The sequence below is a fragment of the Budorcas taxicolor genome, chromosome 20, assembly GCF_023091745.1.
Source record: "Budorcas taxicolor isolate Tak-1 chromosome 20, Takin1.1, whole genome shotgun sequence".
In the NCBI taxonomy this organism is placed as follows: Eukaryota; Metazoa; Chordata; class Mammalia; order Artiodactyla; family Bovidae; genus Budorcas; species Budorcas taxicolor.
Window position 1 is genome coordinate 10795626 of NC_068929.1, and position 72089 is coordinate 10867714.

The window sequence follows — 72089 nt, forward strand, 5'->3', positions numbered from 1 at the left end:
AAACTCTCAACCTGCAGAAAGTCCACCAAGCACGTTGATGTAGGGGAGTGATACCATTACGTTTCTGTTTTGGGGTGGGAGCTCTGGGGCAGCATGAAAATGACCACGTGGTGGGGATGGGGGAGTGCCAGAAGGCAGGGAGGCTGCTGTGGCAAAGCCACCAGTAAGAAGCCAGTTCAGTTCAGTTGCTCAGTCATGTCCGACCCTCTGCGACCCCATGGACCGCAGCACGCCAGGCCTCCCTGTTCATCACCAACTCGTGGAGTTTACTCAAACTCATGTCCATCAAGTTGGTGATGCCATCCAGCCATCTCATCCTTGTTGTCCCCTTCTCCTCCCACCTTCAATCTTTCCCAGCATCAGGGCATTTTCCAATGTGTCAGTTCTTTGCATCAGGTAGCCAAAGAGGATCCCAAAGAGGATGTGGGGTCGGGGTGATGAGGAGCAGGTTAGCGGGGCATTAGATGGGCAGAGCCCCAGGACTGGGTGGCTAGGAATTCAGGGAATCAGTGTGATGCTAATGGAAAGGACGGGGTGGGTAGATGGTGATGTGGAAGCAACATTGGCTTTCAGGAGGAAGCTTCCAGGGAAATGGGAACACGTATGGCTCAACTTTCCACTTAGGATAGCACTTCTCAGCTGGAATGGGTTCAAGCGCTCCGAGGTGGGAAGGACCCAGGGCTGTGTTCAGAAGAACTGTGTCCTGGGACTAAGCTTTACACATTTGAAAACAGCTATGTAGCCCTCCCTTAGCTTTCTCAGCAGTAGAACAAAACCATTGCAACTCCTTTAATCGTCTCTTGAGGCTTTAAATAACTTGGGTTGAGCTGTACTCTCCCATTTTCCCACATCCCAATTAAAATGCAGAGCCCCAGGCTACAGACAACACAGGAATCTTTCTCAAGTTATATATGTACATGAGTTTGAGCAAACTCAGGAGATAATTATATATTTCATGTGTGCTGTGCACACTTCATTACAGATAACTGTGATTCCCACATTTAGCACTTTAGTTAATACCTACTTTGGCGGAAAAAAATTTTTTTTTTTAACTTAATTTAAAAAATCTTTCCACTAAATATTAACTCTCGGCAATGTGTTTGCCAGCCCTGTGTATGGTTATCTGTTCCTTCTCAGGAGTTTCTAGAGGAAGCCTTGACTTTTATTGTAGAATTGCTGTTTGGGTATAGTTCTGGATTCTGATTACATTAAGGAAGCAGATTCCTCTGGAAAACATAAAATGAGGGAACAAACACATCCTGTCAAGAGTGCACTGGCGGTCTGGCGAGGTCTTCTAGGAGGGCTGAAGACTGCTTTTGCATTTGAAGATGGGCTTTGCTAATGTTGTCTTTCCTGGTGGCTCAGACGGTAAAGCATCTGTCTGCGATGCAGGAGACCCGGGTTCGATCCCTGGCTTGGGAAGATCCCCTGGAGAAGGAAATGGCAGCCCACTCTAGTATTTTTCTTGGAAAATCCCATGGACAGCAGAGCCTGGTAGGCTACTGTCCACGGGGTTGCAAAGAGTCGGACATGACTGAGCGACTTCACTTTCACTTTGCTAATGTCTTGGAGAAGCTCTTGGTCAACAGAGGGGGAAAAGACCCCCCAAAACAGCTATAACAACAAAAAAACAGCACGAGAAAGAGGCTGTTTATCTCAAGACTTTGCAGTAGGAAGCCTTCACTGAATAGTACCTGGCTTCATCATTTTAGGCCTTCTGAATATCTGATCTAATGAATGAGAAGATGTAGGAATTTTAGCAAGTTCTTCAATTGTCTTCAAAGGTATTCATGGAGATGTTCGTTGCCCCATAGAATCCTTAATAACTGGTCTTGCAGGTTATAAGCTGGGCGGTCTCTCCTTCAGCTAGCCTCCCTACTTCAAATCAGCGCACTCCCACTGCCTCGGAGCCCCCGAGGGCCAGGATGCTGCCTGTGACCTGCCACACTGCTACTCCTCCCAAGGACCTTACTGTTCTTACTGTTCGGCAAAGGCAGGCTATTCTGCCACGTGGATCTGGCACGCTGCCGGCTCCCTGGCACGTTTCCCTCTGCTCTGTATGACCCTTCAATCTCTGCACTCTCTCCCTTCCTCTCCTTCCTCCAAGCAGCTTTTCTTAAGTCTGAGCTCCTCATCTAAGCCACAGTCCTCAAACCAGTTTTTAAAATTCCCCCAAGGATGAAAAAATAACTGGTATCACTCCAGATGTGTAGGAGAAATATTGCTGCTTTAGATACAGCGGATCTCTTAGGACATTAACGCTTAAATCTGCCGTGGAACTCTGGCTGAGAGTTCTGGTTGTGGGCTCGTGGAATGTTTTTCCATCTTAAGGGTGGAGAAACTGGTTCCATCATCTTTCTGTCACTACTGATATTGCTCCCAAATATTCTAATCATGTTAGGACTCCTCTCTGACCTACCAAAAGCTTAGGTTTGGGGAAACTTAAGCCAGAAAAAGACGATCAGTGAGTTCTTCCATGCAAATGCTGTCCTGAGGCAACATGTTCAGTAAGCATATTGGGGAATCATATGAATCAGAAAAAATCAAAAGGAGTTATCTCAAGACTTTGCAGTAGGAAGCCTTCACTGAATAGTAGCTGGCTTCATCATTTTAGGCCTTCTGAATATCTGATCCAATGAATGAGAAGATGATACTAAAGGAGAAGAGAGGTTGTCACTCTGTCACCTGTAGATGAGCACTAACCTCAAATATTTCAAGGTCTGGCAAGTGGAAAGGAGTAGATTTGCCTTGTACTTCACAGGATGCAGGTATTAAATAGTGCTAGCTATGGAAACAGGTAACTCCCAAATCCTGGTGACCAAGCAGAATGAAAAGTTACTTCTTGCCTCTAAACCCACCTCAGTGGGGATATGAGTGAGGGTATGTCTCTTCTGCATGAAGTCATTCAGGGCCCTAGGCCTTGCCCTCCTGCTTTTCCATTCCACTGGCAGAAGAGAGAGCAAGGACCACATGTGAGAAGCTCTTATGGGCCAGGCCCTGGAAAAGACAGAGGGTTACCTGGTTCATATTCCACAGGCCAGAATTTAGTTCACCAGCTATAGGTACCTGCATGGAGGCTGGAAATGTTGGAAAGGAGGAAGAAGAGAACTTGAGTGTGGGTGGTAACTGAAGTTTGGATGTTCGGAGCTATAGGTTTTGGCTTGAAATAAGATACTAATTGCTTGGGGGGCATTAGCATGGTTCACAGTGGGTAACCTCATGAAATAAGATTATCACTGGAATGTTAGTTGTAGAAGAAATTCCACCCTCCTTTCTCCCACTCTTTTTGTGGGGCAAAGTTCCTAGTTCACCTTACTGAGAAAAGAGAGGATCACAGAGCACAGCTTCCTCTGCGGAATACCTTTTTCATTTTTGATTTTCCTTTCCTAAGAGAGCAAGCTGGACTTTAGATGTTGACTTTGTTACCAAACCAGGTTTGTTTTGCCTGGTGTGCATCAAAAACGCTAAGATTTGCAGCAAAAAGAGCGCTTATTCCCATCACAACTGAGTGAGGAGAGGGGAGAACAAACCTGAAATGCACCTCTCCTCCAACGCCAGGAGCTGGAGGTATTTATGGAATGCTCAATAAAGCAGCAAGATGGTCAGAGGCACAAGGAGGATGGGGAGTGGTGATTGGACGAAGGTGGGGCCATGGGGAAAGTGATGGGAAAAGTGCGACAATCATCCTTCTGTGCAGGTGTAACTAGGCCACGGGCCTATGCAGGTTCAAAAGGTCATGGAGAGGACATTCGCACATGCCCAGTTGGAGGGTGGGTGGTCTTTTCCTGTCTTAACAGGCTTCAGCTTGAACTAGACACAGCCAACTCTAAGTTCCTAGAAAACAATCCCAGCAAACATCATGTCTAGTCCCCATTTGTCTTGGAGGACATGCAAATCTTAAAAGGCCTTGATTAGTGAAGGCAGTTGATATGGATTTACCCCACAGTTGCAAGTCACCCTAGTGGGCAGCAGACGAGGACTGAGGATCCCTTCTCCAGGGTGGAGGGTGCTCTGGGTGTGAAAAGTGTGAGCCTTCCCTTTACTGGAGCACAAGCTCGTGAGGCAAGAAGTTATCATGAAGTTTTATATCAACAGAGTAAAAGTAAAGATGAGCAGAATTACTCTTAAGTTTAACAGTCTGGAATCCTTAGTATTTTGACACTAGAAGGGACCTTAGATCCCACGGGCATCACTGACGCAGTGGACATGAGTTTGAGCAAATTCAGGGAGATAGTGAAGGACAGGGAAGCCTGGCACGCTGCAATTCATGAGCATGAGAGTCAGACACAACTTTTAGACCTTGAACAACAACAAAGAGCCCGCGAAGTCTAATCTTACTGGGCTGCGCGTGGAGAGGAACAGAGGGGTCAAGCCCTCTGTCCTCAGGGTTGCACAGCCAGTACTGGCAAAGCGCAGTTAGCATCGGGGTCTGCCAACTCCTAGATCTGGGCTCCAGGCTGCCCTTCCCACCAATACAGTATCAGGACTTCCCTGTTCTAATGATGTCATCCAAACTGTCCTGTTTGCGTCCACTGACACCATGACTTCTTTGGAACATACATAGGAAGGAGATATGGGATCTGATACTGCCCTGCTCTTGGTGGCCTTGGGCATGTGGATGAGCTTAGGTTTCTCATACATAAACTGAATGATGTGGATTACATCAGTGGTTTTCAAATCACATTTCATGTTTGGAGGCCCAGTATATCTTGGAGCTTTCTTAGGAACCATTTTGGAGAATAGGAATGAAGCTTAGCTATTTTATGTATCCATTTCTTTTTCACTTTTGTTTTGTGACTTAGTTTGAAAAAGGGGAATGGATTTCCCTGGTGGCTCAGACGATAAAGCGTCTGCTGACAATGTGGGAGACCCATGTTCGATCTCTGAGTCAGGAAGATCCTCTGGAGAAGGAAAAGGCAACCCACTCCAGTACTCTCGCCTGGAAAATCCCATAGACAGAAGAGCCTGGTAGGCTGTAAGGAGTCACAAAGAGTCGGACACAACTGAGTGACTTCACTTAGTTTGAAAACCCCTGCAGGAGATGGTCTCTTGAGAGTCTTCCTGTCTTTAAAACTTGATGTCTCTTTGAAGTGTGCTTTATGCACTTCATCATTAAGGCACTTCATATAGGATCTGTCTATGAAATAGACACAAAGCTGTGCAAGTTAAAATAAACGACAGTATGCCCCTGCTTGTCACGACTGCAGATTCATATGCCTTCGGGGTTAAGCAGGTAATATGGAAGGAGGAAGGAATATGTTATGGGTTGGATTAGGTCCTGTGGCCCCCTACCCCAATTTCTATGTTGAATTGCTAAACCCCAGTGCCTCAAAATGTGGCTGTTTCTGGAAACAGTCTTCAAAGAAGAAATCGAGTTAATATGAGGGCATTAGCGTGGGATCTAATCCTGTAAGACTTGTGTCCTTATAAGAAGAGGGAGTTTGGACACAGACATATATAGAGGGAAGGCCATGTGAAGACGAGGGAGAAGACAGCCACCTCTAAGCCAAAGACTCCAGCCCTGCCAACACCTTAATCTTGGGCTTCTAGCCTCTGGGGCTGTGAAAGAAAATAATTGGTGTCATTTAAGCCCCCCAGCCCGTGGCACGTCGTTACGGCAGCCCTAGCAAGCTAATACAAAATGTGTGTGCATGTATGAGGATAAGTTTGTGTAAGTGTACAACAATCGGCAGTGCTAGGGACTGTGGCAAGGTTGAGCAAGCCCGGCCTGGCTGAAAGGGAAAGAGGCTCATCAGCTCCAGCTGATTGTTGCCATGTGGGGCTATTAGCTCGGGGTTGCCAGACATTCTGAATGTGAAACACCAGCTTTATGACAACGCAAGGCCAAACAAAACATGTCTGGGGGCTAAATTTGACCTGTGGATCAGCAGTTTTGACCATCGACCTCATGTTTAAGGTAACAATTTAGCAATGACCTCATAAGGCAGGGTCTGGTTAGAGAGTAAACATTCGGAGACAGAACACTGACTTAGGAGCCAGGACACCTGGCTGCCTCTCCTGGCCAGACTGTTCTGCTTTTAGACCTTGAGCCAGACCTCAGTTCCCATTCCTATCAGGTGAGGGGACTGAACTAGTCCCTGCCGGCAAAGGTGACTGGAGATTTCAAGTCTGAGTGCCATACTCTGTAAACATCAGGAATGATGCCAGGATAATTACTCTCCACCTGGCTGTTTCTCTCTAAGAATAAGTGCCTGATCTAGTCACACAGAAAGAGACAGTGGAATTAAGGATTTAAATGCACAGAAGTGGATAAAGTATCCCCATGCCTTAGAAAGAGCTGCTCCAACTGGAAAAAGGAAAGTGGAAAAAAAAGAGCAGGAAAAATTGCTCCAAATGAATGTCATTCAAAATATTGGCCAAAGAGGGTAAAAATCTCATTCTTTCATTATCAGAATTATCACGGTGCTCCTTGGCTCTGCATTAGAGCTATCACTATGGGGTTTTCTTGGCTTGTCTCTTTTTTGGTCAGCATTTCAAGGACAAAGTTACAGTAGACATAGACTAGTAATAAAAATGATTAAGTCTGTACTATGTGCCAGGGACTTCACATACACAAGCATTTCTGCTTGAAACACAAAATTATACTTCTCAGACAATGTTGCCGTCTGCAAAATTCTGCATAAAAAAATAATAGGACTTGTGGAAAATATAGCGCCAAGATAGACCATTCAAATTCTGTGCAACTTTGATGAGCCCAAACAGCCATTACTACCTGGGGAGTTCACTTGGACCACCTTGGCAGCAGCTGGGAGGCTGGAAGCTGCCACAGGGGTATGAAAATCCCCAAAAACAATGGGGATGAGAAGCTGGTAATTTTTTCTTAGACCAGCACTGGCAGGAGCAGAGGTCGGGCAGAAGAAATGAACTCCGGGTGAGCGGAGCTACTGTCAAGGAGAACGCAGGAGGCAGGACAACCTCACAGAAATTGAGCGCTCAGAGGCTGGGATGTGCTAACGGAGGAGGCCTCCAGGGAGCAGGTGCGAGTTTTATATTTCCCAGAAAACAGCAAAAAGGTCCTGCTGCCGATGTAGCAGCCAAGCTCCTGAGCTTTTCCCTTTTGAATGAAGATCATGACTCCACTTCTGCCGTCCCAGGTCCTCTTGCTTAGGGAGACTCACCTACGATATGGTGGAAAGGAATACGCAGTTTTCACGGTTCAGTGTGACACACGCGTGCCTGCTAAGTCACTTCAGTGTCCCACTCTTTGCAACCCTATGGACTGTAGCCCGCCAGGCTTCTCTGTCCATGAGATTTTCCAGGCAAGAATGCTGGAGTGGGTTGCAATTCCCTTCTCCAGGGGATCTTCCTGACCCAGGGATTGAACCCACATTTTTATGTCTCCTGCATTGGCAGGCGGGTTCTTTACCACTAGCGCCGTCTGGAAACCCTGCAACGTGACGCATGAGTGTGCAATTATGTGCATTATAACGTGCAGTTTTCACATTCTTCTGATATCCTTCCTCTATGACCAGTCCTTGATGGGCTGATTCGTGCTACAGAAGTGCAGATGGTAGGGACTTCCCTGGCAGTCCAGTGGCCCCACTGCTCATAGGACTCTGGGCTTCCACTGCAGGGGACCCTGGCCGAGGAACTAAGATCCTGCATACTGCACTGTGCGGCCAAGCAAAGAAAAAAGAAATGTACATAGCGAAACAGGCGCATAATCTTATTTCATTCTCACAACCCAAGGTGTTGGAGCAGTGGTTCTCACATTAGCATGCCTGGAGAGCTGGTTAAAACAGATCTCTGAATTTCACCCTTAGAGTTTCTGATTCAGCATTTCTGGGGTGGAGCCCAAGAATTTGCATTCTAAGACGATCCCAGATGATACTGATGCTGGCCAGGACCACGTACGAGAACTACTGTACAGAAGGCAATGGATAATTGGCCGGATTTTGTGACTTGCCCAAGATTGCTGCAGGAATGGACCCTAGGTGGGCCTAAATCTTAAGCTTAATGAGGCTAGTATGCCAGAGAAATTGACCTTTGATGATCTATAAACACTTAGGAATGCGCTGGGCTTGGTTTCGGTAATTACTTATACCTAGTTAGCAGGCAGGCATGCAGCTCAGTCTGTCAGTGGGGATGGGCTTGTGGTCAGCGGAAATACATTGTGGGGACTTGGGGAGTCTCTGCCTCCACCTGCGGGTACGCTGTGTGGTCTCCTGTTCTGTAAGACACCTTTGTAAATGCTGGTATCTCAGCTATTGATGTACGTGTGTTGCCATGTGTAAACCCCAGCCAGTGGGAACCTACTGTCTAGAGCAGGGAGCTCAGCTTGGTGTTCTGTGACGACCTAGACAGGCGGGATGAGAGAGGGGTGGAAGGCAGATCCTACGGAAGGGATATATGTATGTGAAGAGATGACTCATTTTGTTGTACAGCAGAAACTAACACAACATTGTAAAGCAACTATGCCCCAATTTAAAAAAAAAAAAGAAAAGGCTTCCCAGGTCTCAGTGGTAAAGAATCCACCTGCCAATGCAGGAGACACACGTTTGATCCCTGGATCGGGAAGATCCCCTGGAGAAGGAAATGGCAACCCACTTTGGTATTCTTGCCTGGGAAATCCCATGGACAGAGGAGCTTGCTGGTTATAGTCCATGGGGTCACAAAAGACTTGGATGTGACTTAGGGACTAAAAAAAGAAAGAAAGAAAGAAAGAATTTATATTTAGTGTATGTCTATTATAATCTCACCATCCTGCACATGACCTTCCTGCAAAGGCAGCTGGTGGGCACACAGCCCCCGGGTTTGGACCCAGACACTCTGACTCCAGTACCCAGGTCCTTTGCCCTCAGGAAGCACTGCCTCCTAAAGAGTTTCTCAAAGGAACCAAGTGGGGAGTCTACCTGTGACTTGCTGATGTTCCTGTTTAGTGTGGCTGATTTCAGGGAGGTGTGAGACAGAGGTTCAAGTGATGGCTGGATAGAGAGCCCCAGGATGACTATCAAACCCCTCAAGCATTGACTTTACTTGCTTTGTTTAAGGTATAAAATTTATGGGACAAAGATGATGAGGTCTACATAGATATGAGAATGTTGTCCCTTTTCACTATGAAAAACTCCTAACAGCATAAAGCTATAGATGATTATTACTTTAGGGTTCTGAGATTATAGACTGAATTAAGAATAGGAAAAATGTATTGATTTTTACTAAATGCCTTGAACTATTTCAGGAGGTGTTCCCCTACCCTGAGAGCATGATATGACAGAAGGGCTTTGGAGTCGGGCAAAGGGTGATTTGAATCTAAGCTGTCACTTACTGATTGTGTGACTTTGGGGAAGTTATTTGTCTAGACAGAACCACTGCTTCCTCTTCCATAAAGTGGTTTAATAATATTTACTTCTGTAGGTTATCATGAGAATGAAACGGCTGCCAGCATTGCAGATATGCTTCTGATAGCCACAGCATCCAGAGGCACAGAGAGCTAGTCTGTGTACATTCATCCTTGAACTAGATCCAAAAGAACAAGAAATCAGGCAGCCGTACCCTCTTGGGAAGACGGAGTGGAAGCCTGCTAGAGACTGGCTTGGCTGAAACTGGTTCAAAGCATCACAAGGCTGGCAGTTTTCCCTAACCTCTTACTAACATACATACAAAGGCTTAAAAAAAAAAAAAAAGACAAAACTTACAATAACACTGAAAAATAACTAACCACAAAATTCCAGAATTATGAAGGAACTGATAATAAATATGAGGCAGACGGGGAGGACCAAGAATAGCCAGTGTGGCTTACAGCTGTGTCACCCCCTTGCTGTGCCTCCACGCTTTGGAGAGCCAGTGCCTATGTCAGAGACTCTGTAGAGCTGGAAGGGAGCAGAGCGCATGGATTTCTGCCTCCTCCTCTCCTTCCTCCCGATACCACCCGTCCCTCTCTCCCCTTGTCCGCACGTCCATCCTGTTACGTTTTGGTCAATGTTCCAAATCTGAGCAGTGACTGGGAAGTTGTGGGGGTGCTGGAGATGGCCTAAGACCTGTGACTATGGAAGATGCCCCTGAAAGCCACCTCTGAAGATTACTCACAGCCTTGAATAATCCTCTCCTCCTGAGGGCAGGGGCCCGTGGCTGGCTGCTAGCCAATAGAGAACAGTGAAGGTGATGGATGGCGTCACCCCCGTGGTTATGTTACAGAAGGAGAGTCTCCCACTGGTCTGGAAGGTGGAAGCTGCCATTTGTGAGAAGGCTCAAGAGAGGACCACGTGCAAGGACCCTAGCGACAGCCAGCAAGAAGGTGGGGCCCTCAGCCCTACAGCTGCAAGGAACTGAATTCTGCTGAGAGCCCGCGAGCCTGGAAGAGGACCCGAGATCCAGAAAGGAGTGCCTGCCGCTGACACCCTAATGGCAGCCTTGTGAGACCCTGAGAGGAGACTCAGGTGAGCCAGGCCCCGACTCCAGACCCCCAGAAGCTGAGATGCCAAGTGTGTGTTGCTTTACGTTGCCTGTGGTTTTCTGTTGGGCAGCAAAAGAAAAATAACTGAGTGAGTTTCGGTCTCTATGACGTAAGCATTGTGTGGGGAGTAGATGAGAGCCGGGGAGCAGGGCATGCCAGGAACCAGGGTGACTAAGTGGGTTCTCTGAAACCAGAATTCAGAGAGTGGGGTCAGAGGGAAGTGGCACACCAAGAAGACAGAACTCAAGTCTGTGGGAAGAGGAAATTTGCCTGGGGGCTGAGATATGCAAACTTGTCCTACAACTATAAATCTGATAAGGAGATTCCACCATGGTGCGTGTGATGCAACGTGTGGGGACAGACAGAAAATCAACTTTCCACAAGCTTACCAGGAAATATCTAGGATCAATGTACAGAAAGATACAAAATCTTAAAAGGAGATTGAAAAGACGTCTTCCCAATGAAAGTATTAAATGTTTGCTATAGATTCATTTATAAATTTAATGTAATTCCAGTAGAAATACTAATGGAGTGTTATTAGGAATTTGATGAAATCTAAATTATTTAGAAGAATGATCACTTCAGAATAGCTAATATGTTTTTGGAAAAAGTACAGTGATGTACTTTTCTGTCTTGTCAGAAAATAAAATACGGCTTAAAGCTATAATAATTGTAATTGTATTGTATTAGTTCAGGAATAGGCAGGAAAATGATAGGAGAAAAGAAGTCTGGAACAGACCTAAGGGATGTGTGTAACCTTGTGCACTTGTTTTGTTTTGGTATATGATGGAAATTTCATTTCTAATCTTTGGGGAAAGGCTGGATAGCTTATAAATGGTGTTGGGAAAATGACCAACCAATGGAGGCAAATTGTTTATTTCACTGCCTCATGCATGCCTCACACAAAAATAAATTCTGATTAGTTTTACACTTATTTGTAAAACAGGAACATTTATAGATTAAACAAAATAGGAGCGAATAATTTTGATGTCTTTGGGGGTAGAAAAGGCATTTCTAAACATGATGCCAAAGCCAAAAATCCTAAAAGAAAGGATTGCTGTAGTTGATCGCATAAACAATGAGAACTACTGTATGGTTTCAAATCTCACACATAAAAAAGCTTGAAAGGCAAACAAATCGAGAACAAATAGGCAACGTAAATGCCAGGTGTTGTTAAGCTTTGAACTTTTACTAATCTATTGGAAAAAGATAAACAACCAATTGAAAAGAAAAACTGAGGCAAGACTAAAATGAGGCAACCACAAAATACACTACTCTCTGTGCTTGCTTTGCTCTGCGTACTTTTTTTTTCCTTTCAGAAATCACGATTTTTTTTTTCAGACTTTCAGCATCAGTAATGTTGGGGGTATGACACTGCTGGCCAGCGTCATGATATTTTGGGGGCGATGTATGGTTTTAATCATCTTGAAGGGTCGTATTCTCCACATTGCCCAGGAATATCCAATAAATGATTGAGCCTTCCTTTTATTAAAATAATCTCACTAAATAAAAACTTCATTTTGATCCGTAAAGCCCATTTTATTAAAATAATTATTTTTCAAAATGCTTATGGCTTTATCTTTCTATGATGATGATTGGGAAAGTAATTCATGCTTTTTGTAAAAACATTTGCTGTCCAGAAAGATGTAAAGAAGACAGTAAAAATACCCTTATCTTGCCTTCCAAAGATAACCCTATTTTCTCTGTGTGGGTGTATGCACACAGCAATCCACATACATTCACACGAGTATGTGTTTAAATTTTCACAAAAATGAGACTATGCTTTTCTCTAGTTCGACAATGTATCATGGATATCTTTCTATGTTAATAAATGTAGATATGTTTCATTTTAAGCAGATGCATAATCTTCTTCAAAATAACAGTGCTATAATTAATTTAACCAGTCTACAGCTGATAAGGTGTTTCCAGGTGGCGAATCCAGGTAAAGAATCCACCTGTCACTGTAGGAGGTACAAGAGACTCCCTGGGTCAGGAAGATCCCCTGGAGAAAGAAATGGCAACCTGCCCCAGTATTCTTACATGGAAAATTCCATGGACAGAAGAGCCTGGCGGACTGTAGTCCATGGGGTTTCTGTCCATGAGGTTGCAGAGTCAGACACAACGGAGCATGTTCACACACACACACATAAACACACACACACACACACAGAGCTGATAAAATTTAGGATTTTTTAAAAGCCAGAATGAAGAGCTCCATAATTGATTCTTTACACATATTCTTGGCCTTGCATCTGGTTAATTCCTAAGAACAAGTTCCTAGAATGGAGATAATCAGTCAGTTGTCCCAAGGGAAGAAAGAGGATGACCTGAGGCAATACCAAGATGTGGTATTTGGGAGGAGATAGTGACAGCAGCCGCAGTGAGTTTATCACATCACTAGCACTTGAATTTGTGCCCAGCCCAGCCCTGTGGACACACGTGTGTGTTCCAGCGAGAGGGAAACTACATGCAGGATTGCTTCCAGAACCTTCTAACAGTTGCAGGTGGGAGGGCAAGGACCGGGGGGGAGGGGGGAGAGGAGAGAACTGCTTTCCTCTGGTCTGCTCCAGGGCACTATGTGGCTCTTTGGAATCTGAGCAGGGGCAGTCCCAAACGAATGGGACTGGTCTGTGTGCATGTATGAGAACCCCGTGGGGCCTCGAGAGACACAGAGCAGGGTGTTTCAGGGGCTGTGGGCATGGGGTGGAGGGGGGCTGGTGCCAGTGAGGTTTGAGTCATTACCCTTTCCAGATACTGTCTGCATTCAGTGGAGGTGAGACTTGGAGAGACTCAGGCTATTCTATAATTACATGTGGTTAGAAGCCAGCTCTGTGTGCCCGGTGCCTCAAACATCCTGAATATACACCCTTTTCTATTTTTAAGCACATACAGAAGCTTGCCCTGTCTGTCACGTGTGTGTTTTTTTTAAACTTTTAATTTTGTGTTGAGGTCTAGCCGATTAACAATGTTGTGATAGTTTCAGGTGAACAGTGAAGGGACTCAGCCATACATATAAATGTATTCAGTCTCCCCCAAACTCCCCTCCCAAGCCTGTCTGTCATTTTACAGTCTAAGAACGGTACCTTGAGGCTTATTCTTTTCTCCCTGCTGTGTACTTGGAGCCCAGGGAAGGCCTCCCAGGTTCTTTGGACAGTCTTTCGCCAATTCAACCAACGTGGTTTAAACTCTTTCACCTCTTTGTTTAAAAGTGGCTATGAGATCGGTTCTCTTAAATGAAGCCTTTGAATGATGGATTACTATATAGAGATTATATCTTTTATTTTTATTTGCACTTCTCAGTGAAGTGCCTTCTCACTGCAGTTCAAATAAGTGAGCTATTGAATAGTGGGGAGCCTCATAGACACCAGTGTCAGGGAGCACGGCAGGCCCTCTTTACTGTAACCTGATGCTCATCCCCCATCCTGCTCACTCTTCTTCGCCAATGGAAAGAGTCCAGTTTATTCGGGAGCTAGGCAGAGGCCCATGGTTCAGCTCCTTTTCCAGTTCCCAAATATAAATCATGATTAATCAGAACCAGTCAGTGCACACTCATTTTGCTTGGCCCCTGGCTGGTTGAAGGGTGGCATGAGATCTTGTTTGGCTAGTGAGACATAAGGGGCAGCCATTGAAATAAACTTAGTTTCCAAAGAAAAGGCAATATCTCTCCATATATTTTTTTCCAACCCATTCTGCCTCCGTATTGTGGGAGGTGAAGCATGGAAGGGCAGTGACCACGAGAGAAGAAGGATGAGGATGCTAGGGTGATGGGTTAGCAAAATGGAGAGCCCCTATGTCCCTGGGGATATTGCGAGCCACTGAACTCCTTAGTCACGGCTATGTCCAGACTCACCGCAAAGTGAGAAAAGTGAATTCCTATTTTTAAAGGCCACTGTCGATTGGGCTTTCTGTCATGTCCCCAGAAGCATTCCTAACTGACACATGGAGTAAATAAAACATGACTTGATCATCCAGAAGCATGAACTCTGGAGCCAGACTGCCTGCATTGGAATCTAAGTTCCGCTATTTACTCGTTTTGTAACTTGGACTGGACTAGGAATCTCTGTGCCTCAGTTACTTTATCTGTAAGATGGCACTACTACATAGATTGTCCAGGGTAGTTGACTTCTTTATGGGGTCACAGCAGGACACAGGTGTCCAGAGCTGGAAAACCAGGTCTAGATTTTTAATTAATTCAGTTCAGTCGCTCAGTCATGTCTGATTCTTTGTGACCCCATGGATTGCAGCACTCCATGCCTCCCTGTCCATCACCAACTCCTGGAGCTTACTCAAACTCATGTCCATTGAGTCAGTGATGCCATCCAACCATCTCATCTTCTGTCATCCCCTTCTCCCACCTTCAATCTTTCCCAACATCAGGGTCTTTTCCAGTGAGTCAGTTCTTCGCATCAGGTGGCCAAAGTATTGGAGTTTCAGCTTCAGCATCAGTCTTTCCAATGAATATTCAGGACTGATTTCCTTTACAACTGATTGGTTGGATCTCCTTGCAGTCCAAGGGACTCTCAAGAGTTTTCTCCAACACCACAGTTCAAAAGCATCAATTTTTTGGTTCTCAGCTTTCTTTATGGTCCAACTCTCACATCCATACATGTATGGATGTAAGATTTTCAATAAAAGAATGTAAAATTTCTGCTAATAAATCATTTTAAATAAACTTGGATGAGGAAATAGTTTGTAAAATTTTTTCAACCCTTCTTGTATTTATAATGTTCAAATGTAAAATTGTCTTCAGGATGGTCTAGAATAAAGGTTTGGGAATTTCCACTCCCATGAAACAAATGAACAGAGTTATTCCACTTGTAAAGCTTAGGCTTAATCGGCTCTATGAAGTCTGCCTACTTCATAACTACAGTTCCAAAGAAGTTTCTATTGCTTTGTGTGGCTACCTTTTCTCTCAATATGTTATTCCTGCCTAAATTCATAATTTTTTCCAGGAGTTTTTGTAACTTTGATAGTGTTTGCATTTCTGCTCCTTTGTTTCTTCTAATTGTATCTTTAAAAAAAAAAAAAAGAGTCAGTAAACATCAATTTATGTAAAGGAAGTGTCACACAAAATACAAAGAAAGTAGAGACACCAGTCTTTGCTCCCCTGCTTTTCATAGTCTTGTCCATCAGGTATGAAGTCATCCAGTGTTCTGCTTTTAAAAGCAGGTTTATTAAGCAAGAGGCATTGGACATTCATATGATGGATGATCCAAAAACTTGAAGGTCTTCCTCCATTGTTTCTGATGAGCATGTGGTTCCTTGAAGAGAATAAGGTGAAGGCCTATTTACATTTGGGCCCCTGAGGATACTTGGAATTCTCTTTTGTGGGGCATCCAGGCTCCTGGCTCAGAGCAGTCATGTTTATCTGCTACATTACCCCATGGCAATGGGGTGTCAAGTTAAGTAAATCCAGTAGTCTCTCTGGGGTTGGTTGCCTCCCTCTTGAGGAAGGTTCAGTTCAGTTCAGTTCAGTTCAGTCGCTCAGTCGTGTCCAATTCTTTGCAACCCCATGAATCGCAGCACACCAGGCCTTCCTGTCCATCACCATCTCCCGGAGTTCACTCAGGCTCACGTCCATCGAGTCCATGATGCCATCCAGCCATCTCATCCTCTGTCGTCCCCTTCTCCTCCTGCCCCCAATCCCTCCCAGCATCAGAGTCTTTTCCAATGAGTCAACTCTTCGCATGAGGTGGCCAAAGTACTGGAGCTTCAGGAGTTTGGCACAGTTGAGAACATGGGAGTAACCTTAGGCCAAACCCTGCAGGCTGGTCCTCAGAGCTTGAGTGCCATTTGCCTCAGGCAGCAACAAGGACATGTTAAGCCCCACTGGTGGGACATGGTGGTGGATTAAGAACTCAGATTATGCTGAGGTTCTGACTGTGGGCTTCCATTTTAGGCTTTGACTAGAGGTAAAAAAAAATAAATAAATAAAAATTAACAGTATCATCTTTCTATTTAGATTCCTAACTCCTTTCAGCATCTGGTCCCATCACTTCATGGGAAATAGATGGGGAAACCGTGGAAACAGTGTCAGAATTTATTTTTCTGGGCTCTAAAATCACTGCAGATGGTGATTGCAGCCATGAAATTAAAAGACACTTACTCCTTGGAAGGAAAGTTATGACCAACCTAGATAGTATATTCAAAAGCAGAGATATTACTTTGCCAACAAAGGTCCATCTAGTCAAAGCTATGATTTTTCCAGTGGTCATGTATGGATGTGAGAGTTGGACTGTGAAGAAGGCTGAGCGCCAAAGAATTGATGCTTTTGAACTGTGGTGTTGGAGAAGACTCTTGAGAGCCCCTTGGACTGCAAGGAGATCCAACCAGTCCATTCTAAAGGAGATTGGTCCTGGGTGTTCTTTGGAAGAACTGATGCTGAAGCTGAAACTCCAATCCTCTGGCCACCTCATGTGAAGAGTTGACTCATTAGAAAAGACCCTGATACTGGGAGGGATTGGGGGCAGGAGGAGAAGGGGACGACACAGGATGAGATGGCTGGATGGCATCACCAACTTGATGGACATGTGTTTGAGTGAACTCCGGGAGTTGGTAATGGACAGGGAGGCCTGGCGTGCTGCGATTCATGGGGTCGCAAAGAGTCGGACACGACTGAGCGACTGAACTGAACTGAAGTGAACTGAACTCCTTTCTACCATCTTAATTCCATGATGACCCAGTGATGAGTAAGGAAACAGTCATGCTAGGAGCCAGCATGAGGTGTCCTGTCCTCTGGCAACAGAGGCCAGAATGTCTGCTGAATCAGGGAAGAAGAATTTAAATCTAGTAAAATCACCTCAGTTTGAAATCCAGCAACCCCAAACCAGATATTTATAAATAGAATTGTGGCATGTGGGAATCAGAAAACAACTTAGTGATCACTTTGGCCAGCTGTTTTCAAACTTTAGGACCCCTTTGCAGCTGCAGCTGCTGCTGCTGCTAAGTCACTTCAGTCATGTCTGACTCTGTGCGACCCCATAGATGGCAGCCCACCAAGCTCCCCTGTCCCTGGGATTCTCCAGGCAAGAACACTGGAGTGGGTTGCCATTTCCTTCTCCATGGCATGAAAGTGAAAAGTGAAAGTGAAGTCGCTCAGTCGTGTCGGACTCTTTGTGACCCCATGGACTGAAGCCCACCAGGCTCCTCTGCCCATGGGATTTTTCAGGCAAGAGTACTGGAGTGGGGGTGCCATTGCCTTCTCCATTAGGATCCCTTTGAGAGTTTGTCAAAATGCAGATGAATGCTCAAAGTTGCTGATTCCAAGCACCTGGGGTGAGGCCTGAGAATTTGCGTCGCTAACAAGTTCCCAGGTGAGGATGATGATTCTGGTTTGGATACCACACCTTGAGAACCACCAATTTAGACAACTGCTGTGCTTTTCAGTTAAGGAGGTTGGAGTGGAGAAGTTACTGGATTGTCCGAGGTGATTGGACTGACCAAGAAAATGGAAGAACTCAAACTGATTTTAGTTCTTTGGAGTTTAGGTTCACAGATCTTCTTTCCATTTCACCTTTAAAGCCACAAATTAAGTGTAGTATTCACAATAATAGTATTTGCTTGGAGACAACAGGGCATTAAAGACTCCATTAAAGCCTCTTTGCTTTCCCACTAGGTGACTGCTGACTCTGGGGACTCATGTAACCTCTTATTGTCTCAGTCTCTGTAAAATGGGATGCCATCTCACAGAGGGTTTGTGAGGATTAAAATGTAATATTGATATTATATAAAGTTCTTAGAACTGTGTCTTGGAAACTGTTGGAATTACTATTATTAAATATTATTTTCAATTAATTGAAAATATTTTCTATTACTAAACTTTCTATCTGGTCAAACTGGCTGGCATGAGAATAATAAAGGTGAATAAGAGAGAAAATTTTCAGGATGTGGCTCCTGGAGCAGATGATGTAGAATAATTAGAGTTTAGATCTTCTCAGTTATGTGCTCCATCCCTTTCTCATGTGAGGAACAGTGAAGTCACAGAAAGATGAAGCGACTTGTCAAGCTTTTATAGCTAATTAGCAACACTGCCTGTCCTAGAACTCAGTTTAATTCATAGCTTTCTCTGCCTATACAGTATTTGTGAAACTAGCATTATAGTGTCCACAGACAGATCTGTCTCCATTTCCCAATGTTGGGAATTTAGCTGAATTATTTGGTTGACAGTGGATGGCCACTGCAATGTAATTTTTTTATTTGCTCTGAATGCTTTTTTCCTGAACCCTTTTTTTTTTTGGTTATCATTGTGATTCTGCATAGGGTAAAAGAAGATAACTTCATTTGCATTATGTTCTAAAAATACTTGGAAGAGGATACCTATTCTTGTTTCTCCACACTCTCTCCTGGAGTCTTTCTTGTCTTGAGATGAGTCAATGCCATGGAAAGCAAATTATTATTCAGTTTAAAAACAGGCACTCATTTAAAGTATCTGAATTCCAATTTGGACAGCAAAAGGTTAATAGTGCATAGAAAAAAATTCCAGCAGCCCACAAATCTAAGCATAATTATGTATGAACATGAGGCTTTTATTGCTGTCAAAATTAATCACTTTTCAACTTCCAGCTGTTAAAACCCTTCTGGCAGCTCTCCAAGCAATTCCCCTACAGTTACTTTTCCTTCAATTAAATTCTGGTGCAGTTCACAGTCTCTTGTTACATAAGCAGCAAGTTAAAAATGGACTTCTTGGGGTTTTCTTCTACTTTTTTGTTGTTGTTGTTATTTGCTTGAAACTAGAAAATGACAGAATGTGAAGTTTGTTTCTCTCACTCTTTTCAGCCCAACTTTTACTTAAGCTTCAAGCCTTAAAAAAACAGTCAACATGGGATTAAAGTCTTCGTGTTGATTATAAAGCACTTTATGCGTATGTGGTGATTTGTAATAATTTTTATTAGCCATTGCTCTCAGTTGTCCTCTGAGGTAAATGAATGTGGTTATGTTTGCTCTGTATAATCCCACTTGCTTTTCTCCCCCAGACACTTTGCAGGAAAGGCGGTTTACAAATCTGCACTGAGTTTAGTCCCTGCGTTATGCTATTGCTTAATTATAGGAGAGAATTAAGAATTAAGTGCTTCCTCTTTGACTGAGTGAGCAGGTCTGTCATGGTGGAAATACTATTAGGAAGAGAAGCCCTCTGAGGGGCCTGAAGCTGCCCAGCTTCCTGGTAGCTCCTGTGGTGGGCTGGACCCCTGATTCCAGAAGCTACTGCAGAGAGGCTGGTTGAGCTGTGTAGGGCAGAGCAAACTATGGCCATTGAGTTGAGTATGAGTTAAGGGATTAAGAAAAGGGCCTAGTATACTATTTATTTTGATTTTGAGTGGAAATGAATCCAGTTATCTGCCTTCGTTTGGCCCAGAACGGAGTGCTTGCACATGGATAATGTGTTGGAAGTGTGCCTTCCACTTCTCATCCCTGTGATTCCCAAAGACTGGTCCTTATATCCTTTCCTGAGCTCTATAGGGATGAATGAGGGCTAAAGCTGTGCTCAACAGGGACTGGGAATCCTGACCCCTCTAACCTCCCCTGTATATCAGGGCACAGGCTTTCCCACATTCCAGTTAGTTTAGCCAGTTTCATTTCCCTAGTTTGTCTCTCTCAAGCCCTTCTGAGGGTGCCCTTTGAGTTCTGGGGTAGAGAGTGCCTTCCTTGGCAGACTTCTGTACCTTCCTGTACCTTCCTGCCGCTCCTCTTCACATTGTCACTGTCTGGCAGGCAGAATGCTATAATGCATAGATGTCTCTAGTTTGCAGTCTCTGTCATTTCTGCCATCAGCCTCTAATCTCATGCAAAACTAACGAATTTCCAGATGTCGGTCCTTCCTGAGCCTTTCTACTTAGTAGTAACAGCTGGTGTGAGATCTGAAACTGGGCAGGGGGTATGAAGGTGTCTTTGTGTCAGGAATGAAAGAGTATAGATGCATGTCAAAGAAAAAGTAAGACTGCTGCAAGCTCCTTGTAATGCCTGTCCCTTTCAGGGTGGACTTGCAGTTCTGTACTCCCCAACGTTTATGCGATTGGCAAGAGAGACAGTAGACATAGGAAGCATCTTCCTTCTACCCTCATCCACCCTCCAGAGTGGCTTGTCACTGAAAACTTGGGCTTTGAAGACCTGAGCCAGTCATGATTAAGGATATCGAGTAAGATTCCTTGTTCAGACTGGAGCCTTACTGGGCAGTGGATTGGAGAGTCACCCTGGTTAACCATGGTCTGCGGTCAAGCCATATTCTTGCTCACCAAGCACAAGGAAGTGGCTCAAGGTTTGAGCACCTTGGCAGGAATATGGAGAAGGGACAAATTCACCAGGAAGTCATCAGTGTCTCTCTTTACTGCAGTTTGCAATGCAGGGAAAAAATCCGTGCCAATCCTTCCCTCTCTCCTTTGTAAATTAGTGGGTTGCTTTGCTCTAGTGTCATTGAGTTGATTCACCAAGGGCAGAGTAATTTGGACAAAATCTTCCTAAGTCTGATTTGATGGCCTAGAGAGGACTGGGTTGATTAAGACCTGCTCAACTCTGATAACCAGGGGCCAAGACTCTTCCACTGGGAAGCTGCCAAAGCATCCAAGAGAAAGGATGGAGGTCGTAGCGAGAGGGCCAGGCCAGGAAGGACTGCTCATGAAGTCTTGCCCTTCTGTTCAATGTTAAATATACTTTCTTTTTGTAGGGCGTTTCTTAAAACTGCCACATGCATCAGTTTCGTTAACTGGCTTGTATAACATGTACGGATATTATCATCCAATGTAAATACCTCACAAGTATTTTATGTGCTGTTTCCTTAGTTTCATAGACTCTATGATTCTAACACTAAATGTCTCACTAAACTCTACCTGGTGGTAATTAAAAACAAATATATATGCAATCAACAAGTTGGGGAGAAGTTCTGTTTGGAGTTAGAGTCACTTTGCAGTTGGCAAAATATGGTTCCACTAATTTATATTGCTCTTATTCCATCTGCTTTCTGGTTTAAACTGTCCTGGATTACCTCAGACTCTGTGTATGCAGTATTTTCCATTTACAAAATTTTCCTGCATGATCCATTTTATTTTTCGGAGAGCCCTTGAAAAGTGATATTGGTTAGTGTCAAATGTACAGGTCCCAGTTTTATGTGATATGATTGCTGATCTTACAAATGGATAATGAAGCTTAAAAAGATAACCCAGGGGGTACTTTTAGAGCTACAATGCACGTGCCAAGGACTCAGTGCAAGTTATGCCAACAAATGGGTAGCTCGGGGCAGCTAGTCTTTGTGGAGACACAGCTTACGTATTTGTAAGCAAGCTTTTCTGAGGCCTCTAACTTCCTACCACCACTCTCTGGTTATGCTAAAATGTATGCTGCCTACATGCCTTCATGGAACTGCTTATTTTTTACAGAGCCATAGAGGCGTGAGTGTTTAGAAATTTTTTCTTCACTGCTCAATTATGCAAGGAGAGTAGAGATGAGTGAAAATGTTGAATATAACTGGGAAACAGTGCTGCATGGAACACGGCCTCACAGTATAGTTTAGGAATCTCTATGATTCTGGGCTGGAGGCTGAGGATGAGGGGGTGGTGCCTGCCCACCGGGATCTGGCATGTCTCCTGTCTAGGAGATTCATTTGCCAGCAGTTACTGGCACCCACTTTTGGTCACAGGATTGGGGAAGAAAGGTAGAGATGGAAATCTCAGCGTGAAAAGACTCATCAGTTCCAGTCATATTACCTGAGGGTTATTTATTTATTTTTGATGTGGACCATTTTTAAAGTCTTTATGGAATTTGTTGCAATACTGTTGCCATTTTATGTTTTGATTTTTGGCTGAGAGGCATGTGGGGTCTTAGCTACCTGACCAGGATAGCTGCAGGATTAGCTCCAGGATTAAATCTGCATCCTTGGCATTGGAAGGTGAAGTCTTTTTTTTTTTTTTTAATTTGATTTTATGTTTTTAACCTTTTTATTTTGTATTGGGGTATAGTCGATTAGCGAACAATGTTGTGATAGTTTCAGGTGAATAGGGAAGGGACTCAGCCATACGCATACATGTATCTATTCTCCCCCAAACTCTCCTCCCATCCAGGCAGCCACATAACACTGAACAGAGTTCCTTGTGCTCCACAGCAGGTCCTTGCTGGTTATCCATTTTAAAGATAGCAGTGTGTGCATGTCCATCCCAGACTCCCTAACTACCCCTTCCCCACACTGGACCGCAAAGTCTTAACCACTGTACTGCCAGGGAAGTCCTTTGCCTGAGTTTTCAAGTAATAAGGAGAATAGTTTTGAAGACAAAAAATGACGGACTCTTTTCTTGGCAATAGGCATTGTTTGGAAGAGAAATGATTTGAAACTGTTTTCTTTGGGAACATTACCAAAGGTTTTCTTTGTTCCTCTTTGAGCATGTGACCTTGTTATTTTGTTTAGTTTTTAGCCTAACTGCCTTCCATTAAATAATAGCAATACCTTACATTTGAATTCAACTTTGTTGTCTCCACATGACTTTCTTATCCGTTATCTCATTCCCTACTTGAATAACTTGAATGTTTCTATAAGCAAGACTTAATTGGAGCCAGAAGGGAAGTGCTGTTTATGTCACTGACTGTCACTTGAAAACTCAGGGCTGTACAGTGGTTAAGACTTTGCAGTCCAATGTGGGGAAGGGATAGTTAGGGAGTTTGGGATGGACATGTACACACTGCTATATTTAAAATGGATAACCAACAAGGACCTACTGTAGAGCACAGTAAATTAAGATAAAAGTCCAGGGTCATAAGACACATTGAATGCATCTTGTGCCTCCTGATATTGTATTCATCCTTCCTGAGAAGGCAGCATTTAATCCTGCTCACGACCTGTTGGCTTGGGCTTCCCTGGTGGCTCAGCTGGTGGTAAAGAATCTGCCTGCAATGTGGGAGACCCAGGTTTGATCCCTGGGTTGGGAAGATCCCCCAGAGAAGGGAATGGCTACCCATTCCAATATTCTTGTCTAGAGAATTCCATGGACAGAGGAGCCTGGTGGGGTGGACACCACTGAGTGACTAACACTTTCAAAACTTTTTTCATGATCTACTGACATCCTTCATGAAGATGGTTCTATCCATGGTCCAAGTGGGCTGTGCACTGAGTTTGCCTCAGTAGACACCTGTAGGTTGTTCTTCAGTTTGTAGCTGAAATAGCATTTGTCCCACCAGGTTATTCCTATCTTGCTTGTTAGATTTTCTGGATAATTCACAGCCTTTGCTAGAAAGAAACCTGCACAGTCCTCTTTCTGAAGTCTCACCAGTCTGCCGGTGGCATTCAGGTGCCTGGCTACTTTGAATTGCTTAAAGCTGTGCTTCCGGGCACCTGACAAGTGCACCTCTGGCTTCAAAGTGAGCATCTGCCTTGACTAACCCTCCATACCAACCCGCACGGTTATTAGTATTCTTTCTCCCCCCTCAGCCCAGCTCAGCAACCAGGGATTTGTGTTCAGAGATGGGCCATCACCCCTCAACTGGCAACTTGGCTGCATTTCAGGAAATTTGGTGTTGCTGTCTTGTTGGCTGACATTCTGCAAGCTCTAGAGATGAGGCTGGGTTAACTGGTCAAGGGTGACCATGGGACATCTCAGTTTGCTCACCTGTAAAGGTGGTTTCTGTGCTCTTGAATGTCTTAAGGGGCTTGAAGCTAGATGGCTGCGATAACCTCCCTAAGAGTGTGCTGGCTTTCTTGAAGGTGCAGAGCACTGAAGGTATTATTTGCCTACTTTTTTCTTCTCTCCTTCCCAATTGCCAGAGCTTGACAAGAATGCCCAAGACTGTATGCTTGCAATTTAAGTCAATTGCTCGTGAGTTGACATACAAGCATCTCTAGAAAGAGTTCATCCTCTTTGGTTTTAGAAATGTGAGCTTAGGCAGAGGATCCCCTTTGTCCCCTCTGTGTATTTCCCAAACTCCCAGCAGAATGTCTAATCTGGGATGGTTTATCTTTGGCTCCATTCAGTCCCCATTACAGAGGATTTTCTCCTTCCACCTCCCTGCATCCTTCCTCGGCCCAGTCCCTCCCAGCCTCACTGTTCTCTGCCATGTAGCCCCAGCCTGATCTGCCATTAAGAGCATCTCTGGGTCATTCTTGGACTCATGTCTTCTCAAAATTTACCTGACTCCTTCTCTTGGCAGCCTTGCCCTTTCTGTTTATGATCAGGCATACTTTTCCTCTAAAAATTGTCCCTTTGAAAAGTTGTTCTCTTTAAAATACTTGTCACCCTCGTCACTCTCACATCATCACCGTTTCCTCCTAACATGTGCTGAGCACCTACCTTCTGCTAAGTCTTGTGGACACACAACCTACAAAGAACCTCTGCCTTGGGAGGGTTTACAGTCTGATTGCAGGAAAGCATTGCTGTCTCGCTTCTAGAATGAAACACTTATGGTTCTCGTAGGGAGATTCTGGGAGTATGAGGCCTTAGTCCAATGGTACTTTTGATAGGCCGATGGGGAAGCAGTCAGAAGAGGCAGGAACATTAAAATCACATCTCCTACAATTTTACCTCTTCTTTTTTCACCCTTTTCTGCTTGATGACCCTGTAATAATCACAGACAATAAAACGGCAGAGGATCAGCTTGGGGGTGGGCTTGTCTGCTGCTGGGGAGGTTCTGTTGGCGCTTCTGTAGCTCATTCGAAATTACTTGCGTTGAGACCAGAGGACAGCAGAAGTGATGGAAGAGACACATAGGCTATCGGAGCAGGGATCCTGCCAAGCAGAGACAGGATACGACAAGACGCTCAAAAGCAGAAATCTTCCCATGTCTGTAACATTTCCAGCTGGAAAACAGATCAGAGCTACACATTCCAGCTATGCTCAGGAAGCACTGAAATATCCAAGTACTAATCATCTAGGCATGCTAACTGCAGCTCAAAATAATTCTGGGGTTGCCAGTGCCATATGCCTTGTAGGCCCCCAGTTAACTGTACTCACTTCTTTCTTTTTCTCCAAGGGCCAATTACTGGGGAAAACACACATTTCTACCCTCACCTCCATCCCCAACCATTCAGAGAAAGGTTGTTATACACAAGAGTGTCTGACCGTTACAATAAGCCATGAAGTCATTCAAATGTGGGTGTTGGAAGAATTTAACTCTTGAAATGTGGATTAAAGACTTACAGTCTACGAATGTAGAATTTTAGTTAGTGCCAAGAGTTAGAGAAAACCCTAGAGAGGGATGGCCACTCATTCCAGTTTAACTAGGATGCCCTTGGTCCCAGGGTAATTATTAATAACATCGCCTCTTTTCTCCCAAAAGTGCCAGTTTGGACAAATGTTATAGTTATTTTTGCCTTAAGGATTATACAGTTCAGTTTTCAGTTTGGTTCAAATTTAACGCAGCAATTACTTTTTCTCCTCCTTCCAAACAAGTGATCATGTGTTTGCTCTCCACATTATTGGTGATGAGGCACTCATTACATTGCAAAGAATCTGTCATTGTTATGGAATTCTTGGTTCTGCACCAAAATCTGCCTTCCCATAGCCTTTACCTCTTGATTCTAGTTCCTTCTTCCTGAAGGAACAATATAGGACAAGCTCTTCCACAAAATATTTTCCATGTTGGTTTATTTGTGGTATGTTTCTCAAGAGCATACTCATGTTTACTTAGGTTACCTTTCTCAACATTTAAAATTCCAAGGAGCCTGTTGTAATTTGGGGGCGTTACATCTTAAAGAAAAAGGCAAGAAATTCCCTAGGCTCTGTCACTAAACCCCTAAGCAGAAACCATGCACATTTATTTGGGGATAGTGCATAAAAGAGAAAGCAGGGGTTAGTAACAAAGTAACAATGCCACCATCCTGTGGCGGCAGTTTTTTTTTAATGTAAATTTTTATTACACAGTTAAATGACTGATAATGTCTCTAGAACTTTATAGGCAGGAAACAAGCATACCATGAAGAAATGAGGCTCCCTTTAAAGACTATTTCAAGTAATGGCAGAAGTAGAATTCACATGTCTTGCTTTTAAAATCATTTTATTTTTTATGATTGTAAAATAGTATATAAGATGGTTGTTGGAGATTTAGAACATCTCAAAACATAAAGAAGAAGGTTCTGCTTGTGCCCACTCTCAGAGATAATACTCCTGTTATTATTTTTGGTGTATATTCTTTCATCCCTTTTTCTATGTACTTGGTAAATACATAATTTAATGAAATGAGGATCATATTCATATAGTTTTCTCTACTGCTTTTGTATTAATATCATCTAATAATCATTCTCCCATTTCATAAATGAGCCATAAAACCTGGTGCATCTTGCACTTTTCTAGAGTCTTCTATTGTTGAATATTTAGATTATTTTTAACTGTTCCAGGAATGCCGTAGGACGCATCCACAAATCCTTGTCAACCTCACTGATTATTCCCTTAGAATTTGTTGTTCAGTCACTCAGTCATGTCCTACTCTTTGTGACCCCATGCACTGCGGCACGCCAGGCTTCTCTGTCCTTCACCATCTCCTGGAGCTTACTCAAACTCACGTCCTTTGAGTTCGTAATGCTATCCAACCATCTCATCCTCTGTCATCCCCTTCTCCTCCTGCCTTCAATCTTTCCCAGCATCAGGGTCTTTTCTAATGAGTCAGCTCTTCGCATCAGGTGGCCAAAGTATTGGAGCTTCAGCTTCAGCATCAGTCCTTCCAACGAATATTCAGGATTGATTTCCTTTAGGACTGACTGGTTCCCTTAGAGTAGACTCCTATAAGCGGAGATTCTGCTTAAGAATTGTTTTTCTGTTTGGGCTACCATAACAAAATACCACAGATGGGGTGACACCCACAACAGAAATTAATTCTCTGAGTTCTGAAGGCTGCAAGTCCCAGCTCAAGGTGCCGGCTGATTCCATGCTTGGTGAAAGCCTTCTTCCTGCCTTGTGCGTGGACAACTTCTCAAGCTGTCCCCATGTGGCAGAGAGTTCTGTGTACATATAAGGGTACCAGCCTTGTGGGATCAGGGCCTCACCCTTATGATCTCATTTAACCTTTGTCGCCTCCCCATCTCCAAATACCAGGAAAGACTGAGGGCAAAAGGAGAAGGCGGCAGCAGAGCATGAGATGGTTAGCTTCACTGACTCAAGAGACATAAATTTGAGCAAACTCCAGGAGATAGTGGAGGACAGAGGAGCCTGGCATGTTGTATTCCATGGAGTCATAAAGAGTTGGACATGACTTAGCAACTGAACAACAAACCATCTCCAGATACAGTCATGTTGGGCAATTAGGACTTCAACATATGGACTTTGAGAAGGACACAAATATTCAGTCCACAGCAAGAACACAAGTCTTTTTCATCCTCTTGATCTATAAATATCAGTTTAGAGCTCCATAGGCAAGGTATGTAGAGCTCCTTTTAGGCATACTCTCAACAGAGAGCTTCATCATTAAAGAAAGAAAAATCTGTAGCTAACCTGTTTTTAGAAAAGTTGTTCATTGTTGGCAGTTGAGTTTCTTTGATTCCTAATAAGGTATTTTTCATATGCTGCTGTGTTATTTCTAGTTCTTACTTCACGAATCAACTCTTCAAGCTTGCAGTTATTGATTCAAGTTTGCCTATCAATTTGTGTGGACTATTTAATGAGAAATAATAAATGACAGCCGATGCTACCTGGTGTTACTATGTGTCATTATTGAAGACAAGCACATTACACATTATATCTCCTTTATGGCCCTCAAAATGCTCTGCTTATTGTTTTAGAACCCCATTTTAGAGACAATAACTCCAAGACATGGAGAAATTAAGCAGATTTCCTATGTGAGATGTTTCCTGTGTGAGCCTTGTAAACTATCCCCAGGCTCATTGCTTTGGTCCTGTTAGGGGAAACACTGACTGAAGCCGCACGCCCAGACCAGGCACCACAGAAACCATTTGCATGAGCTGTTTTACGCCAGGAGATCCTGGTAAGGAACACATAACTAACAAGCCACCACCAACTGGAAGAATTTGGGGAAGGTCAAAAGGAGACAGGAGACACATCCGTAGGTCCCCCCAGAATCCTTCTCACTGGAATCCATCTTGGCTGAGCGATGTGTGCACATTACCAGCAAGGACCCTGAGTGAGAATGATTGGCCAGGGGCGACCCAGAAGCTAACCCCATCACCTAAACCCAAGGCTGTGAGCCACATGGCAGAGCAGTTCTCCTGGGTTCTCTCACCCTCCTGCTCTCTGCCCAGATGCCCCATGCCAATAAAGTCTCTTGCTTTGTCAGCCCGCGTGTCTCCTTGGATAATTCATTTCCAAGTGTTAGATAAGAGCCCACTCAGAACAAATGTTTTGACCTCCTTCTTGTTTTCCCCAAATTTCAGGAGAGCTTTTTCAAATTCTGCATGTCACGGGCTTGATCTCCCACCGCCTGGCTTGCTGTCTTCAGTGCTGACTTAGTTCTCTTATTGTACTGTCAGCCTCCCCGCCTCACCCAGCTCCCCACCCATCTGGCTCATTGTTTCTGGATTCCATTGTCCTGTCTTTTCATCTTATCATCCTACTTTCTGCTCCTTTTTCAGAGAAGTCACACATTCTTAGGTCCTATTGAAGATACAAAAACGTTTCAAAGTATTTTCTCACTTTTTTTTTTGATAGTAAATTATTTTCAAGATATGTTTATCTCCATGATCTTTAGGATATTGTTCCCTTTCTCTGGAGCTTTGGCACTTTTCCCATAGACCTCCTATTCAGCTTATTGTTTATTAATCTTCAGATTAGGGAGGTTCCCCCTGGATTTGGGGTTTGCCAACAGATGACAGATTTTGTGGTTCTGCTGCATAGAAATGGAATCCTCTCATCCCACTGCTTGATTCTTTGACACTCTGAAACTGAGGGTGTTTGTGGAAATGTACAACTCCCGCATGCCCTGCTGTTAGTTTCCTACAGCTTTTTTCTTACTAGTATATAGCTTCAGTGTGTGGACTACACCCTAGACGATACAAAGCCTCAGGGGAGACCCCTTCTACTTACTGCTTAGGTTTCAGTCCACCGATGTGACAGAAAATTTGAGTGGGACAAGATTAGTGAAAAAGGACAGGATGGGGAACAAATGATTTTTTTTAAAGAATACTTATTTTTCAGTTGAAGGATAACTGCTGCATAGAATTTTGTTGGTTTCTGCCAAACATCAACATAACTCAGCCATAGGTATACATATGTCCCCTCCCTTTTGGACCTTCCTCCCCATCCCACCCCTCCTCCAGGTTGATACAGAGCCCCTGTTTGAGTTCCCTGAGTCATACACACAGCAAATTCCCACTGGCTGTCTATTTCACGTATGATAATGTAAGTTTCCATGTTACTCTCTCCGTACGTTTCACCCGCTCCTTCTTCCCTGTTCCCCCGTGTCCACAAGTCTGTCCTCTACATCCGTGTCTCCATCGCTGCCCTGCAGAAAATTTCATCAGGACCATCTTTCTAGATTCCATATATCTGCGTGTCAGATCTTTCTCTTTCGGACTTACTTCACTCTGTATGATAGGCTCTAGGTTCACCCACCTCACTAGACTCAAATGCATTCCTTTTTATGGCCGAGCAATATGCTATTGTATATATATACTACAGCTTCTTTATCCATTCATCTGTCGATGGACATCTAGGTTGCTGCCGTGTTCTCGCTGTTGTAAATAGTGCTGCAGTGAACATGGGAGTACATGTGTTTTTTTCAATTTTGGTTTCTGCAGGGTATATTCCTAGTAGTGGGATTTCTGAGTCATGAGATGCTTTTATTTCTAGTTTTTCAAAGAATCTCCGTACTATCTTCTATAGTGGCTGTATCAATGTACATTCCCACCAACAGTGCAAGAGTGTTCCCTTTTCTCCACACCCTCTCCAGCATTTATTGTTTGTAGAGTTTTTGATAATGGCTATTCTGATTCGTGTGAGGTGATATCTCATTATAGCTTTGATTTGCACTTTTCTAATAATGAGCAATGTTGAGCATCCTTTCATGTGTTTGGTAACACATGTATGTCTCCTTTGGAGAAATGTTTAGGTTTCTTTCCCACTTTTTGATTGGGTTGCTTATTTTTCTGGTGTTGGCTTGTATGAGCTACTTGTATATTTTGGAAATTAATCCTTTGTCAGTTGTTTCATTTGTTATTATTTTCTCCCAATGGGAACAAATAATTGACCTGTTATTCTGGCACCTGAAGAGAAACACTTGCGTAATTGAGGGAGGGTTATGCGATTTCCCTGTGGGCACTGACCCTGGATCTTGGAGGAAGGGCAGACAGTGGAGAAGGGCCAGGGGCCAAATGATTTTCTTTGCCATATGTGGGCTTTTCTGCTCAGGAGAGCAAGGATCGTCTACCACTCACTGTTTCTCTGAATTCGCCTTCAGCCGTGCTGGAGTGGGTGGAAATTCTTTCCACATTTTGGCCATTCAGTTTTTGTGCTATTTTTGAGTTTCAGTCTTGAAAATGTGTTGTCATGTGTATGTCTAGCAGGAAATTAGTGGGGGCAGGGACTGCTTGCCAGGTATCACTTTTAACTGGAAGTTCTTTACATTGTAGTTTTTTGCTCAACATGTCCTGCCTGCATGTGTGTTGAGGGCACTCAGCGTCAGAGTCATCCCTGACACCTCACTGACCCATTTGTCAATTGCCTGGTCTTTTCATCTGTGTGGACATCCTTCCATCCCCACTGCTCCTCCCAAGGTGCAGATCTTCACTGTTTATCATCGGCTTCTGTGGCTGCGGATGCCTAGGCTCCTAGCCATCTGCCTCTTTTCTTTTCCATCTTCTTCTTGCTGTTAAATACACTTTACTTACAGACAGCTTGGGAGAGTTTCCTGGTTCCCCAAAGTTCTGCAGTGGCTTCTCTTTGTGATCCTGATAAATCCCTCATTAAGATTGATATTCTAGGTCCTCTGTGATCTGTGCCCAATTCTAAAGTCTATTTTTTTAAAGGTTTTTTTTTTTTTTATATGAACCATTTTAAACATTTTCATTGAATTTGTGCAATATTGATTCTGTTTTATGTTTTGGCTTTTTGGCTTCAAGGCATGTGGAATCTTAGCTCCCTGCCCAGAGACTGAACCTGCACCCCCTGCATTGGAAGGCGAAGTCTTAACCACTGGACCACCAGGAAGTTTCTCTCTCTCTTTTTTTTTTTTGTAAGATTTTTTGAAGTCCTAATGAAATCTTGTGGACAGAGGAGCCTGGCGGGCCACAGTACATGGGGTCGCAAGAATCAGACATGACTTAACGACTAAACCACCACCACCACCAAACTATTTACCGTACCACTTTTCTCTTACTAAATTACGTGGGCTACCATTTTCAAATGTGGTCTGTGTTGCTTGCCTCTTCGCCTTTACTCATGCCATTTCTTCTGAGATCCCTATTATTATTATTTTGCTGTAGTCTTATCCATCTTGTAGAACCTTATTGTTAATAAAACATGATCTTCTGTATGAGGCTGGAATGCAGTCTCTTCTTTATCTGAGCCTTGACGTTTAGATCATCTAACTGATATATTCTGCTGTGTGTTGGAGTTCACATGGGCACATGTGTGTGTACTACCTTCTGTCTCCCTTTCTAGACTGTATGTTATTCTATCTTGGTAAGCCATGGTTTCCTGATGAATAGAATGAGGATAATCTTGGTGCTGAACTGGCACATTTGTGGTCTTGTTAAATAGCAGAGTGCATCCAGAGAGCTAAACACAGAACTTGCTGAACAGTAAGTGTTCAGTAAACACTGGTGGAGTCAATTGAACAAATGACTCTTCTGATTTCCCACCTTAATTCCATATTGTTTCAAATGTAAGACCTTTTACTGTCCTAAGTGAAAGCGTTAGTTGTTCAGTGATGTCTGATTCTTTGCGACCCCATGGACTGTAGCTCACCAGGCTCCTCTGTTCATAGGATTCTCCAGGCAAGAATACTGGAGTTGGGTGCCATTCCTTTCTCCCAGGGGATCTTCCTGACCTAGGGATAGAACCCGGGTCTCCTGCATTGTAGGCAGATTCTTTACTTTCTGAGCCAGCAGGGAAACCCCCTTTACTATCCTAAACTCTGCGCAATTTGCAAGGTTTTCAGTCCCAGCTGCATGCTCCATTTTTCTTGCGCATTGCCAGAAGGTTAGGGGCAAGGAGGGAACGATCAAATGGAACGACCATGAGTGAAAACCACAGGCACTGAACAGCTGGATAATGTGAAGAGACAAGCTCCGCTGAGTCTCCAGAAATGCATCAATCATTGGACAGTGGCAGTTTTTTGGGAAAGTTCAGAGATGCTTGAAAAGAAGCCAGAGTGCAGAATAAACTGATCCTTAGAGTTGGGTTTTCAAAACCAGTCTCCATCATGCCCAATACCCTTTGGAGAGATGACAAATTTAAGTGTAAACAGACCTCTTTGTTTTATTATGATCCTCAGGAAATTGGAGAGGTGTTTTTTCTTTTTTTTTCTTTTTTAAGCAGCTTAATAATAGAAATTGCCTCAGGGATTGGGGCCTGCCATTGCTTTCCCCTTGCAATACTGTTCTCCCTAAGGGACCACGCAGCAGCCTCCCAGCATGAATATTGCAAAAGCCACTAATAATGGTCCTTCTCAGGTAACATTTTCTGGTATAAAATATCTTGGCTTAATATCGTCTAAATACATTGAAGCGTACTGTGGTCAACATGACAGCATTCTGACATACAATACTATTGTCTTTACTTCTGTCTTGGTTCCTGTGGTGTCAGAGGTCCAAAATGAGTCGAGATGATAAACCCCTGGCTAAGGCAGTGGAGACGCCATCACGGCACCTTGCAGGATTTAGAGCCTCCTGCCATTCTCAGGAGAGAAGCCATGCGTGATGTCAAGCATGTGTGCTAAGTTGCTTCAGTCGTATCCGATTCTGTGCAACCCTACGGACTATATAGCCTACCAGGGTCCTCTGTCCATGGGATTCTCCAGGCAAGAATACTGGAGTGGGTTGCCATGCTCTCCTCCAGAGGATCTTCCTGACCCAAGGATTGAACCTGTGTCTCTTATGTCTCCTGCACTGGCGAATATGTTTTACCACTAGCGCTACCTGGGAAGCCCATTGTAAACCATAAAGCAATGTAAAAAACCCTGGATGAAGAGGATTCAGTCCTAATAACTCAGGACGGCAAAGCCAATGGGACTCAGGCCCAGCATTCAACCACAGTGGGCCTTTACACTAACTGACAGAAATTGAGCCACAGGGTCCTTAAGTGTGAGAGCTTGGGTGCTCAGTAGTGTTGGACCCTTGGCAACCCCATGGACTGTAGCCCGTCAAGCTCCTCTGTCCATGGGATTCTCCAGACAAAGAATACTCCAGTGGGTAGCCATTTCCTGCTCCAGGGGATCTTCCCGACTCAGGGATCCAACTGGAGTCTCCTGCATTAGCAGGCGGATTCTGAACCACTGTGCCACCTGGGAAATCCCAGGGTCCTTAAGCGACCTTCCATATATGGACTTTCCAATTCCAAGATTTCTTTTGGTAGGAGAGGAGTTGTGTCATAATGGTTAGGTTTCTGGAAGCAGCAGGTTTGGTGTTGAAGCTTGATGAGCCCTTTGGTAACTAAGATCCCAGACTATTGCTTACTCACTCTGAGCCTCAGTTTCCTGACCTGTAAGATGGGGCTAGTGATCAGTTTGCATATGCAGCTGCTCAGCTGACTTCCAGGGACAAAGTCTCTTTTGACAACTTCAGCATCGTCATTTTTTCACCTTCGTATTTGTTGCCTCATGTTAGAAGACGACTGTGGTTTTTTCAGACATTGTCTTCATTTGTCATAGGAAGTGGGGAGTAGAAATGAGAGGTGATAGCAGGATTAAAAAAAGGAAAGTTTTGATGAACCTATTTGTAGGGCAGGAATAGAGATACTGATGTAGAGAACAGACGTGTGGGCATGGGGGAGGGGTGGCTGGGATGAATTGGGAGATTGGGAATGACACGGGTGTACTGCCATGTATAAAATAAATAGCTGGTGGTAACCTACTATAGAGCTCAGAGTGCTCAGCTCTGTGCTTTGTGATGACCTAGATGGGTGGGATGGGGGGCAGTGGGAGCGAGGGCCAAGTGGGACAGGGTATTAGTGTAATAGGGCTGATTCCCTTTGTTGTACAGCAGAAACTAACACAGCATTGTGAAGCAATTATACCCTCCCCCCGCCCTGCCCCTAACCCCCGCCAAGGTGAATAGGGCAAAGGCCCATGTTTCAGGACTGCTCCTCTTTTCTCCAAAAAGGAAAAACTTTCCCCCAAGCTGTCAGATGATTTCTTCTTGTACTTCATTGGCCAGAACAGGGCTACACGGCCCCTCATCTGTGAGGGAAGTTGGCAGAGTCTTTTCCAGCTTTTGTAGTAGTGGGTAAAGGAGAACAGGTTGAGATGCTTTTGGGTCGGCCAGCAGACAGGTGTGCCACACTGGCCCCCAATGATGCCAGGATGTCACCAGCGGTTGAGTGCTATGCACAGAGCCTGACCCAGAGCCTGGATTTGATCATTGTTAGTTATTATTCTGCAAGAACCTATTCTTCCCTTTGCACTGACTGAACACCAGTGGTTTTCAACCATGTGGTACATGAACCTGAACCATTGCTATTCAGTAGTAGAAAGTTACTGGACTTCTTTTCTTTCAAGAAATGCATTGCTTCCTGTGCGTGCTCCCTCCGCTCACACTAGCTTCAGTTTGTTCGGGAGCTGTCACGTCGCACATCTTTGGAGGGGAACCCGAGTAGCAGGTAGGCTGAGATTGTGGTGGATGAGGTGTGAGTCTAGCCCATAACCCTCTCTGACTCTGACAAAGCTGCAGGTAGTTCCTCAGGCGTGGGTTGCCTCTTTCTGCCTGTGCCCTTCTACCCTGGCTTCAGCAGTTTGGAACCAGTGGGTGGTACCTGACTCGGAGGAAGCCAGCAGGAGGCTGCAGTGTGATTTCTGCCCAGTAAGAAAGCTCAGTGGTAATTAACTGACCCAATCAGCCCCTCCGTCTTAGAGTCACTCTTTGATTCCAGATTCTAGAAATGTCCAGAAGCCAAGGGCACACAGAGAGGAGACGAGGAAGCAGATGCCGAACAGAAGCTGAGTAGGTGGAAGCCGTGAAGCGGATGGACAAGGTTGTGGCCAAAGCTGCAGAAACTGAACAGTGTTGAATTACCGTGATGGGAGCAGGAGCCTGCTCTGTGAGGGGCAGGAAGACCAGCTTCCGAAGCCACTGCTCTGCCTGAGGTTGCTGGGGCGCCCCTGAATCTGGGAGCATGTCCCAACTGTCCCCTGCCTGGGCTGTTGCCTCCTTTGCCCCCCATGTGCCCCATTTTGAGCTAACTTGTAATGATGTTCCATCCTGGGAGCCGCAGAGCCTGTCTCCAAAGGAATTCCAATAACTTAGGCGTGACAGTGTGCTGCTCTGCCCCTCACGGAGTAAGAGGGTGACCGGCGTGCTGGCCTGTGCCTCCTTCTCCCGCACCTCCTACATTTGCTCGTTAGGAACAGCCGCTAGGACTGGCCGCCGCTCTGTCCTGTGCAGGCACAGCGGCTCGTCAGCCTGGGCACCAGGGCCCCGAGGCCCCCTGTTGGTTGACAGGGAGTCTCTTCGGAAAGGGATTCAGGGGAGACCGCTTGGCCACCAGACACCAGCTGTATTTTACATAATCCTTCCTAGGCCGTTGCTTGTGTAATTCGATTATTTGATTGACTTTACATTGTGCGGTGCTGGAAGAGGTGAAGAGACAACAGGTTTTTGGCTGTACCCTCTGGCCTGTTCTGTTCTGTCTTGTTGGCTTTAAGGATTTCATAAAGTTTTGTGTGGCTGCCAGCAGTCTCCCAGGGTGTTTTTTGCGAGCAGCCCTCTGTTCCCCAGGAGTGTGTCCTCCGAAGGAAGAGGGGTGGGGACCTAACCCTTCAGCTGCTGACAAGTGGGTGGGGTGTCCCGGCCCCCACCTCAACGAGTCAGAGAACTTAATGCTGATGATCGGCCTTCTCCCCTCCCTGGGAGAAACGGCTGCATTTGTTTGATTGGAGCAAACTTATTATGTCTGGTGGCTCTGACACAAAGGAACCCAGAAATCCGCTTCCCTGATGTCTTGGCTCGGCTAATTTCAGGACAAGCTGTGAAGCCACCCTTGATTTCCATTTCCAGGCGTGTGTCTTCGTTATTAACTCAAAACTCATGCTCTTTCTCATGGGACTCCCATCCCTCTGCTGTTTATCGTTGACACGTTTCCCTCTCCCCCTATCCTTTCAGCCCACACCGAACTTGAATAAGAACCCCTTGGCCGGTCAAGCACCCAAATTATGAAAGGTTTCCCACACGTAACTGGATGAAATCCCCCACGTTGGGAGCAGGGTGGACGTGCTTTCTGGGGACCTCCACCAGACTCTCTGTCCCCCACCTTCACTGCTGAGCAGGCCACTGTAGCAAGCCTTGTGTGTGTGGGCAGGGCCCACAGGTGTGCGGGCTGGTTTGTGCCTGACATCTGGAGTGAGAGTCCAAATGCATTTTCACTTAGAAACAATATCCTTCATGGAGATTAGAAAGCCCACTCTCCCCTCATGGAGTCCAACGTCACCATGTAAGTTGTATCAGTGATTTTAAATTCTGACCACCCATTAGAGTCCCCTGGGGATGCTTCTAAACCCTGCCTGGGTCCCTCAAGCAGAGAGGCAGATTAATCTGTCTAAGCAGGGGCCAGGCAGCGGTGCTCCTAACAAGTCTGCCCTGGTGGGGAATTGAACTGTGGGGACAAGATCGAGAGCCCTGGGATTTGTAGCAGGGCCAGGCTGCAGTGAGGCCCAAGGAGAGACTAGGGGCAAAATTCAAGGATCTGTCCACTCTCAGGGGTGCGAGTCAGCCCTGTTTTGGGGGTAACAGTAGGAACTCAAGCAACATTCATTGTTTGCATGGAGATGGGTTTATTTTTTAGTTGTAAACTTGCATGTAGTAAATACATTTCCAGGGCATGACCTATTTACAAGCTGGGGATTTCTCCTTTCCTCTCCTGTTTCTCTTTTAAAAATTTAAACGTGATTTTAATTATTTATTTGTCATTTTATTTATTTATTTTTAACTGGAGAGTAATTCCTTTACAATACTGTGTTGGTTTCTGCCATATATCGACATGAATCAGCCATAGGTATACATGTGTTCCCTCCCTCTTGAGTCTCCCTCCTGTGTCCCACTCCATCCCACCCCTCTAGGTTGTCAGAGAGCACCTGATTTGAGCTCCCTGTGACATACAGTAAATTTCCACTGGCTATCTATTTTATGCAGTACTCTTGCCTGGAAAATCCCATGGGCGGAAGAGCCTGGTAGGCTGCAGTCCATGGGGTCGCTAAGAGTCAGATACGACTGAAGCGACTTAGCAGCAGCAGCAGCAGCAATGTATGTTTGGGGTCTTCCCTGGTGTCTCAGCGGTAAAGAATCCGCCTGCGATGCAAAAGATGCAGGAGACTCCACGGGTTCAATCCCTGGGTTGGGAGGATCCCCTGGAGGAGGGCATGGCAACCCACTCCAGCATTCTTGCCTGGAGAATCCCATGGACAGAGGAGCTTGGTGGGCTACAGTCCATAGGGTTGAACAGAGTTAGACACAGCTGAAGTGACTGAGCACGTGCTGCTAAGTCGCTGCATACGTGCAATTTCTATGTTTTAAGGCTACTCTCAGTTTGTCCCACCCTCTCCTTCCCCTCCCTGTGTCCACAAGTCCGTGCTCTATGTCTGATGTCATATCTCTTTATAACTCTCTTTCCAAGTCCCAAGCCTCCCTCTTGTTTTATCTCTTCCCTCATTTCTAGCATTTTCTTCTCCGTTGCCTCCGCCCGCACCCCCCTCCTCCAGGCTCTTCACTCTCTGTCTTCCCGTGTCCTTTGGCCTTTTCTTGGGCCTTCCCTCCCACCAGTCTAGGCTCATCCACTTGTCTGGGATCCTTGTCTGTTTCTCCCTCTCTCCCTCCGCACACCCACCATCACCCAAGCATCAGCCAAACGGTTCCCGTTTAAAAACCTCTTTCGTTAACTGAACGTCGCTGAGTCCTGGGGCTCCAGCTGCTGTTTGTGAACCACAGCTCAGCCCCGGTTGACACCAGATGGCTCTTCTAGGCGGGGAGGGTGGGAGAGAGAGGAGGAAATAAAGATTGGTGAGGGTGGAAAGATTAAATTGTCACTCACCCTTCCTCCCCCGAAGCTACTCTGAGGTGTCAAGATAAACGCCTGCAAATGTTTTAAAACCTTGATTCCCGGTGGCCTGGGAGGCAGGTTTCCTTCCTGCCTGCCATCCTGTTCCTGGCCACACAGTCACCCAGTCTAATCCTGGGACCGTTCTGCCCTCTGGGTTTCCTTGAAAGATAAGTGGCGCTATCATCTTTTCCCATGACCCCTCCAGCACTCTTGGCACTTGTGCAGTCAGGAATTAGCCGCCGTGCATCACAGCCGGGCTGGATCTGCAGAGCCAGGCCAGCATCCCTTCTCCTGTGTGGGAAAAACGAGGATAAGGAAAAAAGCCTGAGGCCCAGATCATCAGGCTGGAGCTGTCGAAAGATTACCTTTCTTCCAGGCATTGTCCACACAGGCGGAAAATGCAGCTCCCTGGGACTCTGTCCCCGAGTGGCCTGTGGGAGCCTTGCAGGGAGTGGGTGGGGAGTGGTGGGAGGCAGGCGGGGTTTATCCAGGGCTCTGCTCCCCTAACCACACAGAGTCACTTTGCAGCCTGGGCCCCTCCTCACCGGCTCAGCTCCCACCTGCACCAGGAGGCCAGACGCAGGTGGACACAAAGGGGAGGAGGCCACTGCCCAGCTGGTGGGACACTTGGCAGGGGCCTGCCAGCTCACAGGTAGCACAGCCTGGTGCGTCTGCGCACTTGGGGCCAGTCTCCTTAGCAAGAACCGCGTGTCCCTCCCGGCGTCCCTGCAGACACGTTTCCACGAACACGGTCCTGCACAGGTCAGACCTGGTTGGAAAGCTGCCCCAGGGAGAACAACCCTGTCCATCTTTCCCTCCCTCGTGTGGTGTTAAAACATGGGCATGTAAAACACTCCTGCTTAACTGACCACATGTGTCCCCACCTTTAGATCATCCATCTTTGGTTAACACGAGAGGAACGTTGCCAAGAGCTGGGGCTGCCCCTGCCTACCTAAGAGCGTGGGGGCAGCGTGGTGTTCCCTGACCCAGGCCCTTCTGTGGGGCCGGGAGGCAGGAAAGTGAATTGCGGGCGTCTTTCTATTTTCAATTTCCAGATGAAAACTGGAAAATCCACGGACATCACTTCGGCCTCCCTGGCCTCTCCTTGTCACACCGGGGCCACCAGGCCTGCCGCCATTCACACGCTCAAGCCTGCTCCGGTCTGCCATCAGGAGGCAGTTATGGAACCGACTCTAGCACCTTGGCGCCCAGGACAGCCTACAGAAAGCAGGACTGATCCTGGAGGCACCGGGCTGTCTGAGCAAGTTCCTCTCCTGAAGTCCTGGTGGGCTTTCTCCTTAGCAAGGACCGCGTGTCCCTCCTGGCGTCCCTGCAGACGCGTTTCCACGAACACGGTCCTGCACAGGTCAGACCTGGTTGGAAAGCTGCCCCAGGGAGAACCACCCTGTCCATCTTTCCCTCCCTCGTGTGGTGTTAAAACATGGGTGTGTGAAACACTCCTGCTTAACTGACCACTATCCGTCTCACTGCCTGATGGAACCGGAGGTCTCGGAGTTATGGCCAAAGCCACCAAGCTGAGGATGGCAGGTTAGAAGCCTCCGTGGTCCCGTGAGAGCAGAGAAGGGGCTGCTGGAGCGCGCCGTCTGGAGTCCAGCAGCAGGCGGCCCTTCCCGAGGACCATCCTACACGGCCTGTAGAAGCCGGAGGAACAGACTCACAGGAAGGCGGCTTGCTGAGTGGTGACTGAGGGCTTCGGAGCACAGGGCTGCGGCGTTTCCCGGCCCCCATCCCCGCCTCTGTCCCACGCCATGCCCTGAAGTCAAGGGGTGTGTGTGCACTCAGTCGTGTCTGACTCTGCAGCTCCTCGGACTGCAGCCCGCCAGGCTCCTCTGCCCGTGGAATTGTCTAGGCCAGAACACTGGGGTCAGGGAAGCAAGTCCAAGAGAATGCTCCCCAGAAACCCCCCTCCAGTGGCATCCCTGATCTGACCTCTACATTCTAGAAAGAACTTCTCAAGAATCCCTCCAGCAGTCTCCTAGGCACAGAGCCGCTCATCTGCGGCCCGGAGGGGACATGTCCTCCTGGAACCTCTGCATCCCCATATTCCAGGAATGCAGGTCTCCCAGGCTCCCAGATTCCCTTCTGGGGCATGCTCAGACCCGATCCAAGGTCCTCTGACCCGAGGTGGACGGGGCTCAGTCCTGGACCTGACGACAGTGACAGAAGGGGCAGCTCTTGGGGGCTCTGGGTGGAACCTGCGGATGCAGCCTGGGTGGCCACGTGTGTGCGCTTGAGCTGTCCTCCACACACACTCACACACTCACACTCACACACACACACACACCTCCTGTGTGTGCAGGATGGGATGAGGGTAGGAAGAATCACAGAGTGGGCTGTCTGCCAGGTGCGGGGTCTGGGGTTGGGAGGAATGCCTCTCTCAGCTTCAAATTCCAAGGAGATGGGGAATTCTAAATTCAAACTGACCTTCCAGGCCAACACGGAGGTATATTTGTAAAGGAAGGAGGTAAGAAGATATTTTATTCAACAGTATCATTAGCTAGATTTGTAACTTAAATGCTTGGACATTTGGCATACGGGGTTCCGTATGGACTCTTGCCCTGGGCCTGGTGGTACTGGGGGGTTGCCACTCAGGGGGACTGGCATGCCGACAGGAAGGGGCTGTACTCTTGCTCTCTGGGTGGCTTGCTGGGAGCTACAAAGGAGCAGAGGCTCACCCAGTGCCTTGGGAGAGGGTGGCACCTCCCCCTGGGAGGCGAGGGGCAGATGTGGACCCAGAGAGGGGAGGTCGCCTGGAGCATACTGCAGACGTGGGGCAGGGGGGCTAGCTGAAAGAGTCCAGCAGGGCAGGGTGAGAGGGCAAGATGGTTGTGGGCAGCCTGCGTACCTTCCGCTTGGTGTGGCAGGCATGTGCGAGCTTCCCGTGGGTCAGGAAGGCCCTGGCACCTTCAGGGGACCCTGAGCATGAGGACTTCCTGTGAGGGTCGGGGCTTTCTACGAAGATCAGGGGCTCCCTGTGAAGGTCAGGGGCAAAGGTGGGATGCTGAGGGCATCCACATGAGATATGCCAGAATGTTCTTCAATCACAAGCTGGAACTGTGTGGGGAGGAGGGCCCTTGTTCAGGGTCTTCATGGGCAGCAGGTGATGCCGGTGACATAGAATGCTCAAGAGATCACTGCTAAGAGAACAAGCAAAACCCCGGAGCACCTCCTCGTCCCCTCAACCCTGCTCTGACCCAGAAAGACCCAGAAGTAGGGAGAGGAGTGATGGGTGAGAAAAAGGGGAAGAAGATTCCCACATCCCTCATCACTTCTCACCCAAGCGGAATCGGCCTCAGCTTCAGGAAGAGGCAAGTTTCACTATGGAGGGACAGACAAGTCTGGTCCTGGATGTGACATTTTAACGCCTGAAAAGCTCTTAATGGACCAAACAGGACTTGTTCTTATGGACGGAAGCAGCTCAGGAGGCTAGAGTGAACACACGAGGTTGTATGGGGGTGAGGAAGGGGGGCCTCACATTGTGAGACCTTGTGGTGGGGGAAGGATGACCTCTCTTCCTTTTGCACCCCAACAAGGTGATTAACCTGATTATGTTCTCAAAGATCCTGTGTTTATAATAACCCAACACCAAACTAGGGACCCCCTTTCCTTGGCCTCGAATCTGACTTGAACGTCCTGTTACAGGGAAAATGGATGCTGACTCGATAGCAGGTCCTTGAGTATGGGTCACTTATGCTCTCTCTGTGTTGTCCTGAGGATGGTGCATCTGCTCATTGGGTGAGCAAGGGCCCAACAGACCCCTCATTTCCCTCGCCTTTCTCTTCCAGGTGATGTGTATCAACACGTTCAAGGTGAGAAATGTCACTCAGTTTTGCGTGAGTGACACCTGTGCCTCAGTCTCCCCGGCCTTTTCTGGATTGGCTGCTGGGCTGTGTCCCGATGGTGAGCCTGGCCCTTTCTGCCGTGTCTTCAGTGAAATTTCACGCTCGTGCTGAAAAGGGCAAAAGCTGCTGGCTCAGCCTCTTTCTTTAGCTCCCACATCTGGGCATAAGATCCTCATGATATTTGGACAGTTAATATGTCCTTTTCTGCACACATGTGTGCTCAGGGGTGTCTAACTCTTTGTGACTCACCAGGCTCCTCTGGCCACAGAATTTTCCAGGCAAGAATACTGGAATGGGTTGCCATGTCCCTTTCTAATCAATGCTTATTGATGCATTATTTACTCTAGAATGATGATCAGGTGGCCAAAGATTATCTCTAGTACTGGCTCTTTTGTTCTGTACGTACAATTTCTCAGCTCAGTCTTGAGCACAGTGGGTTCACTGATTCCATTGAAGTTTGGGAGAAAAATGGGCTTTGCCGAGGAAGGGTCACGCGCGCTGGCCTGGACGCTCGTGTATCCCCTTTGGGGAGTAGATTGTGCCTTTGGGGCTGAGTATGGGGACAAAGGGAACACGCTGTCTTTTCCTTGTTACTTATTGTTCTCCATTAAAAGAGGCCTCTTCATGCCTCTGGCCAGAGAGATGGTGTCTCACTGAGGAAGGCCAGCAACCCACTTAGGCCGTGCCAGGGAGGCTGCTTCTGCTCCCCTCGGGTACTCTCTCCACCCTGACCCCACTCGAGCACCTCCCCTTCTGGCCTCGTGCTTGCCTGCTTGGGTCTGAAGAAGGTGGCGTCCCACTCAGGGTAGACTGCAGTGGAGACACGGTGGAGGCACCCAGAGGCCCGACAGCCACCTGAGGGGAGACACTGACAGGGCGCGGTGATGGCCCAGCGGCCTGGGGTCCCTCGCAGAAGACTGAAGGGTGGGAAAGCTGAGGGAGTGGCGTGGTCCCGCGTTGGCCAGACTCCTGTCCTGTGATGTGGCACTGAAGGGCCCAGGACAGGGGTTCCCTGGGGTTTCTTGGCCACGGCCAGAGATGAAGCCTCAGCCCTTGGGGTGTGCCTGCTTCTCAGCCCCTACCTCGGGGATGCTCTCGAGGGTGTGGAGATGGCAACAAGGCAGGTATATTCCCCTCTCCCCCAGCTGGGTACGGCTGGAGGAAGTCAGCTCCCTAGAATGTGTATGCTGCTCTGATTCCATGAGAGTGTGAGTGTGTGTGTGTGTGTGTGTGTGTGCGCACGCGTGCGCGCCTGTGTATGCTGGCCAGGGCTCTGGGAGCCAGAAGGCCTGAATGATGGTATTGTTGCACTTGAATACCTGTGAGGAGCTGTCTGCAAGAAAAGAAGAGATAAAGTTGAAATGTTAAACGATTCCAACAAAAGCTATTAGGGGAGAACTTCCTGACTCAGCACTAGTTGGCATTTTTTGAAGCTTTTTACAGACAACATATGGAGAAGGCAATGGCACCCCACTCCAGTACTCTTGCCTGGAAAATCCCCTGGGCAGAGGAGCCTGGTAGGCTGCAGTCCATGGGGTTGCTAAGAATCAGACATGACTGAGCGACTTCACTTTCACTTTTCACTTTCATGCATTGGAGAAGGAAATAGCAACCCACTCCAGTGTTCTTGCCTGGAGAATCCCAGGGACAGGGGAGCCTGGTGGGCTGCTGTCTATGGGGTCGCACAGAGTTGGACACGACTGAAGCAACTTAGCAGCAGCACAGACAACATAAGGTTATGCTTCTTGAGGTGTGTTTCTTTTTGTTGTTATTATTGAGGGTTCTCCTTTTGATTTAAGCTTATTGGTTTTCATTGATGAGGCAGCTGTGCAACACAGAGGCTGAGGCACTGCCAGGAGAAGTGGGCAGCCAGTCGGAGGCCATTCATTCTTCATGCCGGAGAAAGTGTGCGCCTGGCCCTTCCAGGCTGGCCTCCGATGCACGTGGCCCCACCTCCCCTGTGAACTAGAGCCCTTCTCCAGGCAGCTCTGAGTCGCAGGTCTCCAGTAGTTTCCCTCCCATTCTCATGGAGCTCTGGCTTATTAACCCACATGGCCCTTAACATGTTTTACAGGTTGAACCATGGTTTAGATGGTAAAGAATTCTCCTGCAATGCAGGAAACCCAGGTTCAGTCCCTGGGTTGAGAAGATCCCCTGGAGAAGAGAATGGCTACCCACTCTAGTATTCTTGTCTGGAGAATCCCATTGACAGAGGAGCCTGGTGGGCTACAGTCCATGGGGTCGCAAAGAGTCAGACACAACTAAGTAACTAACATACACCACCTCTTCATTAATACATTCAAGTCCTAACCCACAGCAGCTCAGAATGTGACTTTATTTGGAGATAGGGTCTTTACCGAGATCATCAAGTTAAAATGAGGTATTAGGGTGGGCCTTAACCCAACATGACCAATGTCTTTATAAAAGGGGAAATTTGGAGTCAGACCCCCACACCAGAGGGATGTCACATGGAAGATGAAGGCAGAGATCACTGATGCTTCTATAAGCCAAGAAACACCAAAGATCGCCAGCAAACCACCAGGAGCTGGGTGAAAGGCCTGGAACAGATTCTGCCTTAAAGCCTCAGAGGAAACCCACCCTGCTGACACCTGACTTCTGGGAGGATGTGACAATACATTTGTGTTGTTTAAGCCCCGCAGTCTATGGTACTTTGTTTTGGCAGGCCTCGCAAACCAAACCAATAGAACCTGGAGTTCTCAATTCTTATTTTCCTCCATCTTTGTAGAGATAGTTCCTCCGTTTCTCTCTCCTTCTCCCTCTGCCCTTTCTGATCATATTGGATTAAACCGGGCTCTGGAGCCAGACTGTGTTCGACTCAAAGCTCTGTTATTTACTAGTTGTGTGTCTCTAACCATTGGGACACAGCCTGTGTTTCTTCATCTGTAAAATGGGAATAATAAGAGTAATACCGACCTCACCAAATACATGAAAGAACTGGTGCCCAGCCGGCCTTGACAATGAGAAGGGTGCTGTCCTTGTGCCTGATCTGAGTCTGCAGACTCCAAGGATGCTGAGGTGGACACCCCAACTTCACCCCGTGGTGCCAGTACCGAAAGAACCGACTTCAGGTTCTTATAAGACCTTGTTCCTGTTCAACCTTATCACGCCTGGGAGTTTACCATCTAACTAGAGACATAAAACATTTGTAGGGAATAGTTCACAGTGCAAGGCATTATGTGATTATAAGATCTTTGCACTGGTTCAGTCAAGTGGCTCTTGATCCCAGCAGCACATGAGATCCCCAGGGTGTGCTTTGAAAATAGTCCACTGCCTGGGCCCTGTCCCCAGAGCAGCTACACAGAATTTAGGAACCTCAAGTGAAGTGATGCATCTGTCCGTCCTTCCGTGTCCTATCGGCAAAGTTAGGGGGAGACTTGGATGGATGTCAAGGGCTATGGGGAGAATGCATGAGATGAGTTCTTACGTGTAAATGCTTTTCTCTTGGTGCCTGCCCCAGAAAAAACACTGAGTAACTGTGAGCGCCCTTTGGTGAAGAAATGTTCAAACATTCCCCCCCAGCAGCTGCTCCAGCTTTACAGTGTGCTTGCAGATTCCTTTTGCTTGAAGGACTGAGAATAGCTTTCCCCGTCATCCCTCTCTCCTAAAGGCCAGGGCAGTTTGGAGGGCTTAGAACCAGAGCTCCTTGTTGAGAAGGAGGATAGTTTGGCTGGGGGACCTCGTCCCGGGGAATGCAGCAAAAGAGCTGTGCTTGCCGTGTGAGGGCCTCCACGCTGTCAGTCATCAAAGCTGCACAGAGCGCTTTGAATCTTCACGTTAAGTCTTGCATCACATCTGCTGCTTTTATCTCCTTCCTTCTCCTCGCTTCCTATGCTTCTCTTTTGTCTCGCCTCATCCTCAGCCAGTGTGTTTAGGGTCCAAGGTCTGGGCTCCTATGCCGGCCCTGCCATAAATAGCTGTCCAATGGTAGGTGAGCTTCTCAACGTCTCTCAGCTTTGTCTTCCTTAGCCTTATGAATAAAAATGAAAGTTCCTTCTTCAGCGCCTCTGTTTGCTATTTAAAGGGAGAGCAAAGAAGCACTTTCATCACAGCAGAAAGTGCTCAAGTGGCCTAACTCTGATGGTGACATACAGAGTCAAAGGCTGATCTTGGTGGCTGGGTCTCAGAGCCCATCTCAGGATGGGGTGGTGTGAGCTTGGCTAAGGTGACCAGGGCAGCACGGAGCCCTGAGAAGTCTGGCCTTGATAAGACTTTAGCTGAGCTATCTTCTCTTTCCCAAGAAGCTCAAGGACTCAGGCCAGTACAGCCTGTGCACTCACGCTTTGAAAAAAACACAGCGACAATAGCTGTTTGGGCCCACGTGTTAATCCCTTATCTCCTACCGCTGGCCTGTGCCAGCGCAATCAATTGTTCCACTGTCTCATTTGGTAACTTGGAAACTGCGCCGAGGATCTATGATAACCCTTTTGGCTGGAACTAAGGTTGTTTTGGAGGCGAGGATCGAGAAAAGGAAAGCAACGTGACATAGACAAGGCCAGGTGATCTTCTACATTTTGCCAGGAGGGGGTTGAGTTTTTGAAAGCAGGCCACTAGAAAGAGAATCTTGTTTTACTTCTTTTTCGTTCATTCTCTGAGCTCACATTTCCAAGGGCTTTAATTTTCAAAACTTGAACAAGAAAGTGTGTTATCTTAAACATCTCTCATTAATCACCACATACAGCCCAGTGGCGAGAGAAAGATGACTCACTTCCACGGTTGATTTCTTGGTAATGGGGGGTCAAGGCTTGCCCTTGCATTTCCCCTCCTGTCTAGCTAATGGAGAAAGCTTCCCCTTAGGAAGTACCCATCCTGGAGCAATTTTTCAAGGGAAAATTGCAGGCAGGAATAGCCACTGACATGAAAATATTTCTCGTAGGGAAACTCAGTGAGTAGAATAGCATAGTGATTATAAATACAGGCCTTACCTTTGAGAGTTGTTGTAGGATTAAATTAGAGAACCAAATGAAACATGCAATTCAGTGCACGACATATTAAATAGGTCTGCGATAAGTAGTAAATATTTACGACATTCCTTCTATGTGCCAGACATTGCCCCAACCATGGAACTTTTGCCTTAATGTGATCCTTACAATATTTTATGTGATAACCATCACCATTTGCCCCTAGTTTACAGGTAAGGAAACCAAGATGCTAAGTGACTTGTCCAAGGTAACTCAGCTGCTAAGAGACAGAGTCAGGATTTATACCCATATTGTTACAATATATTATCGTGGAATTATGTTTCTTCCTCTGCACCAATGGCCTTCAGATTCCTAAAAGCAAATTAGTAGTTACTGAGCCGTAAGGACATTAATCCAGCACCTCCATTGCTTTTGCTGAACCTGAACTCTTCTCTAGAAACTTAGAATTTTACAACCCTAGTAGGTAGAAGTACAGGGGTTGCTTTACCTGGCCCCCACCCCTGCCCCCACAGCATTCCAGGGGTTAAGACGCTCTTTAAAGGATCTTAAAGAGATGCCATTTCTGGCCCTGGCAAATGTTATCTCTAACATCACATAAGCTGCTCTTTTGCCAACCAGGCAGTCCGTTCTGGATTCCCTATCAGTGCTGGGTCCTGGAGTAGTCAGGAGGATCTGGAGAAAGTGGTGTGGATTCTGCAAGAGGGGCCAGTCCAGAAGTTTGTCCTGTGGGTTTGCAGGAGGGCTTCCAGAACCTGGGGCTGGCAGGGGAGAGGGACTGCTTCATATCTGGGAATACTCCAGGCAGTGAAAAGGCAAGTTCGTTTTCATACAGTTGAAGAACACTATTGACTATGCCAAAGCCTTTGACTGTGTGGATCACAACAAACTGTGGAAAATTTTGAGAGAGATGGAAATACCAGACCACCTAACCTGCCTCTTGAGAAATCTGTATGCAGGTCAGGAAGCAACAGTTAGAACTGGACATGGAACAACAGACTGGTTCCAAATAGGAAAAGGAGTACGTCAAGGCTGTATATTGTCACCCTGCTTATTTAACTTCTATGCAGAGTACATCATGAGAAACGCTGGACTGGAAGAAACACAAGCTGGAATCAAGATTGCCGGGAGAAATATCAATAACCTCAGATATGCAGATGACACCACCCTTATGGCAGAAAGTGAAGAGGAACTAAAAAGCCTCTTGATGAAAGTAAAAGAGGAGAGTGAAAAAGTTGGCCTAAAGCTCAACATTCAGAAAACGAAGATCATGGCATCCAATGCCATCACTTCATGGGAAATAGATGGGGAAACGGTGGAAACAGTGTCAGACTTTATATTTTTGGGCTCCAGAATCACTGCAGATGGTGATTGCAGCCATGAAATTAAAAGATGCTTACTCCTTGGAAGAAAAGTTATGACCAACCTAGATAGCATCTTCAAAAGCAGAGACATTACTTTGACGACTAAGGTCTGTCTAGTCAAGGCTATGGTTTTTCCAGTGGTCATGTTTGGATGTGAGAGTTGGACTGTGAAGAAAGCTGAGAGCCGAAGAATTGATGCTTTTGAACTGTGGTATTGGAGAAGACTCTTGAGAGTCCCTTGGACTGCAAGGAGATCCAACCAGTCCATTCTGAAGGAGATCAGCCCTGGGATTTCTTTGGAAGGAATGATGCTAAAGCTGAAACTCCAGTACTTTGGCCCCCTCATGCGAGGAGTTGACTCATTGGAAAAGACTCTGATGCTTGGAGGGATTGGGGGCAGGAGGAGAAGGGGACGACAGAGGATGAGATGGCTGGATGGCATCACTGACTCGATGGACATGAGTCTGAGTGGACTCCGGGAGTTGGTGATGGACAGGGAGGCCTGTCATGCTGCGATTCATGGGGTCGCAAAGAGTCGGACACGACTGAGCAACTGAACTGAACTGAACTGAACTGAATCCTCTAAAGTGAAAGTGAAAGTCGCTCAATCCCGTCTGACTCTTTGCTACAGTCCATGGAATCTTCTAGGCCAGAATACTGGAGTGGGTAGCCTTTTCCTTTCCAGGGGATCTTCCCAACCCAGGGATCAAACCCAGATCTCCCTCATTGCAGGTGTATTCTTTACCAGCTGAGCCACAAGGGAAGCCCCCTATCCTCTAAGAAAGTCTGCAAAGGTCCGAGACTAACAGTCTTTATAAAGTGACTGTGTTCCCAACTGGCAGAATCTAGGAGAACCCCATAGGGTAGGAATGATCCCGTTTGTGACTCCTAGGCCGGGCTGGGTCACCCTACAAGGCAGTCTGTCTTCGCGCCTGCATGGGGCCGATACTGAGCGGGGCAAGCGTTCCGGAATACCTTAATGATGTCAGGACGCTTTTCATTGCTCATTTATGACTTAACAGCTCAGATTTGTAACGTGCTGCCCTCACTCTCCCTGTAGCGCAGACAATACATTCTTTCAACAGCGTGCGGCTCGGAGAGAAGGGCGCTGCTGAAAGCAAAGTGCGGGGCCTGTGCCCCTCGGGAAGGAGGGGTGGGCGGGTGGGGCAGGTGGGGACCAGATGCCTGGTTGCAGCGGAGCTGGGGGATGAGCACACCGAACAGCCACTTCTGGTTCCACTTACTCATTTCTCTGTGTTGAAAGGTGTCATATAAATGCTAAATAGAACAGAGAGAGATGGGGCGTATCTATTTGCATTTTGTCTAATATGAGCAGATGCAGATAGAAAAGCGGCTTAGCCACGGCTGCTCACCTGCTCCGCCAGGTCATTTCCATGCAGCCCGCGTAGGTTCTGCTTAGGCGCCGCCACGGATGTTGTGGGGGGTGGTGCCAAGGGGCTCATACCCCTCTGTTCTCAGTGGGGTCACACAATCTGGGGGGCGGTCAGGTTTAACCACAGGGACTACCTGAAGATACTATAACCTAGTACATGGTTAGGTGGGAATTTGTGGGGGAAACCAGTGAAGGGCTGGAGGAGGCCACAGAGGAGAGAGGACCAGGCTGAGGGTTGGCCCGGAAGCCCGCCCGGGGGCGGAAGGACTGAACTTGCCCTCTGCAAGCTGGCTGGGGGCAGATGGGCAGCGTGGTGAGCGGAGGCAGTCGAAGCACTCCGCAGGGCCTTCACAGCTGCTGTTCAGCCCACACTCTTCCCGCTTCCATTTGGATGGTGGGTTGGCCTCATCTTTTAGGACTTGGCTTAAATGTCACATTTCCAAGAGGTCTTCCCCCGCTCTTCTGCCTAGTAACAGCACTAATTTCTATCGGAGCATCCAGTGTTTTCCTTCCTGCCAAGGAACTAAATATTTGCTCTTCTTCATCCGCCAGTGGACGGTACCCGCCACGCAGGCAGTGACCCTGCACATCTCTTTCATTCACTGTTGCACTCACAGAGAAGCACAGTACCTGGAGTCTAAGAAGTGCTCAGTACATGCTTGTTGAATGAATGAGGGACATTTGAGGAAAACCTCATTTAGCGAATGTGTGTGTTGGCCAATTGAATCCAAGCTCTTGTTTTATTATCCAGGAAGAAAATCTTTAGGTTCCATAGATCCTGTCTTTCAGGAGGAAGAGTTTTCATTAAAATGTACAACTGCAACAAAGTTAGAATATCAGAGTAATTGACATAAGCATGCCAATCAAGCCTGCATGTTAAGAAATAGCATAAAAAGAAATAAAAATGTACCACCAGTTGCACTGGGGACTTGCATAAATGTGACATGTGGCATATACTACATTGCATGGCATTTGAGTCTTGAATCCTGCTCAAGGTGATTTATTACTGGCTGAAGCAGGAGATTCTTGTTAAAACAAGGCTTACTTAAACCATGGTCTCAGACATGGACTCAGAGAGCAATATTACAGGGGAGGTCCAATATGGTTTGTAAGAAGGTGATGGAGTACTCACCTCATTCTCTGTTCAACCTGCTTTGAGCAAATGGGTAGCTTGGGTTATTCTCCTTTTTTATAACAACATTTTTGTTTGGTGATGCTAAGAGGAGACATATCAGCTCTAATGCAGGAGACAAAAAAAGTTTCAATGGAAATATCCTTGGATATATAGTCAGTTGCCTATTTATTCAAATTTAATCTGAGCTGCCTATAATTTTCATTATAGAAATTAAAGGCTACAAATCAGTTCAGTTTAGTTCAATCACGCAGTCGTGCCTGACTCTTTGCGACCCCATGGACTACAGCACACCAGGCTTCCCTGTCCATCACCAACTCCGAGAGACTACATAAACTCATGTCCATTGAGTCGGTGATGCCATCCAACCATCTCATCCTCTGTCGTCCCCTTCTCCTCCTGCCTTCAATCTTTCCCAGCACCAGGGTCTTTTCCAGTGAGTCGATTCTTCCCATCAGGTGGCCAAATTATTGGATTTTCAGCTTCAGCATCAGTCCTTCCAATGACTATTCAGGACTGACTGACTTCCTTTAGGGTTGACTGGTTGGATCTCCTTGCAGTTCAAGGGACTCTCAAGAGTCTTCTCCTACACTACAAATCAGAAATATCCTCAAATTCCTTGAATGATTAAAAGTGATCTCACTTCACTTTTGTAAAGTTTTTCTTAGGAGCAGATGGAGGTGAGGGTAAGGCTAGGGTAGGGGGAGGAAATGTGACCAGAAAGCACAGAATCTGTGAATCTCTGATGTTGGTTCCGTGCAACCCACATTATGCCATTTCTTATGCAGTCTCATCGGCAGAAACAGAAAACTCTCATGTCTTCAGAAGTAGCTCTCCTCCACTCTCCCACCCTCTACCTTTCTCCAGCCTAGGGTAAGTCAAATTGCCTGTGGGAAAATGCGTTCTAATGTTGAAAGCAATCTTCTGATTGGACTGCGGCGTATTCTCAAAGCTGCCGTGCAGGGATCTTTAGCAGGACCTTAAAAATTCTGCAGACCCGGCACTTTATGATTTCTAGAACATGAAAAATAAAGCTGGTGGCTTAATTTAGTGGGTGGTTTGAGTTAAAAGACATTTTTGTCAGGCCTGCCTATGCTCTTCTTCTTAATGCTAACTAAGAATGTGGCTCAATCTTTCTAATCATTGTGGTTGGGGTGGGTGATGGTCAGAAGCTAGGCTCCACAAGATGCTCATTCCTGCCCCCCTCTTCCTCATGCCCCCGTCCCTGACCTGAGTCCTGTTGCTCAGGCAGAGAGATACTGCTGCAGCCACACTCAGGACTGCTGTGAGGGGTCTGTTTCTTTCCTACCCTTCTTTACTTCAGGGAGTTGTGTGCAGAACATCAGTCCATCATGTTTGCATTCTCAGCCTACAGTGCATATAACTTGTGCTAGAAGGGAGTTTTTCCCTAGCCAGACTCCAGATCATGAGTACAAACAGACAGATGAACCCTGTAAAGGACTAAAAACCACAGACCATTATGTAGTATAAATGCAGTCCTTTATAGAAAGCACTGTGATATAAAAATTTTCTTTGTTCTCTGAAATTGATATTTCCCCCCAAGCTCCTTTCTATACTTGTGTAATCAGAAACTGGGATATTTGGCCAACCTAAGTTAATAAGAATGATGATTACGAATGATGTGCTCTCACTGAGATTTATTCATAAGATGCTGAAGAGTGGATATCAGTAGTGGGTACCTCTGTGGATGCAGAGCCTGAGACTCATTCCTTCTTGTTCATGACATCTAGAATTTGTTCTTCCCTCTACTGCAGAAGAAAGCATTCTAAATGCCTAGATCCCTCAGCAGTGCAAGAGGAATCTCCAATAGGGAAACCAAAGAGACCACCTGCTTTCTAGCCTACCATCTTGAAGAACTGTCATGCAGTTACTAAACTTTTAGGCTTATGTTCAGCGTTAGGACAATAAGAATTATACGAGCAGATGGAGGGTGTAAGTCTCAGACATACATTATTGTTTAGCCAGAGAATTAAACTGAAAAAAAAAAAAAGAATAAAAAACAGATTAGTGAAATAGCATAGATGATCAAGAAGCAAACCAGTGTATTTATTGAACTTGGTCATTTATACTAGAAGTGGTACTAAAAAAAATCATTGGGGAAAAGATATGTTATTAAATTAATGGTGTTGGAGTGACTTCAAAGTAGAATAATATTCATTTAAATTCCCTCCTATACCACACACAGAAGTAAACAGAAGAAACCAAATTATAAGATAACTAGAAGAAAACATAGACTTTCTTCACTACTTCAAGAATGAAAAGCAACAAAAAAAAGTGTAGAGTATTTAGGAAAAGATTTACAGATTTGATAGTATTGAATTTGAAACTTCTATATGGCATAAGACATGAGAAATGGGGGCCAGAGGTAAGAGGTGGTGGGGAGAATTTGTACTAGATATAACTGGCAAAAGATTAATGTCCAAGTTATACAGAGAAAAATAAAATACATAAAAGAAGAAAGCTATTTTTAAAATGCTCAAAGAGAGAGAAAGGAAATTCAAAGAAGAGTAAGCCAAAATGGCCAATAAACATATTAAAAACCCTATCCAGGTTTTGGTATTAGGGTGATGGTGGCCTCATAGAATGAGTTTGGAAGTTTACCTTCCTCTGCAATTTTCTGAAAGAGTTTGAGTAGATAGGTGTTAGCTCTTCTCTATATTTTTGGTAGAATTCAGCTGTGAAGCTCTCTGGTCCTGGGCTTTTGTTTGCTGGAAGATCTCTGATTACAGTTTCAATTTCCGTGCTTGCGATGCTAATGCATATATATGGAATTTAGAAAGATGGTAATAGTAACCCTGTATGTGAGACTGCAAAAGAGACACAGATGTATAGAACAGTCTTTTGGACTTTGTGGGAGAGGGCGAGGGTGGGATGGTTTGGGAGAATGGCATTGAAACATGTATATTATCATATGTGAAATGGATCACCAGTCCAGGTTTGATGCTTGAGACAGGGTGCTCAGGGCTGGTGCACTGGGATGACCCTGAGGGATGGGATGGGTGTTCAGGATGGGGGACACATGTATACCCGTGGCGGATTCATATTGATGTATGGCAAAACCAATACAATATTGTAAAGTAATTAGCCTCCAATTAAAATAAATAAATTTATATTAAAAAACCCTATCCACCTTATTAGTAATGGGCAAAATGCAAGTAAAGATGAGATATCATTTTATATCCAATAAACCGGCAAAATAAGAAAGTTTGATGACATAAAATATTAGGGAAGAATGGGAGTTTATAGTAGCTTATTATATAATTTATTAGTTCATTTGTATAGTCAACTTTCCAGAGTAGTCCGTAGTTTTCAGTAAAACCTTTGATATATAATTTTATCAAAGGTATATTTGGGTGTAATTTGTGAGTCAGTATTTCCTACTTCTAGGTTCCTTTGTTTGTAGGGGTGAAGAACTGGAATCAACTCAAATGTCTGTTGGGCTTCCCTGGTGGCTCAGATAGTAAAGATTCTGCCTGTAATGCGGGAGACCCGGGTTCAATCCCTGGGTTGGGAAGATCCTCTGGAGAAGGAAATGGCAACCCACTCCAGTATTCTTGCCGGGAGAATTCCATGGATGGAGGAATTCCAGCTGGGTCATAAAGAGCTGGACATGACTAAGTGACTAACACATTTACATTTTACAAGTGTCTGTCTAGTCAACATAGAATAGGAGTGATCTTCAACATAGTTAGCCATAAACTAGGGTACAGGCATCAAGCCATCAAAGCAGATGTTGGCCATGGGCCTGGACAGAACCTTATCTGGTGGGAATAAAGTGTTGGGGGCAATGTTTTCACAACAGGTAGGACTATCTTGGTAAGGATGCCTGAATATTAGGCTTGGGTTATAGAGAGTAGAAATCAAGGGTAGGGGCTCTGGATTCAGATTCTCTGGGGTTCAGTTCTGGCTCGGTTGCTGATCAGCTATGAAACCTTGGGCAGATTCCTACTTCTTGCTTGCTTTAGTTTGCTCACCATGTACTGCAGGGATTATCACCAGTCCTTTCTCATAGATTTGTTGTGAAGATAAACTCTTGGAATACTTCCTCATCTGTTTATTGAATAACCACTCAATATTTCTAGTAGGAAAGTGGAAATGAATAAATAAAACACATATATATATAATAGAATATCATAGCAATCAAAATGATTGAACTATAGTTCATCATATGCATTAACCTAAACAGAATTCAAAAAAATTGTTAAATGAAAAAAGCTATAAAAATAACGTATTTGTGGATGCATATGAGAGATTAAAATAGAGAAGTATGGGCCAGGAAGATAACACCAAATTAATGATATTATCTCTGGGGATTTTCAGTGAGAAAAACGAATCTCATTATCTCTTATTTAACTTATTATCTCTTATTTAATTTATATGCAGAGTACATCATGTGAAATGCCAGACTGGATGAAGCACAAGTGGAAATCAAGATTGCCAGGAGAAATATCAATAACCTCAGATACATAGATGACACCACCCTTATGACAGAAAGTGAAGGAACTAAAGTGCCTCTTGATGAAAGTGAAAGAGGAGAGTGAAAAAGTTGGCTTAAAAGTCAACATTCAAAAAACTTAGATCATGGCATCTGGTCCCATCACTTCATGGGAAATAGATGGGGAAACAATGGAAACAGTTACAGACTTTATTTTCTTGGGCTCTAAAATCACTGCAGATGGTGACTGCAGCCATGAAATTAAAAGACGCTTGCTCCTTGGAAGAAAAGCTATGACCAACCTAGACAGCATATTAAAAAGCAGAGACATTACTTTGCCAACAAAGGTCTATCTAGTCAAGGCTATGGTTTTTCCAGTGGTCATGTATGGATGTGACGGCTGGACTATAAAGAAAGCTGAGCGCTGAAGAATTGATGCTTTTGAACTATGGTGTTGGAGAAGACTCTTGAGAGTCCCTTGGACAGCAAGAAGATCCAACCAGTCTATCCTAAAGGAAATCGGTCCTGAATATTCATTGGAAGGACTGATGCTGAAGCTGAAACTCCAGAACTTTGGCCACCTGATGTGAAGAACTGAGTCACTGGAAAAGACCCTGATGCTGGGAAAGATTGAAAACAGAAGAAGAAGGGGACAACAGAGGATGAGATGGTTGGATGGCATCACCAATACAATAGACGTGAGTTTGAGCAAGCTCCAGGAGTTGGTGATGGACGGGGAAGCCTGGTGTGCTGCAGTCCATGGGGTCGCAGAGAGTCAGATATGACTGAGCGACTGACCTAAACTGAACTGATCTCTGGGGAGCAAGGGGAATGTGATCGGAGAGAGGTACAAAATAGAGTTCAACTTCCTCAGCAATTTTTTTTAATATAAAAATATTTAAAGCAAAATGGTAAAATAGCTAGACATTTGTACTTTTCCAAATCTTTAATTTCTTTTTAAAAAGAAAAGAATATTGTGCCAGGTGTCAGGAGTTCTGAGTTGCCCGTATTGGTTCTGCCTCTGTGTGTTATGTTAAGTCACTCAATAAAAAAATGTGACTCTTTGCAAGCCCATGGACTGTAGCCTGCCAGGCTCCTCTGTCTGTGGAATTCTCCAGCAAGAATACTGGAGAGTGTTCCCGTTTCCTTCTCCAGGGGATCTTCCTAACCCAAGGGTTGAGCCAGCATCTCCTAAATTGCATGCAGATTCATTACCTTCTGAGCCACCTGGGAATCCTGGTTCTCCCTCTAATTAGCTATTATATGTAACCTTAAACAATCACTTAAACCTTTCTAGATTTGTTTTCTCATCTGGAAAATTAAGGTAAAAATATAATTTACCTTAAGGGTGTGTTTTTGAGAATTAAATGAGGTTTGGAGAAAGTTCTATAATGCTAACAACTTTATTCAAATGTTAAGATAAACCTGGGTTGTGAGATCGATGATTTCTCTTGCTCTATGGGCTTGTAGTGAGTGCATAATATCCTCAGCTTTGGGGGACTGGTGCCTAGCTTGGAGCAGAGACTGCGGCTGCCATTTGGTATTGCTTCCTCTCTTCCTCATCAGCAGAGCTATGATTTTATTCTGGGTGGTGATGTGCCTAGATAAAGAGATGCCTTTCCTAGTCTCCTAGGAAGACTTGGTTGAGTTCCTCAAAATATTCAAGAATTCTCCCTCACCTGGGAGAGGTTCCTTTTTTGCCCAGCCTTTCCCTGGTGGCTCAGACGGTAAAGCGTCTGTCCACAATGTGGGAGATCTGGGTTCGATCCCTGGGTCAGGAAGATCCCCTGGAGAAGGAAATGGCAATCCATTCCAGTACTATTGCCTGGAAAATCCCATGGACAGAGGAGCCTGGTAGGCTACAGTCCATGGGGTCACAAAGAGTCGGACATGACTGAGGGACTTCACTTTCACTTTCATTTTCTTTCTTAGAAAACAGAGACGATGGCTGCCTTCCAACAGCCATCTTGGATCACGAGGTGACCGCAAAGATTTAAGCCATGTGCCAAGCCTGATGGAGAAGAAAGAGAAAAAAGGGCCATGGGTCCCTGATGACTGGGGGACTTCTATTTTGGTCTTGGGCTGCCTACTTCAGCCACTTCTTTTATGTAGGAGAAAGACTTGTGTGCTATTAAATCATTTGTCTGGGCTACTCTTATATGCACTGACCTTTCTCTTAACTGGAACTTTTTTTTTCTTCTGAAGATGCTTATTATCCTCCAATGTATGTGTTTTGAACAGACCAACTGGTAAAGAGAAAACAGCAGTATGATACCTGTCCCTCTGCCGGCCGTGGAAGGAGAGGAGCTACTGAGTTGCTCTGCCTTTTCCACTCACCTGACTGGTTGCTATGAAGGCTCTCAAGGGTGTGCCTATGGAGGTAAGGAAGTTCAAGGAAGGCTCGTGGTGCACCCAGCCCTGCATAGCTTAGCTGTGCACATTGATTCCCACAAGGCTGTTCATCTTGCCCTCTTGGGCAGTCTTCCTCCACTAGTCTCAGATGGCCAGCATTGTATTTGTTGCCCCCAGTCATACACAAAAGCAAGAAGACAGATGGAGACAAAATAGCACTGCTGGGAATTAGAGAGACTATGATTGCAGGTTTTGCCCAATCATGCAATTATGTGATTGAAAGCTTTCTGCAGCCTGATTCTGAAAATTGCAATATGCACCCTGTAGAGAAAATATTATACCAGTTATAAATGAATACTGATCAATACTAACCAATAAGCAAGACCTCATCTAAACTCTGGACATATGGAAAGCTAGATTATAATTTTTTAATGCAGCAGGAAGAAGAAAGAGAGAGACAAGATGTTTCCCTTAAGCTTTAGTCATAAAGAGGACATAAAAAAGATTTATCAGTCCTTTGGAACCGTGTGTAATATGCAAGGTCCCAAATGAGAAATCTTCCGAAAGAATGTGAGGGCTAAAGCAATTTCACCCAAGATGCAGATATTGGTAAGGAAGTAGGTTTGAAAAGTCGTTAAAAGAAAGGAAAGAGAGAGGAAGATGGGCAGAGGGAGAGAGAGAGGAAGAGAAACAAGAAGGAATTGAAGGAAAGAAGGAGAGTTGGTTCAGAAACCCTCCGATGAAACTTTCTCTACCTCCTGAGTAGATGGAAGCCCTTTGTTGGCATAGGATGAGTGGTCCAATGATGTTCAAAGGGTGATACTTGAATTCAGGAAAGAGTCCAGGAGAGGTGAGTTTGTTCTAATTACAGCAGTGTTTTGATTAGGCTGTGCTCTTCTAATGCACTCAGCATGCCTTCTGTGCATTTTACACAGCTGGGGAGTTCTGGGTCATCTCCTAAGTATGTTGCAGAATCTGCAGCGCCTCCAGGAGGTAACTGGAGCCTCGTTCTCGGCCTTATCTGGGTTTTAATCTGGGTTCTGCTACTTATGAGAAGTGGGCCATGGGTAAGCCACTCAACTTCTTATAGTCCACTTTTCCTCATTCCTAAATATTGGGATTTTAACCCCTCTTGTGAAGAATCATTGGGAAGAATGAGTCATTTTGAGTGAAAATGCTTGGTAAAGGGATCTTCAATAAATGCTACTTCTGTCAAGTACCCTTCTTTCCCACTCCTGATGAGTCTTATTGGAGGTGCTCTGGGCTCTCCCTGCAGAGATGATTCCTCAGTCTGGTGTCATGGGCAGAGAATAAGAGGCAGAGGCATAGGAAGGGCAGAGAAGCGGGAGATGATCAGCCTGATGCCAGCAACAAAGGGTGCAAAGTGTGAAGAATTTAAAACCAATTGTAAAACTGACTAAAATCAAATTTGCTTTTCATTATCACCATGTGCCCTGGATTCTAAATAAGGTGATAAAATATCTTCCCTGGGGAAAAAAAGGTTAGTGATCAAAATTTTGAATAATCTCTGAGGTTATATTGAGTTTTAAAGCTACATGTAAACCTCAAATCACAAGAATCTGCCTGCAATGCCGGAGACCTGGGTTCTATCTATGGGTTGGGAAGATCCCCTGGAGAAGGGAACAGCTACCCACTCCAGTCTTCTGGCCTGGAGAATTCCATGGACTGTATATTCTATTTTGAACTTGCATCATGAGAGTTTATTTTTCCAGCTCCATCATACTTCATATTCCTGCCTTTAAACACTAGATTTGAAGTGAACAACAATTGCAAAAAATAAAGAAACAGAATTTGAATTTCTATCATAACCCTTGGAGATTTTGAGTGTGTATTTGTGTCTAAAACTTGAAATAGTGAAACACTATAAACGTGTGCTGTATAATATTTTTGTGAAGTGCAAATTTTAGTTCACACATCACATATTTTACTGATTGTGAACAATGTCTTTAAAATGGAAACGTATTCTGCTTTAAAAATTATAATAATTTATTTTAAAACTAAGAAAAAATCCAGTAAATAAAACATTAACACACACAGTTATATCACTAAACAACTATACTTTTTGTAGACATTTGGATTTTAATAAAACTTATTTAGATGTTATTGGGCAGTGCTTTACGTAAAATAACAAGCATGATAGCATATTATGAAGAAAGGGTCAAAGTCTCAACTGTAAGGTGGATATAAAACTGAATAAATGGTGCTTTTTATCTTTCTATATACATGTAAAATATACCTTTCTTTTTTACTGCAAGATTATAAATACAAATTATAATAAAGGAAAATTTTAACTAACTATGAAAATTTTCCTGCCTTTTTTGGCCAAGCTATTTTTTATTCCATTCCTAGATTTTGATGAAAGTAATTTTGTTGAAAAGAGGAGGGGGTATTAAAAATGACCTGCTCTTGCTATCAGATACATGAAATGGCCACGGACTGTGGTCTCCTTTTCCTGAATGCCCTGAACCTACTGTGGCAGGTGGGAGCCAGAACACAGGGCTTCCCAGTTGCTTGAAGAGAAAACTTGGTCAGGCTTGGGGCACTGGCTTTTCACCATCCTGTGGGCTCTAACCTTAAGGAAAATAGCAGCAGCAGTAGTCAAAATAAATAGCTTCTCCAGGCATCAGGCAGATATTTCCATCAGCTTCTCTCCCAGATGGCCCAGACTCAGACTTCCTTCAGTCTGGGTCAGACGATCTCATAGTCACCCTCTTAAAATCCGCCCACTCGGCCTTGTGTGCAAGAAGGATCATCCACACTGTGACCCTTTCTCCACGAAGTTCATTGATTTCTCCCTCTTATGCTGTGCAGGCTTCCCCCCCACTTCCCCCCCCGCCTACCCCCCCCGCACCCCCCCCCCCCCCCCCCCCCCCCCGCCCAGCCAATGCCCTTTTGACACTGAATTAAACTGAATTCTAGCCGGGGAGGAAGCTCTGGGTTGGGTTGGACAGCCCTGAAGTACCATTCATGAGACCATCTGCTGCTGCTGCTGCTAAGTCACTTCAGTTGTGTCTGACTCCGTGCGACCCCTAGACGGCAGCCCACCAGCTAGGAATTATGCTCTAACCCTTTTGCTGCTTGGAGCTCGTTAATCTCCCCTGTTCCTCCACCCCTTTTTGTGGAAAGCTGTTTAGTTATTTCTAGCTGAAGCTGCTCATCGCTTGGAAGAGTCCCCTAGGATTCAGCTGTTCACCAAACAATAACCAGAGCTCTTTCTGCTCCTGCTGGAAATGCTGTCCTTTGCTGGAGACGTATCTATGGATGATCCAAGCCTGGATTTGCCTGCAGGCGGAGCAGTGCCCTCTGTGCAGCTGCACTGGGCCAGGCCGAGTCAGTGCACTGAGTCACTGGCCGACAGCAACTACTCTATCGCCCCATGTGTCATTAACATAGGTGAGCACAAATCCACATCAAACCTGGTTCCTTTCTGAAAGGCCATATTTACAGCACATTAGTAGTTAGGGCAAGTGAGAACAAGTCTATTGGTGGCAAGTATGCAATCCATCACAGTAATTAAATGGGTTTAAGGGCAGCACTAATCTGGAGAGGTGCAAAGAGTTCTGACACCCTAACAAAAAAAGTGAACTCAGACAAGGAAAGTTCCCATTCACTGTCTCTGCCGCTCTTTTGGTCTGTCTCTGCTTCCAACTTCTCTCTCCATCTCTGTTTTTCTCTGCATTCTGTGTCTCTTTTTTCCAGCAGATGCCTCTTTTTATAAAATCCTAAAATCCTTCTTCAATATAATGTTACAAAGTCTAACAACTTAAGTAAATTCTTCCAGAAATAAAAACAAAACAACAGCCGATACCTCATTGCCCTTACTCTTAGCATCCCACCTTTTATTTTTGGCCCCCTTGTCAGCTGCAGCCAGAGTGATGGCTAGGTGGGTAGATTTTTCTTCATGATTTCAGCATAGTCTGAGTGTTGCCTCCCATCTCTGCTGCTGCCTACCGTGGTTCAGTTCCTGTGGTTCATGGGCAAAATGTCAAGACACTCAGCTGGTCATATTAGCCTCCCACCCCCTTCTGAGAACCTGAGCTTCACCATAAAATGCTGATCTCCTGTACTTAAAAAAAAAAAAGCTGCCAAAAAAGAGTCTTATGTTCTGAGCATGTAATTTCTACCTGCACACTGGAGTGTATCGTGGACCTGGGAGCCAAGAGGTCCAAGGGCTGGGGTACCAGGCTCATTACGCACAGCCTTGAGAAGCAGCTGCCTGCAGAAGGCCCGGCAGCTGTTGAAAACCCAGAGCGACCATGCACACCAGTTCAGGCCTGGGAATGAAGAAGAGGACCGTAGCCAATTGCAGCCACAGGGGGCATTGGAGGAGGCAGGATGTGATAACCTCTGATGCACCTCTCTGGCTCCCAGCTTCAAGGGAGTTTGTGACTCTTCCTTACTCTTTTTTTTAATTACAAAATTGTGTATGTAATAATGCCAGCCAAGGCTGGCTTCCAGAAACAGCTTTAAAATTTGCCTCCATGGAAGAGGTGACCCCAGGAGGGAGAATACCAACACAGTGAGTCACATTTCTGAAGGCCCTGCTCTAGGCAGACAAGACAAAGCAAGAATTTAGCATATTCAAAAAATACTGGATCGATTTATTTTCTATAAACATATATTCCATGCTACAGCAGTCATGGTATACCAGAGGAAGGAGGTGTATTTCTTTCACCTTCTACTGAAGCAGTATGTTTGACATTGGTGCAGGAAGCTCCCTCATCAAGAAAGGACCACAGAGGGGTTCTGTCCATTCACAGGGGCTCTAATCAAGTAGATGATGTCTGCATTTTTTATGACATTTCTTAACCATGAAATGCCAGTGGGGCAATTTCATTTTTTCCCCTTTGTGTGCTAAGTCGATTCAGTCATGTCTGTCTGACTCTTAGCGGCCCCATGGACTGTAGCCCGCCAGGCTCCTCTGTCCGTGGGGATTTTCCAGACAAGAATCCTGGAGTGGGTTGCCATGCCCTCCTCCAGGGATGTTCCTGATCCAGGGATTGAATCCATGTCTTTTATGTCTCCTGCATTGGCAGGTGGATTCTTGACCGTTAGTGCCACCTGGGAAGCCCCAAAGTACTAACAGGCCTGACTCTGCTTAGTTTCCGAGATCAGATGAGATTGGACATGTTCAGGGCAGTATGACCTCAGACTTTTTTTTTTTCCTTTACCGTTTTAAAAATCATTAACTGTAGCATACACACAGAAAGGTGCACAATATACAAATGTGCTGTGTAACAAAGAATAAACACCAAGTCACCAGGATCGAGTTCAAGGAACGGAGCATCATCTGTGCCCTGGAAGCCCTCACATGCTCCCACCAGCCCTGACAACCTCTCCTCTTCTTTGTTATGGCAATCACAGCTGTCATTTTTCTTCATAGTGTGACCACCTATGGGACACATCTATATCAAATCCCTAGACATTATGGTTTAGTTTTGCCAGCTTTGGAAATTTTTATGAAGAAAATCATAGCATAGATATAATTTTCCATCTTTGCTTCTTTCATGCTGCGTTGCTTACAAGCGTCATGAACGTTCAGTACATCACTACTTTGTGGCAGTGTCCTGTTGTATGAACATGCCACAATTTAGCTATTCCTCCTGGCTATTTACCCCTGTAAATGTTTGGGTTTGCTTGTTTCCTGGTGTACAAGTTTCTCTAGGGTTTTTATCTAGAGGTGAGTTATGGCTTGATGATAATATAATATTTAATCTTGAAGGATCAGGAGGAGTTTATAAGTCACCTGCAAGACAAAGGACATTCCAGGCAGAGAGAACAGGGAGCATAAAAACGAGCTTTGTGTGCCATCATTTAGAACCACCACATTTCCTGTAGATGAAATCAAACAATATTTTCTTTGAGTCTCTCTTTAAACCAAAGTGATTTCAAGATTCTGTCCCACAAGCTGAAATGGCACAGTGTATCTACTGCAAGCTGATATGAGTCACTATTCTGAAAGTATCAATTTCCCTGGTATTAAAAAAAAAAAAGTGCTTGCATTAATACAAGCAAGGCTTTGCCTCAGATAGCCTAGGTTATGGGACACATATATATCAAATCACGTGACCAGGAAGAAACAGGTCTCTGTGTTAATATTATCAGTGGATTATTTGTGTACCTGTGCAAGAACAAAGGTGAGTTACTTTGTTAAACGGCCATCCTTCGCGTATTGCTGAGCAGAGGCAGCCAGACCATGCGGACAGACTATAGTCACGTGTAACGTACACAGTAAACCTCAAGGACCTTTGACTTAATAGAGACAAGAAACTAGACATTTCTAATGCCAAATGAGTACATGCAAGATTAGCACCTGTCTGTGGTGGGCAAAAAGGCCACAAAGCACTTGAATACCGATATGGAGGCCTTAAATCCCTATAGACACCCTTTTTTATTATTGTGTGAACTTGGATGGGTTCTTCACTGTCCTCAAGTCTCAGTTTTCTTATCTGTAAAATGAGAAAAGAACCTCACAGTATTGTTTAACGGCATCTCACCAAGGGAGATTACGTATGTGAAAGTGGTCTTTAAATTGTGTAGCACATTACAAAGATTAGGTGTTTTTATTATTATTCCCTCATAAGGCTATTGCAAGGTTCAAAAGAGATCATGTGTGTGAAATCCCTTGGAAAAGTACTTGGAAAAATCGGTCTGGAAAAGTACATATATAAGGTGGCAATTGAAGTAATAGTGCCAGAGCTTTTACCTTTGGGTGGCCAGAGAGAGTATAAGAAGTATATGAAAGAGGGTATAAGAGCATTTATGGAAAGCAAGGTTTAGAGCATTTTAAAAACAGGCAAGTGGTCAATTCAATAAAAATGAAGGATGAACCCTGGAATTTTCTGGAACAGAAACATCAATGTCAGTGGAGCTGTGAACAGGAAATTATTGTTCAGACGAGTCCATGTGGCCTTTTACATTTAATAGGCATTTTTGATGATAATAAAGAGAGACTGACTCATATTACAGTGAGGAAATGGAGATTCATTGATGGGTAGACGTAGGCAGAAATCCGTACCTTCCCTTATGGGAAATTACAAAGACCTAAGTCTTATGGAGAACCGAAGAACTAGCAGAAACTGGAAGGTTATACAAAATCAAAAGCAACTTTAGGAGCTCGAGTATCTTGTTGCCCTAGAACAACCAGGGGGTCTAATTTCCTGCTGTTCAAGCCGTTCCACAACCAATGAGCTCAGCCCGTCTCCTGTGCATCGTGCGGTCTCTAGCAGCCCAGGTTTATCTCCGGGGACCCATGCTCCTGTTGCCCATGCTTCCCCTTGCCTTCAGCTCCCATCCCTCCAGGTTTCCAGTCTCTCTTTCTCTCTGATTTTCCATTCAGACTCTTCAGGAGAGAGGATCTAAGTGGCTCCATTTATCCTCGCTGTCTTTGCCAGATGTGACATTTGTGTTAAGCCACCTCAGAGACTGGCTGCTCATGGGTCAGGTGTCTATACCCAGACCAGTTACCTGGGAGGTAGGGTCACGTGATATGGACCCAGGAGTTTATGCATCAAAACCCCTTAGCTGGGGCTGTGGGTGGGACCCTCTTGGAGTGGCGTGGGGAGGGCAGGGGTCTGTTGGTAGGTGTTCTTCAGCTTTGATACTATGTGAGGACTGTGAGTTTCGTGGCTTACTTCCTGTTCCTCAGCAAGGAGGAGCAGTGGCTTGAGTAAGGCAGCCTCTGCAGAGGATGATGGTAAGGGGGATGAAGAAGGAAGAGGAGGAGAAGGAGAGAAACATTGTAGGGATTTTGAAATACCTTCTCAAGCCACCATGAAAAGAGACATAAAATGCAAGCTTTAAAGGGTCAGGAACAGGGACTTTCCTGGTGGTCGAGTGGTTAAGATTCTGTATTTTCAATTCTGGGGGGTGGGTTTGATCCCTGGTTGATAAACTAAGATCCCACATGCCACATGGCCAAAAATGGAAAAATTAATTAAAATATTAGACAGTAAAAATGGTCAGCAATGGATGCTTGGCCCAAGATGAGCATTGTTTTGGGTTCTGATTATTAAAGTAAGTTGGAGAAGGGAATGGCAGCCTACTCCAGTATTTTTGCCTGAAGAATCCCATGGACGGAGGAGCCTGGCGGGCTACAGTCTGGCGAGCTACAGTCTGTGGTGTCACAAAGAGTTGGACACAACTGAGCAACTAACACTACTACCAAGGTCAACTGCAGCCATGAAATTAACAGCTGATTGCTTCTTGGAAGAAAAGCTATGACAAACCTAGACAGCAGCTTAAAAAGTAGAGACATCACTTCGCTGACAAAGGTCTGTCTAGTCAAAACTATGGTTTTTCCAGTGGTCATGTACGGATGTGAGAGTTGGACCATAAAAAAGGCTGAGTGCAGAAGAATTCACTGTGTTGTTGGAGAAGACTCTTGAGAGTCTTCTCTTGAGAGATTTTGCCTTGGACTGCAGGGAGATCAAGCCAGTCAATCCCAGAGGAAATCAGCCCTGAATATTCATTGGAAGGACTAACGCTGAAGCTGAAGCTCCAATACTTTGACCACCTGATGCAAAAAACTGACTCATTGGAAAAGGCCCTGATGCTGGGAAAGACTGAGGGCAAGGAGAGAAAGGGGCGGCAGAGGATGAGATGGCTGGCTAGCATCACTGACTCAATGGACATGAATTTGAGCAGTCCATGGGGTTGCAAAGCATCAGACACAACGGAGCGACTGAACGCCAACAAAAGATCAAGGTAGCTTCTTCGACACGGTTAAGAGTCTCTGGATTTGGGCATAGAAAGACACCTTGAGGTCACCCCGTCTTCACTTTGCATGGTCCAGCCCCTTCTTCTCAGAGAGGTGGGAGCAGGGCTCTTACAGGCAGGGAGCCCTGTGGGATGTGGGAACAGGAATGATCGTGACAAAGCAGACACCCTGCCATGGTGCTGCTCGCTCTGGTCAGTTGGCATCCACTTAGGCACGTGTGCAGATGGAAACACGATTGGCTTGAAGAGCTGTCCCTTCCATTTGGGGCAGCTGGAATTCTTGTCTTCTGACTTGAGTGAGGTGGCCTTTGTGCTCTAACAGACCTGCCCACAACAGCCCTTGTCATCAGGAGGATGTTTTGGAGAAGGTCTCAGTGATAGAAACTTTCTTCTGGATTCTGTTTCCTTCCCAAAGGGGGCTGGGAAGAGGGAACAATTTATATGCCTTTTCTGTAAGGAGTGGTGTATTTTCTAAGATTTCTCTTCAGCCCTCTAAGTTTTTACACTTTATCTCTCTGTGTCCCATTCACATCTCTGCTTGGCTCAGCCACAGGCTTGTGGCCCAAGGGCCACAAACAGCAAAAAACCAAACAACAACATCAAAAGGCCCCATGCATCAAGGTCGATTCAGTCATGTCCTACACTTTGCAACCCCATGGACTGTAGCCCACCAGGCTCCTCTGTCCATGGGATTCTCCAGGTAAGAATGCTCAAGTGGGTTGCCATTGCCTCCTCCAGGGGACCTTCCTGACTCTGGGATCAAACCCATATCTCTTAATTTTCTTGCACTGGGAGGCAGGTTCTTTACCAAGGCTTCCCATCAGTTTAATCAACCTCCCAACCTGTCTTGGGCAAACCTTTGTACAAGTTTTCTATTCTGCCAACAAACAACCAAGAAGATAGCCACTGAAGTTTTTTTCTTAAAAAAAAAAAAAAATCATGTATTGTGGAGGCGCCTGAGATTCTGGTTCTAAATTGACAAATAACATAATCAAATACGAGTTGGATATCTGCTGTGTGAACCGGGGCAAATTACTCTGTCTCTGGGCTTCATTTTGTTTCTTGTCCACTATTTATTTTTCTTAGCCCCGTGCCTGGCTTCCAGAAAGTGTTTTAGTAAGCATTACCTATTATTATAATATTACGTACCATTTTATTTAGTCACAAGAACTTTATGAAGCTCAGAGAAATCAAGTAATTTGCTCAAGTTCCAGGAGGCAGTAAGTGATGGAGTCTGAATAGGGAACCAATCTTCTGACTTGAGTGAGGTGGCCTTTGTGCTCCAACAGACCTGCCCACGACAGCTCTTGTCGTCAGGAGGATGTTTTGGAGGTTTCAGTGACAGAAACTTTCTTCTGGATTCTGTTTTCTTCCCAAAGGGGGCTTGGAAGAAGGAACCCCAGTGTATATTCTGGGTCTGAGTCTCCTCACCCCAGATTCAGAAACTCCCTGAAGCCCCTGCCTCCAGGGCCCTTTCCTTCTGGGTGGGTCTTGTGGGCCTCAGTGTGAGGGTCAACAGGATCCTAGACTCTGGAGGTGTTTGAAGAACATGCCCCTCTTCCACCCCTCCCCTGGGTTTGGACCATTTGCTAATGCCTACAGGCCCTCAAGCACAGACTCAAGGCTCCTTACCTTGACAGGCAACCGCACGCTCATCAGCTCTCACTTTCTTCATGCTAGGGTGGCTCACGTGCACACAATTACTCAGTAAGATTTATGGAAGGCCCTGCATGAGACCTGACAGGTTTTATTTCATAGGTGATGAGAAAGGTGGCCCTTCCCAGTGAGAGGCCACCGTTCCTGAACCAGTCTCACCGACTTGAGCTCTGGAGGGCCCAAGGGGTGGCACGGGCAGGATTTTATTGGCCTACAAATAGGCAGCTTGGCAGCTCCTCGTTTTCCCCTTCACTCACAGTCGTGACAGTGGAGTCTGTGCCCAGATGCCTATCAGAGACTCATCTGACCACAGGTACCCCAGGAGAGAGCAATCAAAACTTGGGTGAAAGAAATAGAATTCACTGAAACTAGGAAGAGCTGTGGAAAAGAGGACCGTGGTGTAGGTTCATCTGGAATGTGTGTCGCCTCAGGAGGTGTGCAGAGCAATGGCCTCAAGAAGAGAATGAGGTGAGGTAGGGCAGGGAAGGGTCTGTGCGCCTGGAAATCCGCCCCAGTGCGTACATGGCCAGACGCAAAAACCTACCACAATTGTCTCCTTAGAGGCCCCCACGAGTTTATTATTCAATCACTCAATTTGTTGGCTTGCTGGTCTTACTCAAGAAAAGATTTAGACGGTTTCCACCATCCCTCCATAGACCACAGCTAAATCACCAGGTGGGAAATCCTCCTGACCTAACTGCCAAGCAGCCCATGAACCTTCCAGACAGAGAGGATTTGTAGCAAAGGCGTTAGCATCATTCTCCCCACAACCACCCCCCCACCTGCCCCCAACAGAGAAGCAAACACCTTCACCCTTGACCTTGGCACTCCCTTGTTGCTTGCTTCTCTTCCGCCACACTTAGGCTGGATATTATTTATCTTGGGTCTTCTAGTGAATATTGGTTGGATTTTAATTTGTATGAAGTACAATTCAGGAGACGCAGGCCTTGCAAGTTTCAGACCTCCTTAGGTGTGGGTTAAAGTAAAGCTCTCGGCTTGTCTCATGGCCAAAAGTTCTCTAGAAGCCTCTGAACTTAATCTGAGGAATCGAGTAGGTTGGTTAGCGCCTATCTGATGGGTTTTTATCAAAACGTGATAAAACAGCGTCATGAAAATGATAGACTGAGTTTGTTACGGTTCTGTGCTGGGGTCTGTGCAGGTAAACCAGGCCATAACTCACTGCCGTGTGACGGTTTTTATTAGTCTGCTTTAGTGCTCTTCTGAGGAGTGAGGGGAATTGCCCCAGACAACAGATGTGAGAGCCTTTTTTCTTCCTCCCTGTCCTGTGGACAGGCCCAAGGCTCCAGGCTGGTGACTCACTGTTGTGGTATTATATGCCTCAAGATTAAGTGTGTGCTGTGGGAAGTGTGGGGCAGGATTTATCAGGGAGAGTTCTTCCTTTGAAGTATCAGGGCAGGCTACTTTGCTGATGGTTTCTGGAACTCGGCCAAACCCCAATACGCTGTGAAAATCACCGTCTTAGGTTTTCTTGGCACATGAGCACATTTGCACTTGATTCTCAGACTTCCACGGCTTTCTGATGTTTCTGAGGTGAGCTTTCTTGGGAACCAGGGCCCGGGGCCAGACTGTAACCTTGCCTGTGTGTGCCCCTTCACACGCCCCATCCAAACACGGTTTTGATGGCTCCAGATACGGCTGGTGACACCAACTTGAGTAAGCGTATCCTGGAGTTCCAGCATGGCAGGCTGGCTTCGAGTGGCTTTTAAGCGTTTATGTATGAATTTCTCTAACCTGCATTTCCTGCTGCCCTGCCTCCACTCACATAATGTTGATGCTCAAGGCTTTTCATGGCAGCAGTACCTCCCACAACAATGCGTCTTTCCTTTCCAGCTTGAAACTACCAATACATGTGGGGAGAAAAACCTCAGTGATGCCGTTATAACTCTACCAATAAACAAATTAAAAAAGAATCCATCTCTCTCTAGTGAAAAACCCTTCATCAATTTGCCTGCATCTCCCTCCTCTCATGGCATAACAGTTATTAATTTTGAGAACAAAGGACATAAAAAGCTAATTATGTTAGGTTCCCAGACACCCTTCCAGAGGTTAGTCTATCAGCCACGCTTCTCATCACCCAGCTATGTGTCAGAAAGAGCTCCCTCGTAAATGCCGATTTCCCAATCCACTCCCCATTTCAGGTTTCCCTCCAGCCTGGGAACCAGACTCTGCCCTTCCCGATTTAAATCTTGCCAACTGTGTTGGAGAACCTGGATGTAACCTGGCCGAGCATCTCTCTTTCTTTCAGCTTTCTGAGTGGGCAGACCGTTTTTTAAAAAGGCAACTTGATATGACTGGACTTGAATCCTCGAGAGGGCTCAGGAAGCTGTCAGGTCTGTGTTCATCGACCTCTCGGTTGAAAACATAATTGAATGCGGTTGCAGGTTGGGTGCTGTTAGGTATTGAATTGTGTCTCCTCTCCCGTTTATATGTCCAAGTCTTAACCCTCAGGCCCCTAGAATGTGACCTTTTCCGCAGATGGGGTCTTTGCAGAAGTTATCAAGAGAAAATGAGGCCATTAGGGTGGGCCTTAAACCGAGACGACTGTCCTTGTGAAAATGGGCAATTTGCAGACAGACCCACACACAGGGAGAGCGTCATGTGAACGTGAAATGGCCATTTGCAAGTCAGAGAGGGAAGCATGGAACAGATCCATCCCTCACAACCCTCAGAAGAAACCAAACTTGCCACCTTCTCGATTCTGGATGTCTAGCCTCTAGAACCGAGAAAATAAATTTGTTTTTTAAGGTACTCAGGCTGTGGTCTTTTATTACAGTAGCTCTAGCAAACTAATACAGGGACCTTGAGCAGAGACGAACATGAAGGAAGTTTGTAAGGGAGCACTCTTGGGGTAGGTGCCTGTGGAAGAGAAGAGAAAGAAGCAGCCCAGGGAAAGAGGGGCTTTTGGAAAGTGGCAAAGGCCTCCGCTAACTCACTCCATGGGATGCCCTGCATCCGGGATGGCCCTTTGTGGCTGGGACATGGGTCTAACCCTCTGTATGCCCCTGTCAGTCCGTCACTAAGTGAAGAGGTGTGACCTCAGGTGAGGCAGTTTTCTTCAGCCAAGGCAATTCCTGAAGAGGGCCCACAATTAAAGATGACTTTATATCCTTTCCCCCCTTCTTGTGGCAGCCCTGTGACACCTTCTCAGCTGGCCTGCTGATCCCCCAGAGGACGAAATGGCAATCCATTTCAGTATTCTTGCTTGGAGAATCTCATGGACAAGGAGGAGCCTCGTGGGCTACTGTCCATGGGGTGGCAAGAGTCAGACACAACTGAGCGACTAACGCTTCACTTTAACGATGGACAAGAGTTTGTAAAACATATAGTGGAGGGGATATGCATGCATGCCCAGTCACTTCAGTCATGTCTGACTCTGCGACCCCATGCACTGTAGCCTACCAAGCTCCCCTATCCATGGGATTCTCCAGGCAAGACTACTTGAATGGGTTGTTATGCCCTTCTCCAGGGAATCTTGCTGACCCAAGGAATGAACCCGCATCTCTTATATTTCTTGCACTGGCAGGCATATTCTTTACCACTAGTGCCACCTGGAAAGCCCAGGGGAGGGAATACTGTAAAGCAAAAGAAACATCTCTGCTGAGAAAAAGTTTATCTCTACTAAGGAGTCCACTTTTACAAATAGAAGTGAAGTGAAACTCGCTTTG